Below are 72,089 nucleotides of genomic sequence, written 5' to 3'. Positions count from 1 at the left end.
AGCTACCTCGTAGACTCCGATATCTGCCGGGAGATCTCAACTCGCATTGGCAGGATCCGCAACGCCTGAATCTTCACACGGGGTGCAGGGAGTAAAGTGAGTACTCCAACTCAGTGAGTAACAAATCTAAATAAAAAATGAAAGTAAGAAATTACGTAAAGTACAACGCATTCTATAATGAAACAGTAAAACCATTTAAAAATCCGTGAATCAGTGAAAGATAGGTAAAATCCCTTAACTCAAAATTTACTTCATGAAAAGCCTTTTTCAATAATTAAGCAAGAAATTTACAGTCAATTATGAATAGTAAACACATATTCACAGTCAATTATAAAGGTTCGCCCCTCGGGCACAATATCAACAAATCCGCCCCTCGGGCAATATCTCAGAATAATACCAGCCCCTCGAGCTCAATCTCATATCACAATGAGTACCGCGCTCACTGGGGGTGTATAGACTCTTGGAGGGCCCCCTCAATATCAAGCCACCTCGTGGCATCATCACTAGGCCCTCGGCCTCATATCAATCAAGTCACCTCATGGCATACATATCTCAGGCCCTCGGCTTCATAATCAGTATCAAATATTTCCTCACAACATAGGCCCTCGGCCTTACTCAGTCAAAAATCCTCACAAGCCCTTCGGGCAACAGTAAAAAAATAATGATTCTCAGCCTAATTATCATTTAAAAGGTCATTTAAGTATTTAAAACATAGTAAACAGGGCTGAGTACAAGAACATTGAAATATATCATGAATGAGTTCAAGTATAAAGTCAAAACAGTGAGGAAAATACCAGTAAAAATTCCCGAAGGATTCAAATAGTTGGCACAAAGCCCAAATATGGCATTTAACCCAAATAATGATGATGCCAAATAGATTTCAGTAAAATACAGGGTAAAACCATCAATCGAGACGGAGTCACAATCCCCAATAGTGCATGACCCCACGCTCTTTATCAAGTATGTGCCTCACCTCAATATAGCACTACGATGTGCAAATCTAGGGTTTTAAACCCTCAGAACATCATTTACAATCATTACTCACATCGAACCGGTCAAATCTCTAGATCGCGATGCCTTTGCCCCTCGAATCGGCCTCCACTCGCATCGAATCTATCCAAAATCAGAACGAGGACGTCAAAATATGCTAAGGGAACGAAGCCCACGCGAAAATAATCAAAATACAACACAAATCCCGAAATTACACCCGACCCCCGGGCCTACTTCTCCAAATTCAATAATTTTTTACATCAATAGATTCCTCATCTTCCCACGAGTTCATATATATCAAAAGTTTTGAAATCCGACCTCAAATGGTCTTTCAAATCCTCAAGCAAAGGTCTAAGTTTTCAAGCCCTAGTTTCCCCAATTTCACCCTTAATTTCCATGATTTCTAGCTCTAATTCGTGTAATAATAGCATAAGAACGAGTTTTTGGTCCAAATTCCTTACCTCAATGAAATTCCCTTGAAATCCCTCTTTCAAATTGTCCAAAAAGCTCCAAGGCCAAAGTCAAAAATGGTGAAATAGCTCAAATTTCGCGAAGGCCACAAGTTATACTTTCTGCCCAGTCATTTTCGCATTTGCAGCCCTTTAACCGCTTCTGCGTTTCCGCATTTGCGGTTCATAATCCGTTTTTGCGGAGATCACTTATCCAGCCAAAAATCGCATCTGCGATCACACTTCCGCATCTGCGACATCGCAGATGCGGTCACCCTAATCGCTTCGTCGCAGATGCGGTCACCCTAATCGCTTCTGTGGTTGCTGCTCATCAGGCCCTTTTTCGCATCTACAATCGATCTCCTGCACGTGCGGCGTCGCACCTGCGGTCCCCAATCCCCAGGTGCGAAAATACCAGAAGCAACAAAAGTTCAGCAGCTGCAAACATCCCTCAAACTTCCTGTTGACCATCCAAAATCACCCCGAGGCTCCTGGGACCTCAACCAAAAGCACAAACATATCCTAATACCTTATTCAAACTTGTACCAATCTTCAAAACACCTCAAACAACATCAAATCAACCAAAACACCTCGGATTCAAGCCAAACTTTCTAAAATCTTCCGAATTACGCTTTTGATAAAAAATCCAACCAAACCACGTCCGAATGACCTGAAATTTTTCATACACATCCCAAATGACACAACAAAACTACTACAACTCTCGGAATTCCATTCTGACCCCTATATCAATATCTCGCTTATCAACCGGAAATAGCCAAAATATCAACTTCGCCAATTCAAGCCTAAATCTACTCCGAACCTCCAAACCTCATTCCGATCACACTCCTAAGTCACAAATCACCTCCCGAAGCTAACCGAACCATCAGAACTCACATCCGAGCCTCTAACTCATAAGTCAACATCCGGTTGACTTTTTCAACTTGAGCTTCCTCAAAAGAGACTAAGTGTCTCAAACCTTACCAAAATCATTCCGGATTCAATCCGACCAACCCGATACCACATAACACGGATAAGAAAAGCATAAAGAAACAAAAATGGGGAAAACAAAGCGGTAACTCATGAGACGACTGTCGGGTCGTCACAGGAATATTAGATTGCTGACATGGCATAACACGTAAGAGCAATGATATAGTAACACATGGCAGTCTTATTTGATAGAATAAGAAAAGGCATGAGAGGGAAACACCCACGAGGTAGTACCGAGCGTAACAACTGGCAAAGACTGAATCAAGACAGTAAAAAGGGAAGATTCATGAACCTTCAATTAATGAGGAGGGGAATCAGAATTGTTACAGAATCTCGTGGACATTTATGATTATCAATTATAATGGATCATTAATGACATTAAAGCTCGTAATGATTTAGCCATAATTGGAAAGAAACATTATATGTGTAAACTTATATATAAGGGGAGATGATTTCACTTGTCACACGACCCAAATCCCGGTCGTGATGGCGCCCAACACACTACTAGGCAAGCCCGACCATTATTCAACACTTAACCCAATTTATCAAAAATAGCGGAAAAAAATATCAATTAAGCAAGATTAAAGTACTGAAGATTTTAACAAAATACACAATATAATCTCACTAGGACCCGGTGTCACGAATCTGAGCCTCTAGAATACAGAATATCATCCTAATACATGGTATATCCAAAGTCTGATAATGCGGAAATAAAGAGATAGGATAGGAGGGAGAAGATCAATGGCTGCGAACGCCGTGCAGCTACCTCGATACTCCCAGAGGCTGGATCTGCTGATCAACTGGATCTACTGAGCGTGAGACTGCCCTGGATCTGCACACAAGGTGCAGGGAGTAAAGTGAGTACTCCGACCCAGTGAGTAATAAAAGTAACTACAGTCCGAAGATAAGAAAATCCAGTAAATACACAAAGTAAGCTAAAATCCAAATATACAGCAACATATGGAACTGAGCAGCTAAACACCAGTATAAATACAAATACATGAATGCAATGCAATGCATATGATGGTACATTCCAGTACCCACTGCGGCGTGCAGCCCGAGCCATCCATATTTATTTATCGTCGACGGCGCTCACTGGGGGTGTGTACAGACTCCGGAGGGGCTTGGTCAGTCATTGTTACCTGACCGGTCAGCCATTGTTACCTGACCAATTTATATCATACAGTGTCATTGTTACCACTGTTCAAGTATATCATCCAGTGTCATTGTTACCACTATTTCAAGTATATCACACAGTGTCATTGTTACCACTGTTTCAAGTATATCACACAGTGTCATTGTTACCATTGTTTCAAGTCACTTTATAAGTGTCATTATTACCACTGTTTCAAGTCACTTTATAATCAGTCCAGAAAATAATATAATAAGCCCCTTGGGCATTTACAAAATAGAAGTTCCCAGCCCGGAATACATTTAAAAATATCATTTAAGTTTTCAACACTTAGAATTATGGCTGAGTTTGCAAAACAACATTTAAAACCTTGGACTGAAATTAAATGATATGCAAATCATGCTAAGCAGTAATATCAATCCTCGAAGGATTTTACAAATCGGCACAAGGCCCCAAACATGGCATCAAGCCCAGTAATATCAATGAAGTATGTGTATCAATCACCAGTATAGTATAAACATCACACGGGATGGACCAAGTCACAATCCCCAATAGTATCCGACCCCGCACTCGCCATGGAGTGCGTGTCACGCCTCAATATAGCGTTACGATGTGAAAGTCCGGGGTTTCAAACCCTCAGAACAGCATTTACATCTATTACTCACCTCTAACCGCCGTAGACTAGTCCGCAATGCCCTTTCCTCTTGAATCGACCTCTTCGCGCGTCGAATCTAGTCAAAACCACAACGAATACGTTACAATAGGCTAAGGGAATATAACTCAATTGAAAAGACTCGAAAAATGTCGAAAATCCCGAAATTAGCAAAACCCGAGCCCCAGGCCCACGTCTCGAAATTCAGAAATTTTTACATCAATACGACCCTTATCTCGCCACGAGTCTATACATACCAAATTCATAAAAATCGGAGTTCATTTGACCCCTCAAATCACCATTTAATTCTCTTAAGTTTCAAGCCCTAAACCACCATTTTTGTCCATAAATTACTTGAGTTTTCAGCTCTAATCCATGTATTTAACTTGGAAATAAGTAGAAACAACTCACCTTTGATGCTTGATGAAATCCCCCTTGAAATTCTCTCCAAAATAATCCAAGCCAAATGAAAGAAATGAAAGAAATAAGCCAAATCCGTGTTTAAAAGAATCTGTCCGTGCTTCGTCGAGTTGTACCTTGCACTTGTGTTTTACAAGTTGTACATCCTATTAAAATTGTTCCTTGTCGGAAATATCCAAATGACAAACGGTTTGAAGATTTAGAAACTAGACTCAAAGATCTTTAATTTGATAGGTTGTACACCATATAACTCTTTATATATCCCGAGATATGAGCTTCTAAATCGGCTCCATGAAATCAGAAAATTTCTGGAGAAACTGCTCCACCAGTCATCTTTAATCAATCATAACTTTCTCTACAAATGTCCAAATTACGATTTCTTTAGTATTATGGAAACTAGATACGAAGGGCTACAACTTTCGTTTTTGAATCATCTCAAAATTCCTTGTAGATAAAAAGATATAGGCCTCCGAAGTACCCGAGATATGAGCTTCTAAAGTAGGCTCCCCGAATCAGAAAATTGCAGCAGAAATTTCTGCAGCTTTTTCTTTTCTTTTTGGTCCGAATTTCATTCCGTTAACCTTCCGAAATCCACCCGAGGCCCTCGGGACCTTAACCAATTATATCAACATGTCCCACAATATCATTCAAACTTGTCCCAACCTTCGAAACACCCAAAATAACATCAAAACATCAAATCATCTTCGGATTCAAGCCTATGAATCTCACGAACTTCCAAATTCCATTTTTGATCAAAAACTCAACCAAACCACGTCTGAATGACCTCAAATTTTGCAGACAAGTCCAAAATGACATAACGAAGGTACAACAACTCTCGGAATTTCATTCCGACCCTCGGATCAAAATCTCACGTATCAACCGGAATTCGCCAAAATACTAACTTTGCCAATTCAAGCTTAATTCTACACCGATCATCACAAAAATATTCCGGACACACTCCTAAGTCCCAAATCACCTAACGAAGCTATCTGAACCATAAAATTTGCATTTCGAGCTCTCTAACACATAAGTTAATATTCGGTTGACTTTTCCAACTTAAGTTTCCTTAAAAGAGATTAAGTGTCTCAAACCTTACCAAAATCATTCCGGAATGACTTCAAACTTTGCACACAAGTCACATTCGACATTACGGACTTGCCCCATCTTTCGGAACCGCATTCCGACCCCGATATCAAAATTTCCACTTCCGGTCGAATTTTCTCAAAAACCTTCAAATTTCTATATTTAGCCAAATGACTTCAAAATGACCTCCGGACATCCGAATTCACTTCTGATCGCGCTCCCAACTCCAGAATCACCATACGGAGCTATTCCCAGACTCGGAATCCCAAACGGACTTCTATAACACTGAAATGCCTTCCAACCCAAATTTATGAAATTCTTCTAAAGTACTAACTTTCACAATATACACTGAAATGCTCACGGGTTACCCAAAACCAAATCCGGACATACGCCCAAGTCCGAAATCATCATACGAACATGCTGGAACTTTCAGATCCCAATTCCGAGGTCGTTTACTCAAAATTCTAATCCTAGTTCATTTCTTCAATTTTAAGCTTTCAAAATGAGAATTTCCATTTAGATTTGACTCCAAACTTCCTGAATTTTAATTCTGACCATACACATAAGTCAATATACTTTAGATTAAGCCGCTCATGGCCTCAAACTGCTGAATGACGCGCCGGAGCTCAGAACGACCGGTCGGGTCGTTACAATCTCCCCCACTTAAACATACGTTCGTCCTCGAACGTGCTGAGAACTACACCGAAGTAGTCCAAAATCACTTGTTTAACACATCATGCACTTTCCCATGCTACCACTACTCCGTTGAGCACATTAGCTCGATAATTCTGTAGATATACTTATTTATTCAAGCAAATAAGCCATTAGGCCCAATTCCAACATCCTGAATTTTCCTGCCAAACCTGTTTCCATCATACAACCACCATATCAATCTCCACACGCTGTACCCAAACATGACGGCATAACTTTGCTGAATTCACACTTTGCATCACTTACTCATAGAACCACAATAACATTCTTTAAACATAATGGTCGAAATTCCACGAATCTGATGCTCCCATTGCATCTCATGATCTACATAGGTCTTGCTCTAGTTTTTTTTTTGTTTTTTTGTTTTTTATTTTTTTTATTTTTATTTTATATTTTTTTTTTCAATACCGATACGACTGAAGAGATGTGCCGAAATTCACAACCAACTGCTGAATCAACAATTCATTGGATCTACACTCCTGACAAGTTCCATTACCTTGTCCCAAACCAAAGAATGATCTTTGCTCTATAATATACTTCATATAATCAGTTTGCACTGACCCCAAATCTAGTAACCTCGTCTCACCCAGTACGAACTGCTCAGGCAATAAGCCACCTCAGACATAATCAAAAATCCCACAAGACGCCACAATGTGCCAGTATGCTATCAATTCGAACGCGATACAAAAGGAAGGCGAACTCTAGAAGGAACTACTCAACTCGCACACTAACATAGACTTCCTTAGAAAACAGGAAAACAGAACACACAAAAGCAAATATGGGCACTGAACTGAACATCACACTGTTGCGGCGTGCAACCCGATCCAAACAACATACCCATGGCGGTGTGCCACCCGATCCACATATAGAACTCACATAAGGAGATATACGTCGAGCTGAATAGCTCATCACATCAAAATACCGAACATCGGTCATAAACACACTAAGGTGCATAATATCATTCCCAAGGAAACATATAGCGCTATAGGCTACAAACTCAAGCACAACTGAGGTGCGATACATGATCTAAGTCTCATCCTGCTCATATAACATCACCGTTGAGCGGAACCTCAACACATAAGGAATTTACCAAGCCGTCTCACAACTCATACGGTGCAATATATCTTTACATGAATTAACTGACCACGAAATAAGACTGCGACTATCCTTCCATAAAGAGCGCATTGCTGAAATAAACACAACTGGCCTGACGTAAGGCTCACTTCCACATTTAAATCTATCCACCGACCTCAAGTCGATCCTGATCGTGCCAAGCTAGGCCAATAATCTTTCACAGGTCCATAACCCAATAAACAGAGTGCCCTCCAGGCATAAATTCTCAAATGGATGATATTACCAAAATCCTCATACTTGGTTTAAATTTCTAATTAATCAAGTGACTACATGTCACACTTATACAATATTCCTGTGGGACAAGCTCCCACCATCTTCCGAAATAATTAACGGGTCTGCACATCCAAACCACCAGCTGCACTAACGCTGAAAAGTGATCAAGAATCCCTAACCAGGATGCAAAGCCTTTCTCACAGAACACCGACCTCAGGTGATACTGACGTCAATACCCATCTTACTCAAAACACTGAAACTCATATACTTCTCATCCGAGATCGTGACATCACAGTCATTGACCAAACTGCAACCTTGGTCCTTACTTCAAATTCCATACCACTCACTGCACCTCACGTGCCAATATACGATAGACACGATTTCTATCACAACTCTGGAACCGCCGATAGGCTAATACTTCATCACATAAGACTTTCCATTTAACTCACTTCAGGAGAACTATAGTAGCATACAGGTGAATCCTCATAATCATCGAATATGCAAATCTCTAAGTAGTTGTCCAAGTCACCATAACACTTTCTGGGATCCGCCTACTCATAATAGGCCCTAACAAAAGCATGCTTCAGAATAACATCAATTACTGTGGCCAACAAGCCTCACATGCATAACTCGATCACGCTGGACGAACCGATCACTGACACCAGTATACCAACTCAACTATGGCTAATCAATCTACTTCCTTCCAATTTATCCTTGATTGCCTTAGAAATAATAATATCTCCCTTTAACACCTAACTTATTTCAACCAAACTCACCCCGAGTGACCTTAAATCACGAGACCATGCTGTCTCAAATACCATGACCATTTCATGTCTCTCAAATGCTACACCGCAAGTCAAAACATCATAGAACATTCTGTGCCTTTCTTCATAAGCTGCTTCAAAAGCTTGACTCTTAACCGTACTTATAGACTCAAAATCATTAGGCACCACACTTTACCTCTTGAATTAACTAGGACCGCTATTGAGAGCCACCCAGCTCTGACTTGGCCCCGAATGCAACCAACTCTACTGAATTTTATAACATATGAATACCCTCTCGATAAAGCACCCAGAGGGATCACTTCCCTCGAAGCCTGCACCTATACGAGGCATAAATCATGAATCTTCCCTCAAGTCTGAACATGAGCCAATAAGGCTAACCATAGCATGCATCCAACAATTCATTTACTCAAATTACCACTCATGGTCCTTTTCCGTAGCTGCAATAACCCACCAATACGCCAATAACCAGAATTCACGCAGGTAATAAACCGTGCAATCAGCTAATCAACAGCAAGCTCCCCAACTTGGCTCGAAGCCATAGATCACAACACATATACTCTATTGTTGTCGTAATATCATGGTGAGATTAAACACACTCCATCATAAGCTCGTGGAAACACGAATCATCTGGAATTTTAACTCTTCTGCAATTTTTGCATTTACTCACACAACAGCTAAGCCCACTTACTAAGTCCTAAATTGTTCAAAAATTTCGGCAGAGCCTCCTTTGTAATTGGTCCTATCCACCTGCCAGAGAATCACCAAAACCATCCTAACAACATATCCACAACTTGACAAAGCATCACAATGCATATCAATTACATAAATCTAAATTGATACATGGACATGCGTTGCACCTATTTGAATCATAACACATAGAAAATACCTTTCAACCCTCCATTATTGGGCTATTCAATCAAGTAGGCACATATTCTTCCTTTAATATTTTCGACCTTCGAGATAGTCTCCTTGACTCAACTATTTCGTCATAATACATTTACAGAAGCGATCTCAGCTCCCAGACTTAACTAACTAGGAGACACGAAAAATATTCTTCACGCGCCCATAACTCGAGCTACTCAACAAATCACAATAAGAAACGAATCACTTAACAGTTCATCTACTATCCAGTAGGCTTCTTCGCCACTACTAAGTCGTACAAATACACCTCGCAACACTAACATACTCATCACGTGGATATCCAACCGCCATTCCGGCTAACAAGGACAATAATGAACATATGAGTTCAAAACACTTACTCACAAAATCAGCACCTCGGTGCTCAAGCCATTGGCAAAGATTTGGCCTCAAGTCCTCCTGACTGGTCTAACTTCAAACTCACAGAGATTACACCTCGCCCCTCGATCGGGGAATCAAAAGCCATCGAGACACATCTGATACTGAGCGCCCGTTGGTGCATACAATCACGCGGAAGGAATTTCAAAAGTTTCTTTTCAAGCTGAATCGAGGACGCACGATAAGAATTCAAGAATGTGAAGTTTTCCTAAAGGTTCTGCAGCCTCCCGAGTATAAGTACAGACGTCTCCGTACCGATCCGCAAGACTCTACTAAACCGGCTCATGACTCGTGAGACCAAGTAACCTAGGCTCTGATACCAACTTTGTCACGACCAAAATCCCAGTCGTGATGGCGCCCAACACACTACTAGGCAAGCCCGACCATTATTCAACACTTAACCCAATTTATCAAAAATAGCGGAAAAAAATATCAATTAAGCAAGATTAAAGTACTGAAGATTTTAACAAAATACACAATATAATCTCACTAGGACCCGGTGTCACGAATCTGAGCCTCTAGAATACAGAATATCATCCTAATACATGGTATAACCAAAGTCTGATATGCGGAAATAAAGAGATAGGATAGGAGGGAGAAGATCTATGGCTGCGAACGCCGTGCAGCTACCTCGATACTCTCAGAGGCTGGATTTGCTGATCAACTGGATCTACTGAGCCTGAGACTGCCCTGGATCTGCACACAAGGTGCAGGGAGTAAAGTGAGTACTCCGACCCAGTGAGTAATAAAAGTAACTACAGTCCGAAGATAAGAAAATCCAGTAAATACACAAAGTAAGCTAAAATCCAAATATACAGCAACATATGGAACTGAGCAGCTAAACACCAGTATAAATACAAATACATGAATGCAATGCAATGCATATGATGGTACATTCCAGTACCCACTGCGGCGTGCAGCCCGAGCCATCCATATTTATTTATCGTCGACGGCGCTCACTGGGGGTGTGTACAGACTCCGGAGGGGCTCCTACAGCCCAAGCGCAATATCTTGGTCAGTCATTGTTACCTGACCGGTCAACCATTGTTACCTGACCAATTTATATCATACAGTGCCATTGTTACCACTGTTTAAGTATATCATCCAGTGTCATTGTTACCACTATTTCAAGTATATCACACAGTGTCATTGTTACCACTGTTTCAAGTATATCACACAGTGTCATTGTTACCACTGTTTCAAGTATATCACACAGTGTCATTGTTACCACTGTTTCAAGTCACTTTATAATCAGTCCAGAAAATAATATAATAAGCCCCTTGGGCATTTACAAAACAGAAGTTCCCAGCCCGGAATACATTTAAAAATATCATTTAAGTTTTCAACACTTAGAATTATGGCTGAGTTTGCAAAACAACATTTAAAACCTTGGACTGAAATTAAATGATATGCAAATCATGCTAAGCAGTAATATCAATCCTCGAAGGATTTTACAAATCGGCACAAGGCCCCAAACATGGCATCAAGCCCAGTAATATCAATAAAGTGTGTGTATCAATCACCAGTATAGTATAAATATCACACGGGATGGACCAAGTCACAATCCTTAATAGTATCCGACCCCGCACTCACCATGGAATGCGTGTCACGCCTCAATATAGCGTTACGATGTGAAAGTCCGGGGTTTCAAACCCTCAGAATAGCATTTTCATCTATTACTCACCTCTAACCGGCCGTAGACTAGTCCGCAATGCCCTTTCCTCTTGAATCGACCTCTTCGCGCGTCGAATCTAGTCAAAACCACAACGAATACGTTACAATAGGCTAAGGGAATATAACCCAATCGAAAAGACTCGAAAAATGTCGAAAATCCCGAAATTAGCAAAACCCGAGCCCCGGGCCCACGTCTCGAAATTCAGAAATTTTTACATCAATACGACCCTTATCTCTCCACGAGTCTATACATACCAAATTCATAAAAATCGGAGTTCATTTGGCCCCTCAAATCACCATTTAATTCTCTTAAGTTTCAAGCCCTAAACCACCATTTTTGTCCATAAATTACTTGAGTTTTCAGCTCTAATCCATGTATTTAACTTGGAAATAAGTAGAAACAACTCACCTTTGATGCTTGATGAAATCCCCCTTGAAATTCTCTCCAAAATAATCCAAGCCAAATGAAAGAAATGAAAGAAATAAGCCAAATCCGTGTTTAAAAGAATCTGCCCGTGCTTCGTCGAGTTGTACCTTGCACTTGTGCTATACAAGTTGTACATCCTATTAAAATTGTTCCTTGTCGGACACCTTCTGTTTAAACACTCATAACGTCTTGTATAAATATCCAAATATCTTTAATTTGATAGGTTGTACACCATATAACTGTTTATATATCCTGAGATATGAGCTTCTAAATCGGCTCCATGAAATCAGAAAATTTCTGGAGAAACTACTCCACCAGTCATCTTTAGTCAATCATAACTTTCTCTACAAATATCCAAATTACGATTTCTTTATCTTTATGGAAACTAGATACTAAGAGCTACAACTTTCGTTTTTGAATCATCTCAAAATTCCTTGTAGATCAAAAGATATAGGCCTCCGAAGTACGCTCCACGATTGCGGTCCAAAGACCTGCAGAAAATTGCAGCAGAAATTTCTGCAGCTTTTTCTTTTCTTTTTGGTCCGAATTTCATTCTGTTAACCTTCCGAAATCCACCCGAGGCCCTCGGGACCTTAACCAATTATATCAACATGTCCCACAATATCATTCAAACTTGTCCCAACCTTCGAAACACCCAAAATAACATCAAAACATCAAATCATCATCGGATTCAAGCCTATGAATCTCACGAACTTCCAAATTCCATTTTTGATCAAAAACCCAACCAAACCACGTCCGAATGACCTCAAATTTTGCAGACAAGTCCAAAATGACATAACGAAGCTATAGCAACTCTCGGAATTCCATTCCGACCCTCGGATCAAAATATCACCTATCAACCGGAATTCGCCAAAATACTAACTTTGTCAATTCAAGCTTAATTCTACACCGGTCATCACAAAAATATTCTGGACACACTCCTAAGTCCCAAATCACCTAACGAAGCTATCTGAACCATAAAATTCGCATTTCGAGCTCTCTAACACATAAGTCAATATTCGGTTGACTTTTCCAACTTAAGCTTCCTTAAAAGAGACTAAGTGTCTCAAACCTTACCAAAATCATTCCGGAATGACTTCAAATTTTGCACACAAGTCACATTCGACATACGGACTTGCCCCATCTTTCGGAACTGCATTCCGACCCCGATATCAAAATTTCCACTTCCGGTCGAATTTTCTCAAAAACCTTCAAATTTCTATATTTAGCTAAATGACTTCAAAATGACCTCCGGACATCCGAATTCACTTCCGCGCTCCCAACTCCAGAATCACCATATGGAGCTATTCCCAGACTCGGAATCCCAAACGGACTTCTATAACACTAAAATGCCTTCCAGCCCAAATTTATGAAATTCTTCTAAAGTACTAACTTTCACAATATACGCTGAAATGCTCACGGGTTACCCAAAACCAAATCCGGACATACGCCCAAGTCCGAAATCATCATACGAACATGCTGGAACTTTCAGATCCCAATTCCGAGGTCGTTTACTCAAAATTCTAATCCTAGTTCATTTCTTCAATTTTAAGCTTTCAAAATGAGAATTTCCATTTAGATTTGACTCCAAACTTCCTGAATTTTAATTCTGACCATACACACAAGTCAATATACATGAGATGAAGCCGCTCATGGCCTCAAACTGCTGAATGACGCGCCGAAGCTCAGAACGACCGGTCGGGTCGTTACAACTTGTAAGGACATCTAAGACAATATTGGAATATATTCACTTTACTTTTCTGCTTATCTCAAAATTCTCTATATTGATTTTGCAATCAATTATTTTCTTATTTATTCTTGTTATTTTCCTTTGATACCATTGAGAAAGTGAAGCAAAACTTGGTTATCAGAAGCTCATTTTTTTCTAAAATTAATCTTTGACCGAAAAATATATTTTTGGTTAAACAGAAAACATCATTTTTAGTTCTCTTATGCATAAAAAAAAATAGATCTCTTACGTGTAAAAGTAAATCTCTCGTATCTGTAAATAAAAATAAATAGGGTCGTACAACTAAAATCAAGTTGGTAAAGACTCACAAAATCATTTGACATATTTGATCGACTTTTGAAATGATAGTAATGATGTGATAAGGAGTCTGAAACTTTAGTAACTTCTTTCGCTGACATGCAAGTTGTACTATTTTCCCATTATTTGTGTCAATATTTAATTCTTTTAATCATATTGTGCATCAGTGCATTATTAAGATCCAATTTTTTTATTTCTCAAATAATTAATAGTAATATAATTGTAAAAATATGAACATACTTCATACAAATAAAACAAGCAGATTGACAATAAGCTTCATCGCTTAGAGGCCAGAAAGGACAAAACTTCCTTTCCGGCTTTTGGACAGACTCGGAGCTTCCTGGACACTCATTGCTAATCCTCCGCAGTTAGAGGAACCATAATACGTATATAGGAGTATATATCATAGCATATGATGTGCCGGCGGAAACCCTTTATTCAAACATTACATGAAAACAAATAGTAAATTAAAGCCACACTTATAAAATTATATTATATCTCTCTCACTAAATCATAGTCCTCGCGATCCAAGAGAAGCCAAGTTCCATCTTCTTGTTGAATCATTCCCTTGTGTTTCTCAGTCCACCAATTAGCAGGTATACAGTATTCATCTTTTAATGCCCCTGAAGATTTGTTAGCAAGTGCGAGATCACGATTCACCTCTAGTTTAAAACCTGTTAAAAGTCCTAAACCTTGAGTTCCTGCAACTCCATGCATATAACACTCCAAATTATGCCAAGTGAGCACATCTCCAGGAAGCTTCAAATAGGGGGATTTTGTGGTGTCAATTATTAGTTCCTCTCCTACATCTATATAGCCAAGGGGTGGGTATTTCGGAACAATATCCAATAAGTTATGAATTCTCAATATATGAAGGGTTTTCAGTTTGGAAAAGGCCATCTGAAAATTGAGATCCCCAACTTTAGGACTTGCGAATACAAAAGCTGTCACTGGGAACTCCTTGCCACTGCTTGTTTTGTTAATTCCATTGAAAGCTATGTCAACTGCGTTAAGGGTTGCAAGTGATGCACCTAGGCTATGGCCGGTTACTGTTATGCTCACCTCTTCATTCTTATATTCCTCAACCAGTCTTTTCACTTCTTCAAGAACCTGAAAGAAACAAGATTTAAATTTAACTCTTTAGTTTCACCGACTCAATATTTAAGATAGAAGGAAGCACGGAAAATGTTATTAGGCTTGACATTAATTAATAGGTTTCAATAATCAACTTCTATAGATAATAAAAGAATAACTCTTGATTTCAACATGGAGTATATTTTTACCTATCTATTCTTCTTTTAAAAAAAAATTATTTAGTTGTCAGTTGAGCGTAAGCTGAACAATAACAAAGAGACAGACTTTGTTTTTCTTTTTTATAAATAGCATCATCTAAAGTGTCAATGATAAAGAAATAGTTGAAACTTCTATGGTGATAGAGTAAAAAAAAAATCCTTACACTAACTTACAGAAAAGATAACTATACATAAGTACTCGTGCATAAGAAGTCATATTAGTAATTTGGAAAATAGGCAAGTAACATGTAAACATACCAGTTCCAGGGTTAATGAGAACAATCTACCAGTGGGTTAGACAAATACTTTTAAGTAAACAAAATCAAAATATACCTGATCTCGGACACTATACTGATTAAATTTTGAACGTGGATTTTCTGTTGTATAAATACTGTAGAAGCCATGATGCACCAATGGCTTAAACAATGGAACTAAACCCCCATTACCAAATACTTTTGGTCCTGGGATTAGTAAAAATTCAAGGTCATTAACCCACTCCAGTGTCTGAATTGTTCCTCGCCAAGCAATTACAATATCCCTCCTTCCCAGTGCAACTTTACCCTCATCAGTAGCCACAGCAATATATCCCATAAAATTTGATTCCTTATTCCATGCTTCTCTTGACAATGATTTTACAAGAAAAGCACTAGGAAGTGGAATGGATGAAGTTGCATAAAAAAATTTTGTTACACGATATTTCGATGGGTCAAGTCCAACCTTCGCAAAAAGGTTTTCCATGGAATATCTGCTAGCTCCTGCATATTTGGATGCTGTCTCCGAAATAAAGGTGTCATAAGTTACTTCAGCCTTTTCTCCATATTGAATAATATATTTACGAAGATCAAGATCCAAGGGGTTTAATAGCCCTTCCCAATTATTTTTGCCACTAAGTTGCTCCCATTTCTCAGCCATACTAGCCATTCCTTTTCTTCTTTTATGCTTTTTTACTCTCTGTTTTTTCTTGGTATGTGCTTATCATTTTGCCCATCAAGCCCGAACTTATATAGTGAAGCTAATTCATATCTCTATATGGTTTCACATCACATGCATGAAACGTGTTCTTAATTCTCCTTGTTAATAATTCACAATCTCAATGCCCAATAATTGAAATGACCAAGCAATAGTGAAGCTAATTCATTTCTCTCTAGGGTTTTTCTCTAGGGTACATGAAAAACATGTTTTTTTTGTTTTTTTTTTTTCTTGTTAACAAGGTCATTATCCCAGTGCCAGACAAATGAAATGATCACACAATAGTGCTAATTAAATTATAGTATATAATTAATTATCAACATATTTCTAACAACCACCTACTTCTGTCCCCTTCCATTTCCATCGGGGCTCGGGCTAGTCAGCTAATGGGAAGGGGAAAAAAATGAAAACCCCAAACGGGATAAACATATAGATATCACAAATCTGTTCATGCTTACTCACATTTTGATTACTACTTAATTTCAGCACCTGCAAAACCTAGTAACTAGGTGCTAATTAATATTATTTAAATTTCACGTTCAAAATCTGCGGTATTTGTGTGACAACTCAAAAGAGTTGGTTCATCATTAATAATGATAGTAATATTTTATTGTGATTTGTCATTATATTTCAATGAATAACTTGCTGGTTATAGATTGATAATGCTCAACCTAACCTTTGTCAATAAATTGGTTCTGTCTCACTCTTTCTGACTATTTATTTCTTACCCATCTTAATTTACGTTTAACACATTTGTTTTAATACAGAAACTAAAGTAAAAGATGGAGCTTTACAATGTTTAAATAAGTCAATTTTTGATAAGTTTGAATTTGTAGAAGAAAAAAAATTGAGTTCTAAAATACCTATATTTGATAAATAGAATAAGGAAAATCATGTATAGATCGGTGGAGTACTGCAGATAAAAAATTATTTAGGTAAGCAGACACGATTTCGGGAAACATATATATAGTAAGAAATATGGCAGTTAATTTGGACTCAGTGAGTACATTAGAAAAATATAAGTTTAACTTTATGTATCGATAGTGTAAACAATAGTCATTCAAAAGTTAATTACAACTAATATTCTATACGTAAAATAGATTGGTAATTTGGAAATAATTTAATTTTTTGCACTGATAGTTTATGCTTTTTTATTAGAAGGTTAAGCTCACCAGCAAGAGGTATTGACAATAGCAGTAACCTAGATATAATAACGTGATATAACCAGTAAATTACGATGATAGTGAATGTTTTACACTATCTGTATAACTTAGATCGATCCTGAGAATATGATAAACAACCGACTAAAGACGTAATATCTCAACAATCTAAAAGCTTAAGTCATTAGATATTTGTAATATATTTTTTATTGCTTAATTATATCATCAAACGTCCCAACTATGCGGGCATAATTTTTGTTGTAGGCTAAAATAATGGGTAACGGTGAGGCTCAAAACTAGGACATTCACCTACTATAATACATTAATATTGAAGTGGTACCGTCTCATCTGAAAATTTAAGCTGTCAGAGAAATCAAATTTTTATTTACTACCTAATAATGTCTTCTAACATATATAAATTAATTCGTACAGATGTGTTAGCTAATTCAAAACAAAGATGTTAGCAATAGTAGAAACTCTCATGACGGCTACCTAAACAATGTGCATCACGAGAAACGAAATAAGCATATCTATTGACTATTGTAAACGAAATAAAATACAGGAGTCGAGAAGTGAAATGTCCCCTCTATAGTCTACCAGTCAATTTTGTGCTACATTTTTTTCCTTATTATAAGATCAATGATCATTTAGGTAAACAACACCCCTTCAGTGAGGCTTCTCGAATAGAAGTGGTCTGAAATTTTTAACTTCCACTACGAATAGAAGCACAAAATGAAAGATCTTTTATACGTATCAGTGACCCATATTAATAAAATAAAGTAAGGAGAATGGCTGAAGATTATTCTTTCATATTTTTCCTATTCCAAGGATTTTCTCCTAAAAGGCTATGAAGTTTATCTTAATAATTTGTACAATGTAGGTTAACGAACAAATCGCAAAAAAAAAAAAAAAAAAAAAAAAGAGAGAAGGAATATAATCATTCATACAAGCAATAATTCAGAAGTGCTGTGTTAATGATAGATCTTGAATATTCTTGCCTTATGTTTTGATGATCTAACAAACTTACTGTTAAAAACCAGATAGTGAACCTGACCTACTTGGATTGCTGCAAACTTTAACGGATTCCAGCTAAAGGTGAACTGCTACAGCTTCAGGAGCTAGGAACCAACACAAGGACCTGATGCTCTTGTGGTTTCCTCATAGTAGTATAAAGTCATTTGGACACAGCTGGAAATGAAGTGACTGACGGCACTGTTTCTGCCGCACTGCACTACACTGTCAGCCCACTCATTCTCTAACCAAACAAAGTACTCACATCATTTCAAGTGATGTGATCAAGATGTACCCAATGAGCTTTATACAAAAATATCACTGGAAGGTTTCTGTTTCTTATTCAAGCCTCTTGCAAAGAACAGAGAAATCAATCCTCACAATCTTGAAGAACAAGGTTGAACGCTACTACGGACCAGTTCCTAAAAGATAGATCGTTGTTGTCCTAGTTGAGTTGTAATCTTGTTACTGTACCTACTGTATCTCCTAAACTGCTTATCTAGAAGCATTTTGATTAGGAATCCTCTTGTAAATCCGTAAACTCATTGAGTTTATGTTGTGACTAGATTTAGTCATAAGGAAACAAATCGTAGAATTACAAAGGGGCCTGTGGTGATAGCATCATAAGTTAGAAAAAGCCTTTGTAGCTAGGATAGTCACAAAGTGGCTTGTGGTAAAGGTACCACAAGTTAGTTGAGTAAATCTTTTGCAATAGGAATTATTGTAAAGTGGCTTGTAATAGGGAAGATTACAAGTTAGTGAAGTTAAAAGCCTACAGGTGTAGGTCGTGATTTTTTGATCCCCTTGTGTGAGATTTTTTCAGGTAAAAATCCTCTGCCTCATTTACTTACTACTTTATTAAGTACTCTCAGCGGAATCTTGTAGAGGACCAGGTACTCTACGATTTGGTAGACCCAAACAAACTAACAATTGGTATCAGAGCGGGTTCCTCCTATCTGGCTAACATCTAGGAAGGATCCTCATGGAAGCTCCACTAAATTTTGAAGAAGGTCAATCTATATACCGACCCCCAAGTTTGATGGAAATGCTATTAGTGATGGAAAGCTAGAATGCACGATTTCATTATGGCTGAGGATTGTGAGCTATGGGATATCATTTGCGATAGTCCTTTTGTTCCAGTCAAGGTACTAGATGAATTTCCATTTTCAATTGAAAAAACCAGCAAAGAATACACTGAAGCAGATAAGAAAGCGGTGGAGAAGAATTTTCGTGCCAAGAAAATTCCAGTATATGAATTGGGACCTAAAGAGTACGACAGAATCTCTACCTACGACACTGCAAAGGAAGTATGGGATGCTTTGCAAACAGCTCATGAGGGAACTACACAAGTAAAACAAGATAAACCTAATACTAGTGATAGTTCCATGATGGCAGTTGAAGGCGAGGAGATTGAATATGACTCAACGTTTGCTTTGATGGCTCAATCAGATGATGATAAAGACAATGGCAACGAAGAGGTAAACTTCAGGGATGTTCAAAGAAATCTGAAATCCTATTCTCCAAAAAAACTCATGTGTTTAGTTGATGTTTTAATTACTGCCTTTTTTAGTCTTGCGGAGAATAAGGATTCCTTGATCTTAGAACTAGAAGAATTTGAACATACTAGAGAAGACTTAGTGGTTGTAGTTACTGATCAAAAGAAAACCATTGAAATTCTTAGAAAAGAAAAGAGTGATCTGTTGGCAGAAATTGCAGACCAAAGGGAAACAATAGTAAAGCCATGGACTAAGTCAAAACCTGAAAGCTCTGGAAGAGGAAAGAAGATAGTTAGTGAGGAATACCTTAGGCTTGAAGATGAGGTGAAAGCTATGAGATGTAGGATGTCTGTTGAAATTGAGAAAAACGAGCTTCTCCAAGCCAATCTAGAAAAAGTAATGAATAATCTTGAAAGTTCCCTAAAGTGGACCTGGTCCTCAGAAGCTACCACTGCCTTGCTTACTAATGATAGTGAAGAAAGGCAGGGAGTAGGGTTCCAAAGGGAGAAAGCTCCTCACAAGCCTCACAGTAAGAGCGTCACTATATCTAATAACTAGCCTCGTACCCAATGTGGGAATACTGGGCGCTTCAAAGAAGGTGTCCAGGCCAAGAATCAATCAGTTCAGAAAGACAAAGTGGCTGCTAAAACTGTGACCACAAAAGAGGGACCAGGTTTCACTCATAAAAAACGCACATTACCTGCATGGACTAAGAGAGCTCTTATTCATCCTCTTGCTTACTACAAGCATCACAAGTTGGAAAAATCCTTTGTAACTAGGATAATCACAAAGTGGCTTGTGGTAAAGGTACCACAAGTTAGTTGAGTAAATCCTTTGCAATAGGAATTATTGTAAAGTGGCTTGTAATATGTAAGATTTCAAGTTAGTGAAGTTAAAAGAATACAGGTGTAGGTCGTGGATTTTTGATCCCCTTGTGTGGGATTTTTCCACGTAAAAATCCTCTGGCTCATTTACTTACTTCTTTATTAAGTACTCTCAGTAAAATCTTGTAGAGGACCAGGTACTCTACGATTTGGTGGACCCATACAAACTAACAGTTAATATTTATTATGTAGGGCAAGTCGTAGGCCATTGTAGTTTATTTCTTCCTTTGACTTACACACTCTATCTTAAGTCCGTTTCATTTGAATACTTCAACCATATTTCATATGTGCCATTTAAACACAAAAAACTGACATGGCAAGTCAAGTGTTTCTCACATTTTCCAGGCGCATGAAATTGTCCAAAAAAACAAACTCCTCATCTTTCTTTACGGAAAATGAATAGTTTTTGCCAGAAATACTTTTCGGCAAATTTTTCTTTTAATTTGTCATCATTCTATTTTGTCACGCCCCAAGCCTGGGAGGCGTGGCTGGCACCCGGTGTCGTGCTGGCCCAAGCTAACTACTCTGTAACTCATGATCGTTCGATCAAAACTAGAACATACATAGTTCGAGTTAGCTTGACTTATTCCTTTTGTAACTATCATGGGCCCACATGGACACAACTCATAATGTACAATTGTAAGTGAGAAAATATTGTATCATTGAACCATTTTTCTTAAAACATGAATACATATGGGTCGTTAAAGCCTCTGACATACTGTACAAAATGAAACTCTGCCTACAAAGCCTCTAAGATTATTTGACATCAAATGGGACAGGGTATCGGCCAACAAAAGGATGTCAGTATGAATAATGTACTGAGTATGTAAGGTAGAACTGAAACATAACAATAAGTCAACATTAATTAAAGACATATAAGAATCAACCTGAATCTCTGAAGTTCCACCGTAATGCATACTTATTATACTCATATATATGCAATGCTTCTCTTTGAAACAATTATCCATATCGTATGATGCATGACTACCCAACTGATAAGTGGTAACTGCCCAACTGGCCGTAGCTCGGTGGTAAATGCATGACTGCCCAATGGTAAATAGTGATACATAACTGCCTAATCGGTGGTAACTGCCCGGCCGACTGTAGTCCGGTGGTAAATGCATGACTGCCCGACCGGCCGTAACACGTTGGTAAATGAAGATGCATGTCTGCCCAACCGACCGTAGCATGGTAGTAAATGAATATGCATGACTTCCCAACCGGTCGTAGTACAGTGGTAAATGAATATGCATGACTGCCCAACCGCCCGTAGCACGGTGGTAAATAAATATGCATGACTGTCCAACCGGCCGTAGCACGGTGGTATATGCATGAACATGCATGTATCACTATATTGTGAACATTAACATCTTTATCATATGCCTCAATAGGGCTAGAAATATACTTAGGCATGATTTGAATTACACTTTATAGGAATGAATAACTTAGACATCCTTAACTATTAAGAGTAGAACCACTTATAGAATAATATTGCGTTTACGTATCGTTACTTGGATCATGCCAAAAGAAGGAAGGATTAGCCTTAACATACCTGAGCTAATTCTCTTGAAAATCCATATAACACCCATCAATTACGAAAAATACACGTGACAATAAGATTAGAGTAGGGAAAATCTGTATGATATTCTTGAGAAAGATTGTATTGTATTCCCTTAAAATCGAAATCTCACGTTGCGATAACATTAGGTAGACTTCGTATGAAATCTTTGAATCAATTTTGTTGCTATTGCAACATTAGCTTTGCTGAAGCTTTAAGAATGAGAATTCCATCCTAATATGCATTTCTCCTTAATGAATTGGGGGGGGGGGGGGGATTGTATCATAGTTAAGAGATACCAACTTTAGCAAGGTTTGATTACTTAGTTTGTTCTTTAAATGCCACTTTATCAAAGTGATTTAATAGTCACTTTAATGGATCACATGTTACTGCCACGTGATGTTCTTATCCAAAATATTTTACACAATTACTAATTTATTCACATAAGTAAGAATTATTTCAAATTACTTAAAATGCTACTCACTTTTAACACACTTTATACATCTTACTATTATATACTTTACTATCATGGTCATGTAGTACCATATAAAATCAATACATACACTATTATTTTATTAAACATTCATGTAAAAATACAAATATTTTCTCAACTTTTAATTTTCCTAATCTCATATAAAGAGTAAATATTCCCGTACGCTTAACTCTTAAAATGATAAAGAGATAACCTTCTTTTCTTGTGAGAAAATAATTTCTATCTTTACAATAAAGGAAATTTCATAAACTTTCTCGTATTATGTGTATAATTTAAAGCATGTTCGAAAATAGTAATACTAATATCTATATAAAATAATATTTTTCAAACTTTTTACAAAAATGTTCCACTCAAAATACCATATCCAATGTATATAACGGTATCAAGGTTGTTAAACTTACGGGATCTTATTAACAAAGTCACAAATCCTCTATAATCTCATGAATGGTCTTAATTCCTTCATGCTCATGTGGATTACTACGACTCATCCTAATATTAAAGTACGAGATGTAACATATCTCCATCGATATAATCACCTTCTCTTATTCACCCCCTTCTCCTATTCCTCCTGACCTATTATAGTCCGACGAATATGGCGGAGAATTTTCCGGCGAGCTAAGAGGAGAAAAAATGAAAATGGCAAAAGAAATATGCAACTTATAAAGGTTACTCATGGTTACAAATGTTTTTCGCCTTTAGAAGAAATTTTCAAGATTTGCAACTCACTAAGGTTATAACAATCTAAAAGTTTGTTTTGGCCGAAAAAGTTCCTTTCGGATCTGAAAAATTTGCAATGTCATTCTAGATTTGAAAGTTTTTTCTCAGATCTAAAAATATTTTTTGCTTTCTCACATCAAATCTGGAGAAGAAAGCGAAAGAGCTGGAGAGTTTTACGAAAACAAAGTGGTGGGGGGGGGGGGGGGAAGATAACGAAATGAGGGGGATCATCGCAGAAGATGACGAGGGGGGCAGTTCTATTTTTATTTTATTTTAAGTTAGATCCATGTGTTCTTGTCTTATTCGTCACTTTGACGTGTGAATTACACGCATCTTTTGTGTTTGATTGCCTATTTATTTTGTGTCTAAATGGCACATATAAGATATGGTTGAAGTGTTCAAATGGAGCAGACTTAAGATAGAGTGTATAAGTGAGGATAATTTTAAAGGGTTGCCGATGTATTTGGCCTTAGTTTTACTATCAGTTTGGTCAAGCTTCTAAAATCAACATATTTTTGAGAAATATTTTTTTACAAGTGTTTTTTTCGAATTACTTTTGGTGAGAAGTAGTTTGTGTTTGATTAATTAATTTGAAAAGCATTATAAGCAGCAATAAGTGTTTGACTAAGCTTTTAAAAGTGCTTCTAAGTGTATTTTTCTCAAAAGTGTTTTTCAAAAAAGTATTTTTGATGAGAAGTTACTTTTTTGTATTTCTTCAAAATTATTTCTGCTTCTACTCAAAAGCAATTTTTGTCTCCTAAAAGCTTGGCCAAACACTTAAATTCTTCGAAAAAAGTATTTTTTTGATTTGGAGAAGCTTGGCCAAACAAGATATAGGTTAATAAAGAATAAATTGTAATATATTCCTTTGATGGAAAAAATAAGAATACGAAATATATCAACTTTTCGCTTCTTCGTATTAGAAGATACGACACAAAATAGTAAAAATAGCATGGTATAGCCAGTTTTCGGACTGGTCATTCAAAAATAGCCAACGTTTATGAAGTCAATGAAAAATAGCCACTATTTTACTGCAACAGAGACCGGTCCAGCATAATATACTGGAGTTCGGTGCACCTGTGTATGAACTCTAGCATAATATACTGGAGTTCCAGCAAGTATAATTGTCCATTATAATACACTGAAGACTGGAGCACCGGTGCTCCAAACTCCAGCATATTATACTAGACAATTATACTTGCTGGAACTCGAGTATATTATGTTGGAGTTCTAGTGTACTTATGCTGGAACTCCATCATATTATGCTGAAGTTCCAGCATACTTATCCTGGCATATACTGGCATATTTTTCGGGTTTTGAACAGTGTTTTTGCTCAGATTTATCTTTACATGAAAAGTGACTAAATTTCGATTACTTTTGAAACTGGACTATTTTTGAACGACCAGTTGTAAATCTGGCTATTTTTGAATTTCTCCCCACAAAATATGGTTTTGTTTTTTTTTTGAGAAAAGAAATATGTGTTTTGGTAAAAGTTATGGATGCTGTCATGCTGATATGCATTATAAAAGAAGTATAACAAAATAAATTTTTGATTACAGCCTTTCGTCTTAATGAGTACAACATTTTAAAAGAATTACATAAAGTATGAATTAAATTTTAGAAATAATGATTACTGATTTTATTAATTTAATTACTCAATAAAGTAAGATACTCTGCCCTAAAGAAGTCTGATATTTTCTTATACATATGCGATATTTTCCTATTTTCAATTTATACATGAGTGTAATTTTTATTTTAGAACTCCTATACGACATATATAGCTAGAATATTTGTATATGTTTTCTAATTTATAATCATATAAGTAGACCTACGATAGTATTCCTTTATCTTTTAATGATTATATACATCGTCAATTGATTTATATGTACAAGGTAACTTGCATAAAAGTTGAGATATTTATCTTAGTGATTAATTTTATGTGTTTATTCTACGTTTATGTTAAAAAAATAGTATAAAATCTGAATAGATTTTAAAGTTTTAATATTAGAATTTGTACATTTTTCAAATAAGGAATGGTTTGGTAACAAAACTCGGTAGATTTTAAATACATAAATTAGGACAATAATTAAATGACTATTTTGTATAGTGTGAATTCTGTTTTTAAAGGGTAAAAAAGGCAAACGATATTTCGCTAAGGGCCTTCGTGCTTTTAATATACTAGTGAAGAGCCTCCAGTGCCTGCTACAGACATGCCGGACAATGAAAAGTTCATGGTTGTTGAGGCGTGGAAGCAGACAGATTTTCTTTGCAAAGGCTATATCTTAAGTGCTTTAGAGGATGACTTGTACAATGTGTACAGAGCAATGAATACTTCGAACGAATTATGGGACGCACTTGAGAAGAAGTACAAGACAGAAGATGCATGCTTGAAGAAGTTCGTGGTTGCCAAGTTTCTAGACTATAAAATGATAGACAGCAAAACTGTGGGAACCCAAGTTCAGGAGCTTCAACTTCTTTTTCACGACCTTATTGCTGAAAGTATGTTCGTGAATGACGCATTTCAAGTGGCTGCTATGATTGAAAAATTGCCTCCTTCGTGGAGAGATTTCAAGAACTATCTTAAGGGTATGATTTAAAATTACCGCATAATATATATATATATATATATGTGTGTGTGTGTGTGTGTGTGTGTGTATGTGTGTGTGTAAGTGTGTGTGCGCGCGCGTGTGTGTTGAAATTACCGCATAACACACACACACACATATGTATATATGTGTGTGTGTATACATATGTATATACACACACATATGTATATATGTATGTGTATATACATATATACACATATGTACATATATATATATGTGTGTGTGTGCGCGTGCGCGTGTGTTGAAAGTAGTAATCCAAAGAGAAAGATAGACAAAAAGGTAAAGTTACCGAGTAGGAACCGATTGGAATGAAGCCCAACGTTCATAGTCGAAGCCAAATTGTAGATGATATACTGGAAAAACTAATAAATAAGTAAATGGATGAGTGGAAAAGCTGATATTCATAAATTTGTAATTATTGTTAGAAGATGAAAGAGTTAACTATTCAATGCACATTTTAAGGATTGATATTAATCGTATAGATAATGGAAGATGAGAGTTATTCTAAATTTAATAGATTACAATAAATGACATTAACTTTAGAAATATATTCGTCAATTTTTCAAATAAAAACCGTCTGTTCACATTTTACATTTAATATATGTACTATACAATTTATTATATATTGAAATGTAAATTTACATTTTAGTAAATTCGATTGACATTTTCATATTTCACTTTAATTAGACTTAGTAGTCCTAATTAACTAATTAGATATTTAATTAAATTTTAATTTAATATAGGGTAAAATGGTAATCCAACTTTGAAGGTAGAAGCTTCCCACTTTTAATATACTATGATATGATATGATATGATTTCCAATATGCGACTATTGTTAGAACAATAGTGCCTCTAATAATGAGAGTAATCTTTGTATGTAACATGTATTAGGCAACTTAATTCCTAGAAGTTTTAGGAAAGGGCATAATCATGCAATTTGCTCAGCTTATATTTTGTATAGGACTCTTCGTCCATAAGAATTTTATTTACTAAATTAAATAACATAGGTAGAAGAATGAGTAGGTTTCATGAAGTTATTTGTAAAATAAAAGAGTCCTTATATTGTAGTAAATAACTATGATACCCAAGCGGACGAAGAGCAACAGAAACAATATAACTCACAAGTAGTTCACCTACTACTTGATAGCTCGATATAGTCTTTAATTGCTTCGTTCAAAACCAATAAAATCAAATTGAACTAATTTATAGAGAAAGCAGACAATTTGAACCATATTTGTGGAGAAAGCAGACAATTTGAACCATATTTGTGGAGAAAGCAGACAATTGCTTCCTTCAAACTATCGAGTTTTTTTTAGCTATTCTATATTTAAAATCTTTCCTTATTTTTAAACTCAAATCTTTTTTTTTTTTACGTATTTAATTAACTCATCTTTTTTGTAGTGTTTCCATTCTAAAACTCTTACCCTTATTTCTAGGGTTTTCATATCTTTTCAAAATTGAATTGATTTGATTTCGAATTTCCTAAATACTAGGGAGATAATAAAACAGCTAATTCTAAATACTGGAAAAATAATTTAAATGACTACTTTGTTTAGTGCGAAACCTATTTTTAAAGAGTAAAAAAGACAAACGACATTTCGCTAAGGGTCTTCGTGCTTTTAATATAATATATAGATATTTGTTCTACCATAAGAAAAAACAAAATAAACTTAACAGTGGCAATGTTTGATAAAATTTCTTTCCTCTTTTTCTTTCCCTGTAAACTTCCCAATCAATCCAAAGGATACCGATTCTCTCTTTCTTTCCTCTTACATCCTTCTTTAACTCCCATTCTTTATACAATTTCCAAAAATAAAAAATTTGTTAAATGAGGACCATGGGCTAAATACCACGTCCTTTATATTATGATCAAAACAATGAGGTATTATACAAAAGTTAATAAAATATATCTTCACTGATGACAATTATACGGTAGAATTCGGGGTTACCCGATTTCACTATGTGGTCGGGGTAGGAACATCATTTCGAAGAGCTGGGACGTCGAGTCCGGTTCGGGGTAGACAACGATTGCAACTAGAAAGAGGCAGACCTCGAGTGGCATCGGCATAGTCTAATAACGGAAAAAGCGAGATATCCGCAATTGGTCGAAGATCGTGGCGTGAATCTCGAAACGGATCAATCTATTGCGGTTAATTAGATGTTAATATGATTTCCTATTATAATTAGAAGTGTACCTTATTTATGATTCCCCTATTATATAAAGGGGGATCTCATTCATTTGTAATCATCATTATTCACTTTGAAGAATATATACACTCATTACTTTCTTACTATTTCGCTTTGTTGTTCATCGAAGTTGCTTTATTATTTGCTATTCCTATCATCATACCTCAAGACTATCATAGGTCGAGATCGAGATTTGGCTTGCATGCTGGTTTGATTTATTTTATTCTCTAATTTATCTATTTAATCCCTTGTTTATCAATTGGTATTGGATTGAATCACATACCCTTAAAACCACAATATAAGTTTAATAGTTACTCAAATTTTAGGGTAAACAGTTTGGCGCCCACCATGGGGCTAAGGATAATAGTGATTGTTCAGTGTTGATTCTGATAAAACACATTATTTTACACTTGTTCTTGTCAAGTATTTTTGCTTTCAGGATAAAACATGTCAAACTCACAAAACACACATGCACATGGTGGCAATGGTCTCGGGTTTCACGCGAAAAACGATAATGTAATTGCTCCAGGAGCCGGGGTACGACCAGTTAACCTCGGGGGAGTACCAGTTGTCGATCCAGTCTATGTTAGTTCACACATTGCTTTAAATGCAAACTTAGGCGCGGACCCCGAAAGGAATGTGTGCAGAGAAGGCCGATCTGGTAGCCAAGGCACACAAGGTGTAAGAGACGGGAGAGTTAGTCTCCAGGTGATATTTGAGATGCTACAGGCTCAGCAATCCACTATTACTCAACTCCAAAATCAACATAGGACTCCGAGTGGGGTCGAGCCGGAAATTACTCGCCGTACTGAGCCAATGCCGGAGAGGTCAAATGGTAACGAATCAGGGACCGATCCTGCAGTAATGAAAATGTTCGAGGAGCTCACCAAGAGAATTGGATCAGGAAAGAAGAAAATCGAAGCTAATGACAAAAAATTGGAGACATACAACTCTCGAGTTGATCAGATACCGAGGGCACCACCAATCTTGAAAGGGGTGGATTCGAAGAAATTTGTACGAAAGTTGTTTCCTCAAAGTGCGGCTCCGAAGCCTATTCTAAAGAAGTTTCATATGCCATACATACCCAAATATAATGGCACCACCGATCCCAACGAACATGTTATATCATATACATGCACCATCAAGGGTAACAATTCAGAAGATGATGAGATCGAATCTGTGCTGTTGAAAAAGTTCGGAGAGATCCTTTCAAAGGGAGTAATGATTTGGTATCACAACCTGCCGCCAAATTCCATCGACTCATTTTCCATGTAAGCAGATTCTATTGTAAAAGCACACTCCGGGGCCATAAAAGTCGCGTCAAGAAAATCGGACCTTTTCAAAGTAAGACAAAGGGATAACGAAATGCTGAGGGAGTTTGTATCCCGATTTAAATGGAACGCATGGAGTTGCCACTGGTCACAGATGATTGGGCTGTTCAAGCTTTCACCTAAGGGTTGAACGAGTGGAGTTCGATAGCATCACGTCAGTTGAAACAAAATTTGATAGAGTATCCAGCTGTAACTTGGGCGGATGTACACAATCGATATCAATCAAAGATCAGGGTCGAGGACGACCAATTAGGAGCTCCTTCCGGGTTAGAACATCCAAACAGGTCAACAGTTAAAACCTAGAGGGACGTCGATAGGGAGCCAAGGTCGAACAGGGAACGATATCAACCATATACCGCAGATCGAAGGAACAATGGTTCAGGACGCAATTCCGCCCAGAATGATCGAAGAAGTGATCGAGGATAGAATTCTCGGGGACTTATGAGAAAAAGTGGTTTTGATAAGTATGGTGATCCCATAGAGTCATCTCGGTTATCAGAATACAACTTTAGCGTCGACGCACCGGGCATTGTATCGGCAATCGAAAGGATCAAAGATACTAGGTGGCTCAAACCCATTCAGACCGATCCTTCCCAAAGAAATCCAAATTTGATGTGCAAGTATCATGGCATGCATGGTCACAAGATCGAGGATTGCAGGCAATTAAGGGAGGAGGTAGCTCGTCTATTCAACGAAGGCCACATTCGAGAGTTCCTTAGCGATCGAGCCAAGAATTATTTCAAAGAAAGAGACGCCAATAAGAAAAATGAATAGGAGGAACCTCAACATGTCATTCATATGATCGTCGGCGGGGTCAATATTCCACAAGTGCCCGTATTCAAATGCACTAAGGTATAAATTACTAGGGAGAAACGGACCCGGGATAATGTGCCCAAGGGCTTCTTATCATTCGACGAAGAAGCAGAAGGCATTTCTCAGCCCTACAATGACGCCCTGGTAATTTCTATCTTATTAAATAAAGTTCAAGTTAAGCATGTTTTAGTGGATCCAGGTAGCTCGGCAAATATCATTCGATCAAGGGTCGTGGAGCAGCTCGGCCTGCAAAATCAAATCGTGCCCGCAGCTCATTTCTTAAAGAGCTTCAATATCGCCAGTGAAACAACTAAAGGGGAGATTACTTTACCGGTGAACGTGGCTGGAACCATTCAAGATATCAAGTTCCACGTGATCGAGGGTGACATGAATTACAATGCCCTACTCTGAAGGCCTTGGATCCACAATATGAGGGCAGTCCCTTTGACTCTCTACCAAATGATGAAATTTCCGACGTCGGATGGTGTAAAAATAGTATACGGGGAGAAGTATGCTGCAAAGGAAATATTTGCGATCGACTATGTAACACCGGTATTGACATTATCAACCTCGGAAAGGTCGAACATCAAAGGTAAACAGGAAGTCAAATAGCAATCACAGCCACAAGCCTCCGAATCGGGAAGCAGGAGATGGAAGAAGAAGAGGAGGATTTCTTAACCCCTCGAACCTTTATTGTTCTCGAAGATTCCAATGCCAACAAATCAACGATCAAAGATCTGGAACAGGTTATATTGATAGAGCACCTGCCCGAGCGAAAGGTATACCTGGGAACAGGATTAACTCCCAAACTCAGGAAAAAGTTTAATCAATTTCTTATTGATAACATGAATTGATTTGCTTGATCCTATTTAGACATGACAGGGATCCCACCAGAGGTAACAACACATCGGCTAAGCCTGGACCCTAGGTTAAAACCATTAAAGCAAAAGAGAAGACCCTAGTCCGAGATAAAGCACGCATTCATAAAGGATGAGGTAACTAAACTTCTCAAAATAGGGTCCATTCGGGAGGTGAAGTATCCGGAATGGTTAGCCAATGTAGTCGTAGTCCCTAAAAAGGGAACAAACTTAGAATGTGTGTATAATATAAAGATTTAAACAAGGCATGCTCCAAAGATTTTTTTCCATTACTAACATCGATCGCATGATTGGCGCCACGACTGTCCATGAGATCCTTACCTTTCTCGATGCATGTTTCGGGTACAATTAAATTCAAATGAACCCGGACGGCCAGGAAAAGACTTCATTTATTACCAAGTATGGAACATATTGTTATAATGTAATGCCCTTCGGGCTAAAAAATGTGGGAGCTACTTACCAACGCCTAAGTAAGATGTTCGAAGAACAAATAAGTCAATGGAAATTTATATTGATGACATACTAGTTAAGTCTCTGTGCGTAGAGGACCATTTGGCTCATTTGCAGGAAACGTTTGAGATTTTGAGGAAATATAACATGAAACTCAACCCCAAGAAATGTGCTTTCGGGGTCGGTTCGGGAAAATTCCTGGGCTTCATGGTGTCAAATTGGGGGATCGAGATCAACCCTGATAAAATCAAGGCCATTGAAGACATCACCATTGTGGACAGTGTAAAAGTCGTGCAGAGGCTGATTGGACAAATAGCTGCTTTAGGCCGATTCATCTCAATGTTGTCGGATTGAAGCCATAAATTTTTCTCTCTACTAAAAAAGAAGAACGATTTCTCCTGGACCCCGGAGTGCCATCAGGCATTAGAGGAATTAAAGCGATACCTGTCGAGCCCTCCACTACTTCACACTCCAAAGGCATATGAGAAACTTTAATTGTACTTGGCTATGTCGAAAATCGCGGTAAGTGGTGTCCTAGTTCGAGAAGAACAATGTACACAATTTCTCGTTTATTATGTGAGTCGGACCTTACGAGAAGGAGAAACTAGATATCCACACTTATAGAAATTGGCACTTGCACTGATAAACGCTACTAGAAAGTTAAAGTCATATTTTCAATGTCACCTCATATGTGTGTTAACCACTTACCTACTTCGTAATATTTTGCATAAGCCCGAACTGTCGGGCCGATTGGCAAAATGGGACGTCAAACTCAGTGGGTATGATATCGAGTATCAACCCCGAACATCCATCAACTCTCAATTTTTAGCGGACTTCGTGGACGATTTCACGCCAACCCTCATACCCGAAGTTGAAAAGGAACTCTTGTTAAAATCGGGCACATCATCGGAGGTATGGACCCTTTTCACAGACGGCACTTCTAATGTGAAGTGTCCGGGATATGCATCGTTTTGAAGCTGCCCATAGGTAGAACTATTAGGCAGTCTATCAAAACTTATAGATTGACTCACAATGAGGCCGAGTACGTGGACATGATTGCAGGTCTCGAGATAGCTAAAAGCTTGGGAGTAGAAGTCATTGAAGCCAAGTATGATTCTTTATTAATGGTGAACCAAGTAAACAAAAGCTTCAAAGTTCAAGAGGATAGAATGCAAAGGTATTTGGACAAGATGCATGTAACTTTGCACCGTTTCAAGGAGTGGACTTTAGACCATGTACCTCGAGAACAAAACAGTGAGGCCGATGTACTTGCAAATTTAGGATCGTCGGTCGAGGAAGACGAGATCAGCCCGGGGACTATCGTCCAACTCTCGAGATCCGTGGTCGAAGAAGGTAACGCTAAGATAAAATCCACAAGCTTAACTTGGGATTGGAGGAATAAATACATTGAGTACTTAAAAAATGGAAAGCTCAAATCGGATCCTAAAGAATCGAGGGCCCTACGAACCAAAGATGCCCGATTCACATTGACTAAAAATGGAACATTATACAGGAGAACATTTGATAGACCATTGGCAGTATGTTTAGGACTAGGGGACACCGATTATATTTTACGAGAGGTCCTTGAAGGCACTTGTCGGAGCCACTCCGTCGCCGAATCGTTGATTTACAAAATCATTAGAGTAGGATACTACTGGGATAGCATAGAAAAAGACACTAAGGAGTTTGTTCGAAAATATGATAAATGTCAAAAGTTTGCATTGATGATCCATCAGTCCAGAGAACAACTTCATTCAGTCCTATCTCCATGGCCATTCATGAAATGGGGTATGGATATCATCGGCCCCTGCCAATGTCTCCAGGTAAAGCTAAATTCATTTTGTTTATGACTGACTGCTTCTCTAAATGGGTGGATGCACCGGCCTTCGAAAAAGTCAGAGAAAAAGAAGTTATAGACTTCATCTGGGATCACATTGTGTGCCGATTCGGGATACCTGCCGAAATCGTATGCGACAACGGAAAGCAATTTATCGGCAGCAAGGTAACGAGGTTTCTCGAAGAACATAAAATAAAAAGGATCTTATCGATGCCTTATCATCCAAGTGGAAACGGACAGGCCGAGTCAACGAACAAAACTATTATTTAGAATCTAAAGGAAAGATTGAACAACGCCAAGGGGAAATGGAGAGAGTTCTACCCGAGGTTCTTTATGCATATCGAACAACATCGAAATCCAATACAGGGGCAACCCCGTCCTCCTTAGTATATGGCTTCGAGGCCTTGATTCCGGTTGAAGTCGGAGAACCTAGCGCCACATTTCGACATACGACGGAAGAATCAAATCATGAGGCTATGAATACTAGCCTCGAACTATTAGATGAAAAACGAGAAGCTGCTCTCGTTCGGATGGCTGCGCAAAAGCAAAGAATTGAGAGATATTATAATAGAAGAACCAACCTTCGCCATTTCAGAATCGAGAACTTAGTTTTGAGGAAAATCACTCTCAATACTCGAGAAGCAAACGAAGGGAAACTAGGCCCAAATTTGGAAGGACCATATCGGGTCCTTAGTATCATCGGAAAGGGATCTTACAAACTTGGCATAATGGAGGGTGAACAGTTGCAAAATAATTGAAATGTACCACTCCTCAAACAATATTATTTCTGAGGTATGACTTTCCCCTTATTCTATTTGTATTTTATACTAACTTATTTCATGTGTTCGGTCGAAGACGTTGAGAAACTCTTCAACATGAAGACTTTAGGTTTTAAAGCATGCGTTGCACTCTTTTTCTCTTAGATCGGTTTTTATCCCAAATGGGTTCCGGCAAGGTTTTTAATGAGGCAACAATTATGTGTTACGTGAGGAATATTCAGCAGAATCCAAGCTCCTTTACAATCAACCTCGAATACTGGGGGAATCACTCTCGGATGTTATATTTTCGAGGAAAGTACTTCATGTCGAAGGGTTTCGATAGGGAAACTTTGTAATGGGCCAAACGGTCGAATGAACCGTGTCCATATAAATTAGTCGAACCCCGATGGAAAAACATGTACGCATGTATAAATTATTCAAAGAAGCATTCTTTCTATATCAAATATCTTGTGTCTCGAAAAATATTTCAACTATACGAGCTCTATACTTATGACTTTGTGAAAAATAGCTCAAGGGCCAAGCGCAAATATGGCTCGAACACTCGGGGACTGTTGTTGATGATCGACATATTCGAGTTATCTAAGCTCGAATTCATAAGACCTCCAAGAGGCACCCCTCGATCTATAGGCCAAGGCCATCATTCTCGGGGACTAACACTTCGAACAAGTACGAAGTGTTATTGGGAAATAAGCCTAAGAGGCATACCTAAAGGCTACAGCCAAATTAATGTGGCTCGAAGATGTCTGAATCCCGCAATCACAATAGGACTTCAAATTATTTAAAAAAATCGGTTAAAAAATGCTACCCTCGGCAAATAATCAAAAGGGCTTCGATAAACTCAGCCCTCAAAAAACCTTAAGAGATGTCAAATTATCTTCACACAAACGTGCTAAGGCACAAAAGGCAGAGGGGTTTCAATCGACATCGAACCCTCAAAAAACCCAACAGGGAAAAAATACATGCTAAAACATAAAGAAATTTTTACTAAGTATTTTAAGCCGAAAGAGGGAAGTAATAGTCCTCTTTTAGAGGCCAGATCTAAAGAGCCTAAGGGCCAATACACTTAGAGTTTGAGATCTTATTCTCACTCCATCTGAACCAAGAGGTTCGACTATCCCGAGCCCAAATAAAGGATAACTTGACTATGGCTCGGGGACTCACCATTAACCGACACAAACCCTAAAGGGCCTATGCCTCAAGTTCGAACCTTATTTGAACTCGACTATGGTGGCTTCGAGGAAGCCACCCAAAACCAAAGTCTCGAACGCACCATTCAAAGCATAAGATTGTGCTAAAAAATTTACAAGGCAAAAAACATGTTTATAAAGATCGAGAAGGCATTCAAGAGAAACATTCTTTTGTATATTGATGAAGAAGGATATGTACAAGAGACCGACATATGTCTTACAAAAAGGAAAATAAAATCCTAACTATGCCCGAGGCTAGTTTCTCCCTCGGGGGCAGCTTCTCCTTCGGGCCCCTCATCATTACCGGACATGCCTTGGCAGCCTTCATCATCGTCATCATTGTTGGAGGAGACAAACAACCTGGCATCGGCTTCAAGCGCCTTAGCTTGAGCTATTTTTTTAGAGAGGTCAAAACCTTGAGCGTGGATTTCCTTGAGAGTCTCCCTCCGGGATTGGCACTTCTCCAAGTCATTGCTCTGTCGCTCTCGATCGGAAGCCTCTCTTAGCTACATCTGAGCAGCCTCGGCATCGGCCAAATACATGGCTATGGACTTATCAGCCACGATCTTCGTCTTGCTGACCTCCGTCTTGGCCTCATCAAGCTCAGCTTCGAGTTCCTCGATCCCTTTGGCCTGGGTTGAACTTTTATCTTTGACGCCTCAAAGTTAGACCTTGGTCATGACAATTTGGCCAAGGAATCCTCTTTCTTCGCAGCAAGGCGGCCCATGTTCTTTTTACACCGATTGTAGTCGGCTTTGATTTGATCGACTTCCCCTCAGAGCAGCTCGATCATTTCCAGCTTTTGCTGCAACTGAGATATTGAAGTATTAGTCTCCACAGTTGAGTCGAGATCGTACATTTTAAAAGGATAGTTACATGCGCATCTAGATCGGCCTGTTCCTTACGTGCCTAGGCCAAGTTTGCTTTGAGGTCCCTAATCTTCTTTTTTTTCGTAATATAGAGGCATTTGAGGGCGTCTACCTTCTTAGTAAGCTTCTTGAGATTAGTCTCACACCGGTTCAGCTCGGCCTGGACTTGGTGAACGCTTCCCGATGAAGCACCACAGCCTATGGATAAAGGAAAGAAATTAGCAAGAAGGAAATAAAAGCAAACGTAATAACGGGGAATGAAGTTTACCTGGTTCAGGATACGATGATCCTCATAAAAAACCATTATCGCATCTAGGTCAGAAACATCATCGACCCCCACAAGGTAGCCACGGAATATGTCTTCCCCATCGTGGGTCGTTCCTACATCGGGGTTCTCCATAGATCGAGCCTCCCAAAATTGCCCTTTAGAATATTCTGGGTCGGACGGCGAATTATCAATAGTGATTGCCCCAAGCAAGTCACTTGGGGCACTCTCCCCCTTTAAAGAGCCCTACTACCGAACCCTTCGGGCACACTTGCCATTTGTTCATCACGGAAGGAAATATCTTTGGCCCCCGATGGCTCGAGGCCTTTGCTCAGAGTACCTTCCGAGATCTTCTCAGTCCGAGGATGAGTCCCCTCGACCATCACCGTCCCAACTATTTTTGGAGCTTCGATGCTCCCCCTATTTCGAGGCACCATCTCACAACTGGCGTCCTCCCCCTCCTCCTTTTCATGTTGTAGCTTTTGGGCTACGCCGACAGACAGAGAAGCAGAGTCGTCCTTCAGCTTATGAGCCTTACTCTTCTTAGGCTCTGGGGTATCAGAATAAGAGGCCCTTCTCATCTTCTTGTCCTTTGCTGGTTTGGGAACTACCTCTTCCCTAGGCGGGCCGACCTTAATTTAGCAACATCCCTGAGGCCTGCATAAATGGGAGTCAAGTATATGTAAAAGGAAATGTTTCATAAAAAGACCTCGAAAAGCATACAGGATAAACATACCATAATTTTTAGCCTCCCATCTGCCCCTTGCCAAGTCACGCCAGCAACGCTCGGCATGGGAGGAAGTTACAGCCAGCTTCCGAACCCAATCTTCAAGGTTGGGGTCCACGTGAGGCATCCAGGCAACCGTTGCATAATAGATGAAAGTGTTACACAAAGCAAAAAATAGAGTACGAAGGTTAATGGCTAATACTTACGATCAAAGTTCCACTTTTTGGGGAACGGTAGTTTCTCCTCGGGGATGAGGTCGCAGGTCCTTACCAGCATGAATCGGCTCATCCAACCTCGTTCTTTGTCCTCATCGATGCTTGCAAAAAAGGACTTCGTTGATCGGTGTTGGAGCTTGATTAATCCTCGAAAAAGTCAAGGTCAATACAGTCAGATTAGGTGGCTGAGAGTGAATTCCAACCCCTTGGCCTTGCCAGATAAGAAACGGAGCATGATCACTATGCGCCAGAATGAGGGATGCACCTGGCTGAGGGTAACCTGATATGTCTTGCAAAATTCAACGATGACTGGGTCAAGAGGACCCAATGTGAAGGGGTAAGTCTATACAGTTAGAAACCCCTCAACGTGAGTGGTGATACTCTCTGCAAGAGCAGGGATTTGAACCACGACCTCAGCCCCCCAGTTGCAGTCCTTCTTTATAGTCTCGAGCTATTTTGCCATTATCGAGCAGATATATCTCGATACATGTTCACATCGGTCGGGGACCAGCAGAGGATTCTCAACTTTAAAGTCAGTTTTTAGGACACAAAGGTCGAGAACGTACTCGTGAGGAGCGGTTCCACCGGCGTTTTGTCACCGGCCGGCCGGGAAGAAGAGGAAGAAGCTTTCTCCTTTTGCGGGACGGTCTTGGAAGTTTTCGCCATTGTTTCAGGTAAAGGTAAGCGAAAAGAGATAAAAATTGGTGTTTTTTTGCTAACTAAGTTGATTCAATGGGTGGTGAAAGAGAAGAGATGGAGAGAGTAGGGAACTTAGAAAATTTGGTGGAGGTAAAAGTAAAAATTAATTTTAATCAAAGAGCCTAAATTTATAGACTCACAGCGACGGTTCGGTGGTGCTAGTGGCCGACCGTTACTGGCAAGCTTTAATGGTTTGGGGAACTGACGGGACATTTTTGTCACCTCGACCGCTTATGTTACGGGGATGACATCATTCTCGAGGTATCTAGAAAATCGAGGCTCAAGTCGTTTCTAATCGTTTTACTCTGAGAAACGAGGGGACTATCTGTATACGGTAGAAATCAGGGCTACCCAATTTCACTCTATGGTCGGGGTAGGAACATCATGTCGAAGAGCTGGGACGTCGAGTACGGATCGGGGTAGACATCGATTGCAATCAGAAAGAGGCAGACCTCGTGTGGCATCGGCATAGCCTAATAACGGAATAGGCGAGATATCTGCGATCTGTCGAGGATCGTGGCGTGAATCTCGAAACGGATCAATCTATAGCGGTTAATTAGATGTTAATATGATTTTCTACTATAATTAAAAGAATACTTTATTTAGGATTCCCCTATTATATAAAGGGGGATCCCATTCATTTGTAATCATCATTATTCACTGAGAAGAATATATACACTCATTACTTTCTTGCTATTTCACTTTACTGTTCATCAGAGTTGCATAATCATTTGCTATTCCTATTATCATACCTTGAGACTATCATAGGTCGAGGTCGATATTTGGCTTGCACGCTGGTTTGATTTATTTTATTCTCTAATTTATCTATTTAATTCCTTATTTATCAATTGGTATTGGATTGAATCACATATCCATAAAACCACAATATAAGTTTAATTGTTACTCGAATTTTAGGGTAAACAGACAAATTAGACAACAACTAGAAATTTACCAATATAACACAAATATTTAACGTGGTTCAGTTAATTGAGCAACATCTATAGACGAAGATGATCAATCTACTATATAAAAAAGAGTACAATATATCGAGAGAACAACCTCACAAAAGAGGCACACACAAGTGGTAGGATAACACTTGTTTAAAAAAGATTTTTCCATAAATAAGACTTTCAAACCCCTTATGGCTACATTATGGATGCTACTAAATGAAAAGGAATGATCCTCAATTTGTAGAAGTCCGAAATCTTTTCCTCCAAGAAAAAGAACTAGTTACAATTCCTTTTAGGAAAAAAATATCCAGTATGATAAATATGTTGCCCTTTCTTAAAGCGAAAAGAAAATCAAATATGATAAGAAAATCAAGGCAAACGCCTGACACTTTCTTGTCTGCAATTTTATTTATTGAAATTTACCTCAAGGAAAATGACTTGGTTTGGAGAATTCCAGAGCTTTTGAATGTCCTGGAAAGTCTTGTGATTTATATTCCATGAACCACGACATGAAGATGCAAAGAAGTTTTATTTTGTGTCTCATACAACTGATACTAGTTATATGAGATTTCTTTTTGTCTCACAAATTTGTGGACTACAATCTTACACTTCTAAGTCCACAAAACTATGAGATAAATGACTCATACAATTAGTGTAGTTGTATGAGACACAAAATAAAATTTTCCTCGAGATGCAATAGAAACATCACCACATTGATTGGATCTTAAAAAATTATGACAACTAATAAAAATGAAGATCGAATAGTTGTGTACAACGTACCATATGGATCACCTCTGTCGTCATTAATTATATTTCAGCATGTTGTACTTTTCTGTTATCATCAAAAACTGTATAGGTTTAATGGCATTTAAGCTAAAGAAACTCTCATGTCCATCTATAAGCTATACTTTGTAGTTTGTACTTCCTTTTATCCTAAATTATGGAACTACTTTATACAATTTTTAGAGTCAAAATTAAATCTATTAAACTTTACCATGATAATTTACAGCATTAATAATTAGCTTAATATTTTAAGAGAGATCCATAAATATTTTAACTTTATTGAACTACATGTGGTAATATTAATTTGATAAGCACGTACGTAATTCATATTTCATTAGTCTCCCAATAATATACAAAAATACATGTACGTCATGAATTCACAGCATCTAGGATACTCGTAAACATTTGCATTTGTTCAGAGAGTTGTTAAAACTCTCATTACCTTGACTACAACAACAAAATAACAATAACATAACCAGTATAAAATCCACGGGTGAGGTTTGGGGAGGGTAGTGAGTACGCAGATCTTACACTTACCTGGAAAGGTAGAGAGGTTATTTATGATAAACCCTCGACTGAAGAAAAAAGGAAAGGAAGAATAGGGGAGAAGAAGAGGAGGAGAAAGGTGATAAGGAGGAGAAAAAGTAGCATCAAATAGTAACAATCAAAGAGCAATAATCCCGGTAGCAATTTACAAAAACAAAGGATGTGGTTGCAAAGTACCAGATACAATAACAAACTAGAAGGAAGTAACTTTCAACCCACAGCAAGAATATTACTAATACTACTGGTGTACCTATAAAAAACTCGCAACTACCTGTCAACCCACCACCTTAATCCTCGACCTCCACACATTTCTATTGTTAGTCATGTCCTCGGTTAGGTGAAGCACCGACATGTCCTGCCTAATCACCTCTCCCCAATACTTCTTAGGCTTACCCCTGCTCTTCTTCAAGTCTGCCATGGTCAAACTCTCACACCTCCTGACCGGGGCATCTACATATCTCCTCTTCACATGCCTAAATTATCGCAGCCTCGATTCCCGTAACTTGGCTTCCACGAATGTCACTCTCACCTTGTCCTTAATAACTTTATTTTTTATCTTTGTCTTTCCTGATATGACCACACATCCATCTCAATAATAATTAAGGTCAAACTTTCATATTAGTGAGACAGTGGAGCAATATTTATCATCAAATACAGCAAATTAATCATTGGTATCTGAAAATGCAGTTAATTAATCAGTAACATATGATTCTTTTTTCGTCGACTAATACACGATGCTTAAGAACAAGTTTCGCTTTTAACGTGTGTGTTTATTTTTAATCAAATCATATATATCAAGAAGGTCTGATAGGCCGGTTTACATGACAAGGACAATGTAAATTTAAAAAGATATGAATGGTAAATGATTTTATTTTATCCCTTTTTGGATGACTTTGGGTGGAAATAAACTTTACGATTTAGTCAAACAGCAAGAAAAATTACGGTTGATAGTGGACTGTGTGTTTCACCAAAAATCTGAGTCCTTGGTCAAAGCTAAAAGAGAAATTCGGGTTACTGATAATCAGGAGACAAAAAATAAAATACTTTTGAGAACAATGGTAGAAGGTAAATAGATAAGTATTTCAGTGTATTCTCAATAGTATTTCGTGTCCTTACAAATGATGATACTTCTTCCTTTTATAGATCATTCTAGGTAAAGGAATAAAGCATCAGCTTTAATGATATAATCATGAGCAATAAATGACATTAAATAAGCCGTTATACAATCATTCCTATTAAATACCAACTTTATAACGTATCAGACATTTAATAATGAATTTGGACTCCTTTCTGTCATCTGATCCTTGCTTTCAATGCCTTCTAATCCGTTGGCTGTAAATAATTTAAATTGGTACGAGACTCGTATCTATACATCGTCTCGTGCCTATTTAAATTCTTCTTCCCGTGGCTGTTTTCACCGTGCCTCTTAGTCAATTGCTGTTCTTTGACCATTCAACTAATCCACGTGTCATGCCACATCATTTTTAATATAAATTCAGTTTTTTCCCAATACAGATAGTCCCCCCACTTTCCATTTTTTTTATCAATTAAATAATTGGGAAGTGGATCTTCATGTAAAAAGAACTTTTGCCACAATTAATGCTCATGACAGTACTAACGTCTCAGCAGTCTTTTCCATTTAATGTTCTGTCCATGTGTCATTTTATAATTGATTCCGCTATTCATACCCTTCTTCGAGACTTCTTCATTCTCACTATTTACGAAGTGATAGCTGCCTTTATTATAGGCTTTTCATCATTATACTTAAAAAGTTGACGGTTCCCATTTTACACATAACTTTGTCTTCCTTTGTCTTCTTCACTAATCTTCGACACATACCTTCTTCTTGACAATGTCTTCTTCAAACCCTAACCGTAAAAAAGTTCCAATTCTAGATTAGTTCCCCAACGCCCCTGTTAGACACAGAAGAGGCGGAGGAAGTAGGCTTCGAACAGGGTTAGAATCTACGCGAGGCGGCTCCTCTGGTTCTTCTTCAAGGAGTTTTATCTCAAAAGCCCCTTCTTCTAAAAGTAGGGAAATTCTTGATACTTCTCAAGAACCCTCAGTTGATGATATAGTTCCCGGCGATTTGTCTTTTGAAAGTGACAAAACGTCTCTTCAAAAACAAATTAAAAATTTAGAAAGAGCCGATACTTACCCAACATTAGTAACCGAGCTTACAATCCCCACCATAAGAAGAGATTGTAACTGGAAGGATAGTCTCCGAATGTCAATTCCTTCCCCAAATCAAAGAATTTCCTCTTTTAGAAATGGGTATTCTTCTGTTTACACTTACCCCTTCACTTTAGGTTTTAATCCTCCGATTGACCCAGTTATTCTCGATTTTTGTCGTTTCTTTACAATTTGTTTGGCCCAAATTGGTCCATTGGTGTAGAGAACAGTGACTTGTTTGAGATATTTATCATCCAAGGCCAATGTCAATTTCACCTTTTCTCATCTCATTCATCTATACCATCCCAACTTAATACGCCATGGGGTTTTCACCTTAACTCCGCCACCGAGCCTGTTTTGATTCAATCTGATGAGGATGCCGAACCAAGAGATAATAATGAGTCAATTCAGCACCTTTTTGACAGTGGTTTCGGGAGTGGCGAGCTCGGACCTGTTTTTGATGAAGCTCCTCTTTCCTCATTTGTTCCTATTTCCTCCATTCCTCTGCCAGCCGTAAGTGTTTCTTTACCAGCTTTAACAACTTCCGTTTGTTTGCCAATTTCTACTGCTCCTATATCTGTTCCCTTGGCTGCTTCAACCGCACCTGCTTCTGCTCCGGTGTTGGTTTCTACATCTTTTCCCTCCATTCCTTCCGCTGCTCCTCTTCCCTCTGTTCATCATACAGAGACAGGTTCTAGCAGCGGAAATATAACAATGAGAAGTGTTACTTTGGAGGTTCCTGCCAATCATAGCCTCTTGAGGAAAACCGGCAGAGCCGATGTTTGGCTCGAACCTCTTATTGGAGATATCGAGAAGAAGAAGATGGAGAGCCATAGCTGCTTAACTTTGATGAACGACGTAGTTCATTCTACTTTGAAGGTATTTCAACCAACAAGTTTTTTTCTCTTTTTTTTTAAAATTATCTTCAATTTCTCATTTCCATGACTTACCTCTGTAGGCTAACCTTATTAGCACGGAATTAATGAGAAGAATTTTCTTACTGGAAAGAAAAGCTCGTGAGTCTGAAAAGTCTGTCCACGAGGCTGAGAAAATAGCTAGGGGAGCCCAACTTGAAGCAACCAACTGGAAGGAGCAGTTCGAAAATGCTCAAGGGACTATAGAAGAGTTGCAAGAAGATAAAAACCTCCTAGAGCAGCAAAACCGTGGTTTAACTTCTGAACTGGCAACAGTCAAAGCCTCTTCAAGCCAATTGAAAAGAGACAAAGAGCTTTTGGAATGCTCTTTGTCAGAACAATTATCCAGAGCTAGTGAAGAAGTTAGAGAGCTGAAGGCACTTTTGGCTAAAAAGGAAGAATATGCAGGAGAGTTAGTGCAAAGCTTGACTCAAGCTCAGGCTGACTTACAGACTTCTTCTGACGAGATTCAAGCCTTGAAGAGTTCTCATGCTTCTCTTGAAGCTTCCCTTGATTCCCATTTAGCTGAAAATCAAATTTTAAAAAACGATCTTGCTATGTGGGAAAAGGAATATGGACTTCTAGAGGAAAATTTTAACATAGAAGTGAGTTGGGCTTTTCTGAATTCTCGTCGTGATGCTTTGACGGAAGCTGCTCAAGAGGGTTTTGACTTGCAGTCTGAACTGGCCAAAGTCATAGATACCATCGAGAAAAGCCAACAGTCTACTGATACTCCTTCTCCTGCCCTTGAAGTTCCTGAAAATGTTGCTATTCCAGCTTCAGAGGGTGAAACTTCTACAACCCAGTCTGTGGAAGTTGAAGCTTCCGTGACAATCCCCTCAATTGAATGATGGTTTTATCCCTTAGTTTTTTTAAAAGGATTTTTTGGTGAAAGTCCCCAGTTATCATAATGGGGCAATTGTATAAACTTTTATTGACTAAGTTTCTACTTAGTCATATCAAGAAGTTTTATTAGTACTTCAATATGTTCTACTCTTGCCTTTTCTTTACTTATTTAGGACTTATAGAATAGTTTAGCATTTTTATCCTTTGAAAATGCTTTATGATTCTTCCCATGACTTATTGACATGAGGCTTATAAAAGAGGGCCCTTTTATTTTATCGACACTTAATGAAGAAGACGTCTCAACTTCATAATGGTGTTAAAATACGATGAAAGTAATAGGAAAACACACGTTTTGTATGAAACAACTTTGGCAAGTTTTCATTCATAAACTTTTAACAAGTGTTTGACTGTTACATGTATTACAATACATCTACAACTTTTCTCGTAACTGTTTTTCTTGTAACAGATTTGTAAATAACATAAACTAAACAAGGTTTTTTTTATAACCTGTTTCAGTACATAGTCATGACCCTATCTTTACATGTTAAGAAGGGTTTGAGAGGTGACTTTGTTTATGAGTTTGAGAGATGACTCTGTTGTTCTCATGAATGCTGAAGACTTCGTAACTTCTTCTCAACACTTGCTTCTTTGTGGCCGATTTTTATTCGATACTCATATCTGTTTCTTTGCACCTATCTGTGTATAATATGTAGTCCCCCAAGTGTTTGAGCGGTGAAGTATGAAGCCTCGAACACTTGTTTATTTCTTTTACTTTGGCCCTTTTCCTGAAACAGAAAGATATACGGGACTCGACGGTGTGATTATAGATGAAGACTGCCTAACTCGTGTGTATTTCCATCAGATTAATTGTAACCCTGGGCTAGGAATTTAAGCATACTCCATTTTGCCTTGCAGGTTGTGACTCATCATTTGGCACGAGTTAGGATATTTAGCCTAGCATCTAAAATCGTTAGTAAAATATTAATAAACCAAGAGAAGAATTTTTACATGATGATACCTGACCGTAGGTACTTTCTTAAAAGTAATATCTTTTTAAGTGGACAGCATTCCAATGTGAGGGTAAAACTTTACCATCCATTGTTTCCAACTGGTATGCTCCTTTTCCCGCAATGCCACGGACTTTGTATGGTCCTTCCCATGTTGGACTTAGCTTTCCTGAGTTAACAGCTTTTGTAGATTGGAACACCTTTTTAAGCACGAAGTCCCCAATTTTGAAAAATCTGAGGCGTGCTTTCCTGTTGTAATATCGTTCTATTACTTGCTTTTGTGCTGCCATCCTTATCAAAGCAGCTTCTCTTCTTCCTTCAAGTAAATCTAGGCTAACCCGCATCTCTTCATTATTGGATTCCTCTGTTGCCTGATCGTACCGTGTGCTTGGCTCACCTATTTCAACTGGTATTAAGGCTTCCGTACCATAAACCATCGAAAATGGTGTTTCTCCAGTGCCTGTTTTGGTCGTTGTACGATAAGCCCATAGTACTCCGGGTAACACCTCAGGCCAATTACCTTTTGAATCTTGTAACCTCTTTTTCAAGTTATTGATAATAACTTTGTTAGTTGATTCCGCTTGTCCATTCCCCACTGGATGATATGGCGTAGATGTTATTCTTTTGATCTGCCAACTTCGAAGAAATTCTGTAACTTGTGCTCCAATGAACTGTGGTCCATTGTCACACACGATCTCCTTTGGTACTCCAAAGCGGCATATTATATTTCGCCATATGAAGTCTTTAACTTCTTTTTCTCGTACCTGTTTAAATGCCCCTGCTTCTACCCATTTAGTGAAATAATCTGTAAGTACAAGTAGAAATTTTACCTGACCTTTTGCTTGTGGAAGTGGACCTACGATATCCATTCCCCATTTCATAAAGGGCCAAGGGGCTAAAACAGGATGTAGTAACTCAGCTGGTCTGTGCATATTATTGCCGTACCTTTGACATTTATCACATTTGGACACGAAACTGGTTGCCTCTTCTTCCATCTTAGGCCAATAATATCCTGTGCGAATTAACGTTCTTACCAGTGACCGTCCTCCTGCGTGATTCCCACAATGTCCTTCATGTACTTCTCTCATGACATATTCGGTTTGAGAAGGGCCGAGACACCTTGCTAGTGGTCTGCCGAACATCTTTCGATAAAGATTACCTTGATATAAACAATATCGTGCAGCTTTTTTGCGAAGCGCGTAAGCCTTTCCTTTGTCATTAGGCACGGTTACGTGCTGTAAAAAGGCAACAATTTCATTTCTCCAATCCCATGTTAGATGATTAAAATTTACCTCATTTTTGTCAGGTTCAAGAACGGAATGAAATAGATGTATGAGTGAAGCATCTGTATTGTTTGCCACGTCTGCTACGGATGCAAGGTTTGCTAAAACATCTGCCTCTACATTCTCATCTCTTGGGACTTGCACTACTTTCCAAGTTTGGAATTGGTTTATTAACTCCCGTACCTTTGTGAGGTATTCTTGCATTCGTGACTCTCTGGCTGTGTAAGTCCCCAGCATCTGATTAACCACGAGTTGAGAATCACTCTTGATTATAATCTGTGTTATGCCGAGTTCTCGTGCCAATTCTAAACCTGCAATTACAGCTTCATATTCTGCTTCATTGTTAGTTATAGAATGACATTTTATAGCCTGTCTAATGGTCTCACCCGCAGGTGGTACGAGGACTATTCCTAAGCCTGCCCCTTTTACATTAGATGAACCGTCAGTGTATAAAACCCAAGTCCCCGGGTTCGCACCATTAAAAACTAATAATTCTTTTTCTGCTTCTAAATGCATCCCCTGGTCGTCTCGTGGCTTCAGAACTTTTGTCATTTAAATTATTTGCAAAAGCTATAGCAGCCCAATTGTCTGGCACACGAGGTAGAGTCATTCTTTCACGTTGGAATCTATCAATGAAGTTTCTAAGCAACTCCGAATCCCCTTGTTTGATTTTGAAAATATCTTCCATCCTTTTCTCAACTTTTTGTGCTCCCGAATGTGCTTTAATAAAAGAATCTGCAAGCTCAGCAAAAGAATTAATAGAATTTTCAGATAAAAGAGAATACCAGGTTAATGCACCCTTGGTGAGTGTTTCTCCAAATTTCTTGACCAATACTGATTCAATTTCTTGTTTGGTCAAGTCGTTGCCTTTCACGCCGGTTGTAAATGCAGTCACGTGGTCACGTGGGTCTGTAGTACCATCATTTCGGGATGTCAGACATTTTGAATTTTTTCGGAATTGGAAGGGGAGCAGCACTAGGCTTCCATGGTTGTTGTGAGTATTTGTCCATGTCTACTCCTTTTATTACAGGTGGAACTCCAGGGATTTGTTCTATTCGCTCATTTTGTTCCTTCAGCTGTTTCTGCAAGGTTAGTACTAAATTTTGCAAATATGAATTATTTAAATTACCTGGTCCCCCTTCTTGTGGTTCACTGGGGGTTGCTCCGTTTCCAGAATTATCAAGACCAGAACGGGGGTTCTCCAATGTATTATTATTAGGAGTCGGTGTAGGTGGCGCAGCAGGCAATCGACTAACAAGTGCCTGAAGAGCTTTGCCGACTTGTGCATCGATTAGCTTTTGCAAAGCTTCAGTTGTAACTCCTTCAAAATGTTCAGATTGCTCTTGTTGATCAGCACGGGATTCAGTAACAGGAGTGCCTTCACGAGATTGACGTGGTGAATTTAAAGGAGAGGGAACCACGATATCTTGATTTTGATGTATTTGATTCTCATGGTTTCCCAATGTGTTGTTACTGTTGTTGTCGGCGTTATTGTTTGACATGGTGACGATAATAGATAAGATATAGCTTAAAAGGAAAGATTATCAGATTCCCGGTAACGGAACCAATTTGTTTCACCAAAAATCTGAGTCCTTGGTCAAAGCTAAAAGAGAAATTCGGGTTACTGATAATCAGGAGACAAAAAATAAAATACTTTTGAGAACAATGGTAGAAGGTAAATAGATAAGTATTTCAGTGTATTCTCAATAGTATTTCGTGTCCTTACAAATGATGATACTTCTTCCTTTTATAGATCATTCTAGGTAAAGGAATAAAGCATCAGCTTTAATGATATAATCATGAGCAATAAATGACATTAAATAAGCCGTTATACAATCATTCCTATTAAATACCAACTTTATAACGTATCAGACATTTAATAATGAATTTGGACTCCTTTCTGTCATCTGATCCTTGCTTTCAATGCCTTCTAATCCGTTGGCTGTAAATAATTTAAATTGGTACGAGACTCGTATCTATACATCGTCTCGTGCCTATTTAAATTCTTCTTCCCGTGGCTGTTTTCACCATGCCTCTTAGTCAATTGTTGTTCTTTGACCATCAACTAATCCACGTGTCATGCCACATCATTTTTAATATAAATTCAATTTTTTCCCAATACACTATGATTATCTAAGCGCTTAAATTTTTAAAAGGTCCTACCATGTGGAAAACATTTTCAGTATTTGGTTGAGTAAATATTTTTCAAATAAAAATATATAGTAAATATTAATAATATTGTTAGCAAATTATAAAGTGTTGGAAATTTGTTTTAGTAGAGCCAAACGTCTGTATGACAATCTTGTTTGTGGAGTTTTTATTGCATGCTACAGTGATTCGTTGTTACGCACTTATAAAATCTTTTGATATTTAAATTTAAGATCTCAAAAGTAATAGCTTGAAGTTTAGACCCGTATGGCATGAATGATAATATTGAAGGACGGTAAGGGGAATGATGTTTGGCTATAACTATGTATTTTTAGTGCATTATTTATCTTACATTTTAGGTGCTTTAATGCTAAACTATATGATATTTGTGTTTAATTAATTTATTTTATATATAAGTACGTTGAAAATGAAATTGAGATTAAAATAAAAAATTTATGTGTATTTTATACACTACCAGAATGGATGATTTTAATTAATGGATATGCAATGATTGAAGACAAATTGAAGCAGTAAACAAAAAAACAATTGGAAAAGAGGAAAAAACGTGAAAAAGAAAAGTTAGGCAGCAATTAAATGAAGGAGCAGGCGACGCAAGCCAGTGTCTCTCGCGTAAAGGCTTGCGACGCGCGAGTAGACGCGAGGTGCGTCGCGCTATTCATGTGACGACGCGTGGTCCGAGTTTCAAGCTTATTTTGTCTTCTTTTTGGTTTTGGACTTGATTATTTCGCCTAGATTTTTATCCTACATTTATAAATAGTCCTTAAACACAATTTTTATATAACTTTTGATGAAGGGATAGCACATAGCCGCCGTGGAGGTCGAGTTTCATCTTTTCTTCCACCAACTTAATCTTTTTATGTTTCTTTGTATGATTTGTTGTTTTGCTACCATGTCTATGTGGAGCTAAACTTCACGTTCTAGTGTTGTGGTTCTTTCATGACTATTGTTATTCGAATATTGATTTTGATTTCTTAGTTTATCGTATTAGTTTATTTATTCAATCCTGCGCTTAATTATTTGATTGCTTGATCACCAATAAAATACTATCTACGAATATAGAGTTGAACTCGAAAGTGGGAATTCTAGATTATATATAGGATTGAGTAGAGCAATTTCTTGAAACTGGGCATCGGGGAACGGATTCGCGATTAGGTTAGACATATAAGCGTTGATTTACAGGAATTATAAATGTGTTCTTGTTGATTCTAACTCCATAGACATATAAGCGTTGGTTTAACTTGAATAGGCGAGAAAGAACTTGACAGATTCTTATGAGCAATATTAACCCTGTCAACTAATAAACTAGATAAATTAGTCAGTCAATTCAATTGAAGAATACAATATGATTGTTAGATAACTCATAATCCTAGATCATTTTCATTGCATTGATAACATAAAAATCTGCTATCCTTTTGTTCAGAGTTCATTATTTGTAGTCTTTTTATTTTAATTAGTTTAGAGTCATATACTTCTAGGTTTAATTCTTGTTTAGATAATTAGGATAGTCTAATTTAGTTAATAGTTAATCACAAGTCCTCGTGGGTTCGACATCCGACTTTTAGTCACTTTATTACTTGAAGACCACATACACTTGTGTGTGCGTTTGGCTGCAACAAGTTTTTGGCGCCGTTGCCGGGGACTTCGAAATTAGCCATTTTTCTAGATTAGACTTTTAATTTTATCCTTTTTTGTATATATTTTTATTTTTACAAGTATTTGATATTTTTCTCTTAGTGTGTTCCTAGTTCTCTCAGCATGACATCTGGAGATGAAATATACGGAGGTAAGGCTATTGATGAAGACGCTTGGTTGACAAAAGACTTTTATGACTCGTATTTTTGGTCTTGTCATGGCCTGACTTGTTGGAGATCTGAATTTGAATATGGGAGTAAGGGTTAGTATTTGGATGGATATTCTCGATTATGCGAATATGTGGAATGACGTTGTCTTCTAATAACATTGGTGAATGATTGGTCTAAGGAGAGAGACGAACTTGCACATAAAATTAATAATTTTGGCTTGGTTGTACATAACTTAGATGAAGATTTGAGTGCAAAGGTTGCTGCGTGTAACACCCAACAATTTAATATTCAGCTGTGTGAAGCTGAAAAAAATCTTCTAGACCAAATTGAGGAGCTAAAACGAGAATACCAATCACTAGACCATGTTTTTCTCGAAGATGTCAATATTGAGAAGAGTGCTCTAGAGTCATGTGAGGGAGTAGATAACATTACTTTGGGAAACTTGAGTGTGTGTAAATATGGGGATGCAAATAGTAGTAAAATTCATGAGTTATGGCGCATTAGACCTCATTCCAATTATTTTTTCACATTGTGTTTAGATAGTAAGATAGTAATCGAGCCATCTGAGCCTATGAGGGAGTCAAAGGGTGAGTATGAGAGTGTCTATATTCTTGAATTTGTTGTGCCAAAAAAGCAAAAATTACATTCCTCATCTAAAGGCCGAGAATTACATAGTGAAAAATTTATTACTTGGCATGTTTATCTTTGTAGCCCCACCAAAGGAGCATAGCCGCAGACTGTATGTCATGTTAAGGGTAAAATTCATAAGTTCAAGGTGGAAGCAAAAGTGGTTCACGTCGTGCCGCGATGTTAAATTAGGCTCTTGTTGGGAGGCAACCCAACTTTACTGCTTTCTTTTATTTATGTCTATTTTATTATTTTTATTATTTTTGTAGTGTTATTTTATTTTATAGGATTATGAGCATAGGAAGAAAGCTATTGAAAGTGTGCAAAAGTGAGCTAGTCGGTTGGAACTAGTGTGAGGTACCCACACAAAGAACCATCCTTAGGAGAAGTCTGAGTATCCCGTGAGTTGCTATTGCTTCGGCGTTTGGCCTTTCAGGAAGTTTCTTGTTCACCCTTGTTATTTTTATTTTATTTGTGCATTGGGGACATTCCACTCTTTTAAGTGTGGGGTGTGATAATTCCTTTAGATAATTAGTAATAGTTTGTTAGTAAAAATGTTAACTCCTTATTTTTTATTTTAGCTTCTTATTTTTATTTTTGTAGTTGTGTAGTAATTTAGTAGTAGTTATAGTAGCTTAATTTTTTATTCTTTTTTTAAATGTGAAAAATCAGAAAAATCGAAAAAAAAAAATTGGACTTTTCCCGACGATAGATCTCCTAGATAGTTTTTATGAGGGATTAAAGATACTATTTGATTATTTGAAATAGTTTTCAATCATGCGCTTAATTATTTGATTTCTCGATCACCAATAAAATACTATCTACGAATCTAGAGTTGAACTCGAAAGTGGAAATTCTAGATTACATATAGGATTGAGTAGAGTAAATTCTTGAACATGGGCATCGGGGAATGGATTCTCGGTTAGGATAGACATATACATAATTGTCTTGCTTGGTTAATTTACAGGAATTATAAAGACGTTCTTGTTGATTGTAACTCTATAGACATATAGGCGTTGGTTTAGCTTGAATAGGCGAGTAAGAATTCGACAGATTCTTATGAGCAATATTAACCCTGTCAACTAATAAACTAGATAAATTAGTTAGTCAATTCAATTGAAGAATACAATATGATTGTTAGATAGCCCATAAACCTAGATCGTTTTCATTGCATTGATAACATAAAAATCTGCTATCCTTTTGTTCAGAGTTCATTATTTGTAGTCTTTTTATTTTAATTAGTTTAGAGTCATATACTTTTAGGTTTAATTTTTATTTAGATAATTAGGATAGTCTAATTTAGTTAATGGTTAATCACAAGTCCCCGTGGGTTCGACATCCGACTTTTAGTCACTTTATTACTTGACAACGCGTATATTTGCATGTGCGTTTGACCGCAACAAGGAATGTCTAAAAAATGGAAGAATACAAAAACTTTCGAACTTCATCTTTAATTTCACTTGTTCTATGTTCACATGAGGTTTGACGTTCCAAATTCCTTATTGGAACTTACAAAACAGTTTAAACTTTTATTTCAATATAAAATATAATTAATAAATTATTTTTTGTTGTATATAAAATAATAATTTATAATATTCGAGTATATAATATTGTCATAAAAATGTAATTTTGTAAATATGCTCAATTTTATAGGTGAAAGTTTGTTATAAAGAGGTAAAATATAACTAAAGAATTTGTTAAAAGAGAATTTGCTTGATATAGAAAGGTCTGACTATACTAAAAAATAGAGATTCATAAGTATTAATAGGAGCAAAATATTAAATTAAAAGTTTAGGTAATTGTAAGGAAAACAATTTCTGCCAATAAGTGAGATGTTGGTGTTAGAAATAAAAATGAAACTTCTCTCGAATTCTCCGATAAAAGTATGAAGAAAGACAATGGAGATAAAATCGGCTAGGTTACTTATGTTTTGATTTGTGTCTGAGAAGGGCGTATATCTTAAGGAAAGGATGGGTCAACCCTTTTTGGACTTGGACTCAACTCTAAACGGGCCTCTTTTGTTTTGGACTTAGTTGTACATCAAATGGGCCTTAAAACTTCAGTTATTCCATTTGCCCATTCTAAAACAAACTCAGAAGATAGAAAGAGATATTTTACATAGTAGATAGAATCATTCTTTTATAAATATTCTTTTAGTCTGTTACAAAAGTTTGTTACAATAACTGTTAGGAATAGGCTAGTAAAATACTGCCACTTGGCAAAGTTTGTTTAGACTAGATTCTATTCTTGTGTATAAATAGATTACACTGTGCAGAGAAATACAAACATAAAATTTCCAAAATCATTCTCTTCATGGTATCAGAGAAGGCTTGAACTGCTTCATTTTTTTCACGACCCTTCCACAATTTTGCTGTTTCTTTTTGTTTTCTTCTCTTCAGCTATGAGTACCACTGGACAGACTCCAGATCCTCTCGCATCAGCCACTTCCACAATCGACCCTGTTGTACCAACAACTTCAGTTATAAGTGGAGTGGTTGATTCATCACATCCCTACTATCTTCATCCCTTGGATTATCCAGGAATGAGTCTTGTGTCCACAGTTTTTGATGGAAGAAGCTATGGTAGATGGAGAAGATCTGTAGTAATTACTTTATCTGCAAAAAATAAGTTGGGTATTATATATTGATAGAACTCTTATTATTCCACAAGTTGATTCTGAACTTCAAAATACTTGGGCAAGGTGTAATGACATGGTATTGTCATGGCTACTCAACTCTCTATCTAAGGAAATAGGAGAGGGTGTTCTTTACTTTTAAAGTGCCAAGGACTTGTGGAGTGATTTGGAAGACAGATTTGGACAAACTAATAAAGCTAAGTTATTTCAGTTAAAAAAGTAACTTAATAATGTGGTACAAGGTAATTCTAGTGTATCAACCTATTTTACTAAGATGAAAAGCTTATGGGAAGAGCTTGATGCCTTGAACATTTTCTTAGCATGTGTTTGTGAATGTGAATATGGAGCTAAGGTGAAGAATTCTAAGGTACATCAAGATGAAAGGTTGCTGTAGTTTTTGATGGGTTTGAATAACATATTCATAGGTGTTAGGAGCAATATATTGCTGTCTTCACCCTTACCTTCCATTGGACAGACTTATTCACCGGTGATACAGGATGAAAAGCAGAGAGAGATTCATGCTGCTCCTGCATATCCAAGAGAATCAGGATCTTTCCTTGCTACAAACCAGCAGGGAAATGGGAGAAGGTTCAATAAAAATAAGGGACATGAGAGAGGTTTTTATCTTAGAAAAAATGCTAGAATATTTACTTACTGCAAAAAATCTGGGCATACTATTGATAAATGATATAGGATTCATGGATTTCCTGCAGATTTTAAGTTCACTAAGCAGAGGAAGTTTCAAGGGAATGTACAAGCAAATGCCGTGTTTAACATAAATGAAGAGGGAATCCAAGGAACACTAACGTACCAGGAACACAGTCACTTACCCAGGACAATATGACACAATTATTGCAGCTTCTACAACAGGTCAACATAGGATAGCAAGGTGCAGGATCCTCTGAAGTCTCTACAAATCTGAGTTGTGCTGGTATAACTAAAATTTTAAATTCCTTTGTCTGTTTCATTCAAATTGATAGTGAATCATGGATATTAGATAGTGGAGCAACTGAGCATATGACTTTTAACATAAATTTCTTTATTAACTATAAAGCCTTGCCTAAACCTGTCATAGTCAATCTGCCTAATTCACATAGAGTAAAAGTTACACATTCAGGTTCTGTTGAATTATTACCAAACCTAGTTTTGCACAATATATTGTATGTGCCTTCCTTTAGATTCAATCTGTTGTTTGTGCACAAGTTGTGCAAACAACTCCAACAGTATGTTCTTTTCACTCCTGATTCTTATTTTCTGCTACAGGGCCCTTCACTGAAGAGTCCTCTGGAGATTGGTAAGGAGACATGAGGACTCTTCATTCTCAAATACTCAAGACTTACAACCCCAGTTTTTAAAAGTTTCCCTATGTTTAGTACTTATGTACCTAGATAGAGTTTACATTCTGTTCCAGTTTTTAATTCTTGTTTTGCTTTTTCTGATTCCAATGTAAAAAGGAAAGCTATGGTATTATAGGTTAGGCCATATGTCTTTGAATAATATGAAGAAAATTTCTGATATTTCTGTTCCTTCATGCTTTACTCATTTTACTCCTTGTCTTATTTGTCCTATGCCTAGACAATCCAAGCTTCTTTTTTCTTCAAGTTCTATATCAACCAAAAGGATCTTTGAACTAATCCATGTGGATACTTGGGGACCCTACATGGATTCTACCTATGATGGTTATAAATATTTCCTCATTATAGTTGATGACTACAGTAGAGGGACTTGGACCTACTTACTAAGTAACAAGTCAAATGCTTTCACTGTGTTAAAATCTTATTTAGCAATGGTAGAGAGGCAATTTCATACAAAAGTTAAGATAATCAGATCAGATAATGCTTTTGAATTGGGTTCTGAAATTGTTCAAACAGATATTTTTCTTTCCCAAAGGATTATACATCAAACCAATTGTGTGTCCGCTCCACAACAGATTAGAGTTGTGGAGAGAAAACATAGGCACTTACTAGAGACATCTAGAGCTCTATTGTTTCAATCTCATTTACCTATATCATTTTTTTTTTTGGGGGGGGGGCTGCCTGCACACAACCACTTATTTGATCAACATATACCCTTCTAGAGTATTAAAGTTCAAGACTCCTTATGAAGTCCTTTTTCAAACCAAACCTAGCTATTCTAATTTAAGATGTTTTGGTTGTCTATGCTTTGCCTCCACCCTTTCAAGACATAGATCCAAATTTGACTCAAGGGATGTTCCTTGTGTATTTTTAGGCTATCCACAAGGCAAAAAGGGTTATAAGGTGGTTAATCTGAAGACATTAAAAGTTTTTGTGTCTAGAGATGTAATATTTCATGAGGAACTTTTTATATTTGCTTCTATCAAATCTGATTCTATAGGGGCTTCTTATCTGCCAACAGCCGCATTGAACAATTCATTTCCCTTAAACTCAGAATCCTCCTCACTTTTGGTTTCATGTGACAACCAATACTCTACTTCTACCCCTTCTCCTACCTCTACTGTTTCTTCTTTTCCTACTCCTACTGTTTCTTATCCAACTTCTTACCCTGGTACAACTCTATTCCCTAACAGCCCATTACCAGTTGGATCATCACCAGGCTGATCCTCTTCTAGTATCCATTTTCCTTCACTGTCTTCACATGTTTCTCAACCTATGGTAGATACTCTAATTAGAAAATATAACAGACCTCACAATCCTCTTACATACCTCAAGGATTACATTTGTAATGCTCTTCACCTCTCATATGTGAGTACTACATGTTTTCTTGCCCCAGTCTCTCCTCCATCCTTGTCCTTTAGTAATCTTTCCAGCACTAACCAACATATGCTCAATTCTCTATCTAATATGCATGAACCTTTTAGTTATTCACAGGCTGCACATCACCCAGAGTGGTAGGAAGCCATGGAACAGGAAATTGCTTCTCTTGAGCTCAATAAAACTTGGAAAGTTATAGAATTACCCCCAGGTAGAAAGGCTTTACCTTGCAGGTTGGTAGTGTGGAAAGGCTAAAGGCTAGGTTGGTGGTAAGAGGTGATATACATAGAGAGGGGATAGACTTCAATGAGGCCTTTTCCCCAGTGATCAAGATGGCCACCATCAGATGCATTTTAGTTGTTGCAGTTAAGAAAAGTTGGGGTCTTTATCAATTGGATGGGAACAATGCGTTCTTACATGGTGATTTAAACGAAGAAGTCTATATGAAATTCCTAGTTGGATTTACACCACCTTCTCCTAAGCATGTTTGTAAGTTGAAGAAGTCCATTTATGGACTTCGTCAAGATTCTAGGCAATGGTATTCTAAACTTACTACTGCTCTTAATTTCAAGGGCTACACATATTTATTGAACGATTACTCTTTGTTTTTTTAAACGGACATATTTATCTATCTCTATTGTGGCAGTATATGTCGGCGATATATTACTAATAGGTAATGATACAAAGGAATTGACTGAATTGAAAGAATTTTTACATCAGGAGTTCAGAATCAAGGATCTTGGACACTTACATTATTTTTTAGGAATGGAAGTTCTACGAGAGTCTCATGGTTTGATTCTGTCTCAGCGGAAATTCACCCTTGATTTACTGCATGAATTTGATTCTCTCCACAAGTCGCCTGTTTCTTGCCCTCTTGACCCATCTGCTTGCCTACTTGCTCAGACTGGTGACTCTATCCCTTACCCGACTTTGTATCACTATTTGTTGGGCAAGCTAAATTACTTGATACATACAAGAACGGATTTATCCTACACTATACAACACCTTAGCCAGTACATATAGGATCCTAGACAACCTCATATCAATGCTGCACTTCGTGTCCTCCGCTATTTATTGAAGGATCCTGGACTTGGGCTCTTTATGTCTTCCTCACCTTCATACCAGCTCCTTGCATTTTGTGATTCCGACCAGGCCACTTGCCCTAATTCGTGCAAATCCGTCAGTGGGTTCTACATCTCTCTTTGCTCATCCCCAATTTCATAGAAATCAAAAAAACAAACATCCATTTCTCTCAGTTCTGCAGAAGCTGAATACCGTTCAATGCGACGAGTTGTGGCTGAGCTCACTTGGTTGGTACGCTTATTTGATTATCTTTCTACCCCAATTTCACTTCTTGTTCCTCTTCATTCGGACAGTCAGACAGCAATTCATATTGCACGAAATAACTAAACATGTCGAACTAGACTGTCATTTCGTCAGACAACAGTTCCTTGCCGGCCTAATTTCACTCTCATATGTTCGCTCCTCTTCTCAGCTCGCAGATCTGTTCACCAAGTCTCTCACAGGGCCGATTCATCACCATCTTTTGAAGAAGTTGGGTGTCCTTTCACCCCCTCCAACTTGGGGGGGGGGAGGGGGGGGGTGTTGGTGTTAGAAATGATAATGAAGCTTCTATCGAATTCTCCTATAAAAGTATGAAGAAAGACAACGGAACAAAATCGGCTAGGATACTTATGTTTTGATTTGTGTCTGAGAAGGGTGTATGTCTTAAGGAAAAGATGGGTTAGACCTTTTTGGACTTGGACTCGACTCTAAATGGGCCTCTTTTGTTTAGGACTTAGTTGTACATCAAATGGGCCTGAAAGCTTCAGTTATTCCGTTGGCCCATTCTAAGACAAACCCATAAGATAGAAAGAGATATTTTACATAGTAGATAGAATCATTCTTTTGTAAATATTTTTTTAGTCTGTTACAAAAGTTTATTACAATAGCTGTTAGGAATAGGCTAGTAAAATACTGCCACTTGGCAAAGTTTGTTTAGACTAGATTCTATTCTTTTGTATAAATAAATTACACTGTGCAGAGAAATACACAAAGAAAATTTCCAAAATTCATTCTCTTTTCATTCTCTTCATGAGAAAAGTAATCTTTCCCGCTTGGGTGTGTGTTTGTTATGAAAGATAAGTATTTCCTGAAAAACGTTTTTCAGAATATTTGAGGTTTTAGCCCAAGATATTAAAAAACAAATCAGCCCTTAAGAATAATGACCGCACGGTTTAACTGAGAACCCTAGACTTTTTGGGCATCCCTTTTCCCGTTTCCTTTTGTTTTTGCTTCTTTAAACGAGTATATTTTTTAAGAGAGTATACTTGAAGAAGTAGGATATACTCGGGCCTTCTTCAGAAGATGTGAGAGAAATAAGACAAGTTAGTGACTAATCAACTCACTCTTCTTCAAAACACCAAGAGAAGGTAGCAATATAATAGAGCAATAATTCAAGGTAGCTCATAAACAAGCCTATATTCCTTTTTCCTATTCCTATGTAAGTTGAAGTTCCTCTTTTCCATAGAGACCTAACTTAATATGGTAAAATAACTACTGCAAGAAGGCTGAAATCCGATATTTTTTTTTCAATTATGGACAACATGTCAATTTTTCCAACAGAGCAATTACTTCAAGGTACGAACGTAAGCAAAATAAATGTGATAAGCATGTCTCAACAACCAAATTTGCGCGACCGGACTTAAGGTACAGTATCAAGTCCAATCACAAGTGAGCCAATTAGTCCATCTTGTAATATGTACTTTGATTTTGTATATCCATAGCAGGTCGAACCAATACCTATTAGAAATTTTTTTTTATAATTATTTAAGGTAAAGTTTTTTTTTTTTTTTTTGCAATGTATTAACATCTAGGAAATATCTCTTGGCTCCGTCAAACCAAACGACATGTTATGAAAAAATTCATTTATGGTTGCATAGTTCTTAATTTCTTGTATCATAAATAACTTTATTTAGTTAAATCCTCTAAGTGGTGGCACGAGGTCTTAATGTTGATCGTACCTTGTAATATAGGATATTTAGTTAAATACTTTTTGTGGTGGCACAAGGTTGCTGTAATGCTTATCCCTACCTTGTATATTATATAAGAATAACTAAATTATGAAAGGAAGAGGACATAACATACTACCTTCTCCTTAAATCCAATATATCTGAATTTTTCACAGAAGTTGATTTGTGACCTGATGTGTTGAAGTGCATAAATATAAGTTAAAGAAAAGAGGAATCCTCCTTTCTAAATCAATTAGCTTTACAAAATATTACAAATATGTGTACATTCTCCTTCTAATTAACTAAGTTACAGTCAGATATTTGCAGGTTTGAAGGCCTTCCCTCGCCCGATTTTGAAAGAAGGAAACTGGAGTGTATCCATTATTCTCATATATCCAGTGTAGAATCACTTAGGGTAATACGACTTTCCCCTCTGATAGGTCACTTCATTATCGACTACTCCTATGATAAATAGACACTCAGGAAAAAGAACTTTATATTCTTTGTATCCGTATCTATAAATACAAACATACATGTAAATATGCGTATGATTCAATTTATTTCTTAGGGTAGATTAGTACTAGAAGTGGAACTTAAATTCTTGATTCCAATTTCTTAGATTTAAAATCCTTGACTAAGAGTAGATATGCCCTCTCTTCACGGAAATATTCAAGAGGCAAAGTATTACGCCTCTCAATCTCCTATATATCATTTTATTTCATGGATATTAATTTATGGACTGGGGCTTCTTAACCCACCATAGGACGCTACATTTTATAAACATGTACTCCAACTTCGACCGTTGATTAATATTACGGTGGCACTTACATTTGAAATAATCACGCATGTGGAATGGAATGTATCTGAAATCAGAGGCGGATCGAGGTTTTTAAGTCCATGGATGCACTATAGGCTTTAACCAAATTTGATACTTGTAAATAGTGTCAATTCTTTTTTTTTTTGGTCAACAATGTCAATAGATATGGAAACATTTAGTGTTTTATGACTTATTGTCAATTTTAAATATTATTTAAAGAGATAACTTATACACTTCTTAAACCATTCAGTTCTTACCATCAAAATTCAAAATAAAGAGGAAAAATAAAATGCTAATAACAATTTAATACCGTAAAATTTAAAACTTGTGCAAATTTTAGTGCAAAAAGAAACACAAAAAAATCTTAACATATGACTAATTCTATATATGTGAATTACTTACAAAATAAACTATATGTTGCAATAAAACATTATAGACAAAAGTCCAAAATTTTTTATTGAAACAAAAATATTCAAGCAAGTTATTGTGTAATTTAATATTCAGTAAAAAGCAAAAAGGGTAAAGAGAAAATTTATTGAGAGACTGCAATTAAGATCGAGGTTAGCATAAATTCGGAGCAGAAAGACTAATAGATTTTAGGGGGGAAAACAAATGAAAGAAAGAAAAAAACAAATAGAGAACAACAGGATGAGAAAATCCGAAGAGGGATTCGATCCCTTGCTGTTGGGAAAGGAAAACAACCGGAACTAGTGAACCACTTAGCTTTATAGACCATGGGTTCCCAAAGTTAATATTAGACCCTTTTTTTAAATTATGTACATGGAAAAACTGATTTGCTGGGAAGACCATGAGTTCACGTGAACCCCAATTTACACTGTAGATCCGCCCTTGTCTGAAATGTGAATAGATCTGAATGACTTTTTTAATGATAGTCATGATATGCTAATTAAGGAGTCTGAAACTTCAGTAACTTCTCCCTTGACATGTTAGCTGTATTTGCAAAAATATTTAATCCTATGGTTTTTGTTTTATCGTATTGTGCATCAGTACATTATGAGCCATTATTTATTTCTCATAATAATTAAAATATAACAACAATTGACACGTAATTTAAGACAAGTACACAAATTTTACAAACAGATCGACAATGAGATTCCGCAACACTCATTTCCAATATATGGTAGATGATGTGCTCTTTTTCAAGCTCGCGAAAAACCCCTTTATTCAACATCTTCTAAACCCCCTTTATTCAAACATTACATGAAAAGAAATAAACTAAAGCCACACATATAAAATCATATGTCTCTGACTAAGTCATAGTCCTCGCGATCCAAGAGAAGCCAAGTTCCATCTTCTTGTTGAACCATTCCTTTGTGCTTCTCAGTCCACCAAGCTGCAGGTATACAATATTCATCTTTTAGCATGTCCCATATCCTGTTGACAAGTGCGAGATCACGATTCACCTCTAGTTTAAAACCTGCTAAAACTCCTATTCCTTGAGTCCCATCAATTCCATGCAAATAACCCTCCAAATTATGCCTTGTGTGTGGGTCTCCAGGATTAAGCTTCAAATACGGGGATTTTGTGGTGTCAATTATTATTTCCTCACCAACGTCTATAAAGCCAATGGGTGGGTATTTCGGAACAATGTCTAATAGGTTATGAATTCTTAGGATATGAAGATTTTTCAGTTTGGAAAAGGCCTTCTGAAAATTGAGATCCCCAACTTTAGGACTTGCGAATACAAAAGCTGTCACTGGAAACTCCTTGCCACTGCTCGTTTTGTTGAATCCATTGAAAGCTATGTCAACTGCATTTAGGGTCGCAAGTGATGCACCTAGGCTATGGCCAGCCACTGTTATGCTAACCTCTTCATTTTTATATTCCTCAACCAATCGTTTCACTTCTTCAAGAACCTGCAAACAAGAATATTAGAATGTAGAGCTAGACTCTTAATTTGTTAATATTAGTCACTATGACAATTAAAATTTTATCATTTAATTTGTCACTATTAGAGTTGAAACGCAATATAATTAAGTAATTAATCGTGTGCTCTACAGCTTAACTTTTAGAAGAAATAGTCACACTAGAACGATCAGAAGTAAAAAAACAACAAATCCAGGAAAAAATGGAAGTATCAACAAGTAAGCGATTAATATGCACCTGGTCTCTGGCACTAGCCTGATTAAACATTGATCGTGGATCTTCTGATGTATAAATATTATAGAAGCCATGATGCACCAATGGTTGGAACAAAGGAAGTAAACCCCCATCACCAAATACTTTTGGTCCAGGGATAAGTAAAAATTCAAGGTCATTAACCCACTCCAGTGTCTGAATTGTTCCTCGCCAAGCAATTACGATATCCCTCCTTCCCAGTGCAACTTTACCCTCATCAGTAGCCACAGCAATATACCCCATAAAATTTGATTCCTTATTCCATGCTTCCCTTGACAATGATTTTACAAGGAAAGCACTAGGGAGTGGAATGGATGAAGTTGCATAAAAGTATTTGGTTACTTTATACTTGAGTGGGTCAAGTCCTGCTCTAGTAAAAAGATTTTCCATCGAGTATCTGCTAGCTCCTGCATATTTGGATGCTTTCTCATCGATGAAGGTGTCATAAGTTACATGAGCCAATTCTCCATATTGAATAATATATTTACGAAGATCAACATCCAATGGATCTAAAAGCCCTTCCCAATTGTTTTTGCCACTAAGTTGCTCCCATTTCTCAGCCATACTTGCCATTCTATTTCTTCTTTTATGTTTTTTACTCTCTTTGTTTCTTCTTGGTATGTGCTTATCATTTTGCCCATCAAGCCCAAACTTATATAGGTGAAACTAATTCATTTCCCTATAGGGTTTCACATGCATGAAACGTGTTCTTATTTCTCCTTATTAAAAATTCACAATCTCAATGTCCAATAATTGAAATGACCAAGCAATAGTGCTAATTAATTGTAATCATCTCCATACCTTCTAACTACTACCGTACTCTTTGTTCTGCCCCAGCACTCGGACATTTGAATGAATTTTATAATTTTATAAATGTATTTTAACAAAAATTGATACTCCATATATTAAAGGGTGCAACCGAAAAGCGTTGGTTAAGCATGAGGATTCTTACTGTTTCTCACATGCAGAGCCAAAATTTCTTTTCTCGTGTTCTTGTTTCATTAACATGGATCTGACTTTAAATTAGACTTTATAATCATGAGTTATTTTTACTTGTAAACTACTAGCATCAACTAGTATGCTAAAATTACAATCATCATTAAATGTGTATTCTCCAAATAATGAAGATAGAAATAAATTGCAAGAGTAGCAAAGCTTCAAGGTGAATTTTCTCTTGGATTTATTATTTGTTGTCAATATTTTGCAACAATAGATTAGGAACCGGAGGCAACGTGGACAAGGGCTGATTATTTTTCGCAAATTGTTAAGTACTTCTCCATTATTTATCTATCAGAAATCTTATACTCATAATTGAAATTAATTCGTATGAGATATGAGTCGTATTAGGAATATTCTTTTTAATTGTGGTGGTGATAGGAGGGGTGTATACTTCATTGCAGTTTCTTTGACTTTTTTTTTTTTTTTTAATTGTGATTAATAATAATTGATAATTTGCTTGTGACTATGATTCAATAAGATGTTTGAGCATGAAGGGGCGTAATTTCCTATTAAAAATGTTCTTTTACTTTTTTATGTTCCTTTTAAATTTTATTTGATAGGGTTTGAGCCAAAAGAACGTATAAATGGGCTAACATATATATTTCAATTTAGTGATCATGTATTATTTATGAATTAAAAATCTTGCAAATCTAATCGAATTAACGCAAAATAAACTGAACCGAACTGGTGATTAGTTTGAATTAAAGACACACCCATGACCTTTAAATCGTAGGTCGATCACCTCTGTTTGCCCACTTGAGTCGTCTCCATGTTTAGAACGTGTCGTTGGAACATGTTAAATGATTTCAATGTAGAAAATAATACTGTCATGTATGTTAAAATGTTATTAATTATTTATTGGAAATAACCAAGTCAGTGCTATGGATCAGCACGTAACATGTTTCATAATTCATTGGTGGATTGGAATTAGGTTACTAGTATTTAGGTAACATTGTTGAAATGTCACGTTCAAATGCTGGGTTATTTGAGTGACAACTTAAAGAGTTGGTTCATCGTTAATAATGATAATTTTTCTATTGTGATTTGCCAATATATTTCAATAATTAACTTGCTGACCAGTGGCGGAGAGACACACGCAAAGAAAGAGTTTCAAACTTGTTTACCCTTAAAATAGATAACAATTGAATTTATACGCGATTTTAAGGATATGTGAATTGATTCAACACAAATAATCAAGAATGTTAGATAAATAAGTTAAAGGTACTATGAACAATCAAATCAGTCATAACGTTATTGCCTAGCTTAAACCTCGATTTGACAATAGTTTCTGCACTCGGTTGAGTCTTGGGTTCAAGGCCAATCAAGAACAAAAAAACAAAAATAAAGTTGAGACTTTTCAATAGCTAGAAAGCATAGAAGTAAGTTTGTATTGTCTTGGTATGTGATGTTACCATGTCCCTATTGAATAAAAAAAAATTCCCTTATATAGTAGGGGAGTTCTACCCCTAGTACAATTCTAAAAAAGGTAAAAATCCTCTTTGTACGCCAATCACTGATACGCTAACGACATCGGGCGAGATCCACGCTGTAATATTCGATTGGGAGCGAATATCACGACCCTCTGTTAGTCGTGTACAACTGTTTGTAATGCTTTTGCGACGTCTCGGTGTTCTCGGAGCTTTGATTTGGTCTCTATCTCATATATTTATACTTCTTACTTCGTTTGTCTTAGCCTGTTTTTCACTCTTTTGTTTTTTAAGACTAAGCTGCCCATCCTTTCTTTTCTCTTTTCTCTCTCTTCGATAACGGTAACATCTTCATCCTCTCCGAAAAATCCACCGGCAAACTCAGAGCACCGCCGACACTCGTCCAGGTAAGTACTCGTCTCCTTTCTCTCTCTCCCTGCGTCCCTCTCTTTCTCTCTCCTTTCTTTCTCCTTTCTCTCTCCCCGCGTCCCTCTCTTTCTTCCTCTTTCTTTTAACCCTAGCAGCAGCTAGGCCGGCGACCGTCGACCCACCGGCGCCGTCTCATCTTCCTTCTGCTTTTCCGACCCAACCAGACCACCCCCTATAGGTTTCCCTTTCGTCAAACCTTTCCTCGTCGTACCATTGTTTCTCGGACCGGCACTGCTTTCTGGCGACCGTTTCGGTGACAGTCCCCTCCTTTTCTTGGTCCCGTGGTGTGTTGTGTATGTTTCAGGTAGCACTTTTGGTGGCTGTTTGGTGACGGGTGGGAGGTGCACGGGCAAAGCAGAGCAGGCCATTTGGCATTCACAAAGGGCTGGACATCGGGTTCCAAAGCACCCAGGTTATATTCGCGGGAATTGCTGCGGCTGCCCAGGCAAGTGCAAGGCATACGGGCGAGTAGAACGGAGCATCACCAGTCAAGTCATATTTCCAGGTTCTTTCCATCAGGAGTTGGTACCTCCCGTTTTCTTGTATATTTCTCTATGTTAGTTAATTTTTGGTTATTTAGTTAGCATCACTTTAAGCATATTATTAGAATACTTGTAGTTGCAACCGGTTATTTTCTAGTTTGGGTCCGTGTTAGTGTTTTTCGGAGTTTGTCGTAGGTATAGTGGCTGTGGTGTGGGATGGTAGAGTAAGGTCATGTCCTCGAGGGGTACCGGGGTTGAGTAGGGGGTGGGGAGGGGGTCAGGGGTTGGGACGAGAGGAAAGGAGGGTAAGGGGAAAAAGGGAGCTTGTAGATTGAGGATTGGGTCGTGGAACATAAGGACGCTGACGGGTAAGTCTATTGAGTTGGCAAAGATTCTCCAGAAGAGAAAGATTAATATAGCTTGTGTCCAGGAGACTAGGTGGGCAGGGACGAAGGCGAGAAATGCAGATGGGTATAAGTTGTGGTACTCTGGAGTCGTGAGGGGTAAGAATAGAGTGGGTATCTTGGTGGATAGGGATCTTAGAGAGTCTGTGGTTGAGGTTAGGCGAGTGAATGATAGGCTGATGTTTATTAAGTTGGTGATCGGTGAGTGCACCCTCAATGTCGTTAGCGTTTACGCACCGCAAGCGGGCTTGAATGAGGAGGTTAAGAGGCGCTTTTGGGAGGGCTTGGACGAGATTGTGCATAGTATTCCACCTACTGAAAGGTTATTTATTGGAGGGGATTTTAATGGCCATATTGGGGAGGCTGCTGGTAGTTATGGCGAGGTGCATGGTGGCTTTGGCTTTGGGGATAAGAAAGGATGAGGTACTTCGCTGTTAGACTTCGCTAAGGCTTTCGAGTTGGTGATTGCGAACTCGACTTTTCTGAAGAGGGAGGAGCATCTGGTCACTTTTCGGAGTTCGGCGGTGAAGACTCAGATCGATTACCTTCTCCTCAAAAGGTGTGATAGAGGGTTGTGCAAGGATTGCAAGGTTATCCCGGGAGAGACCCTCGCGACTCAGCATAGGCTCTTAGTGATGGAAATCGGCATTATGATGAAGAGGAAGAAGAGGTATGCTCGTGGCCGACCGAGGATTAGATGGGGAGCTTTAACCAAGGATAAAGCCCAGGAGTTGGAGGCAAGGTTATCCGCTATGGGAGCTTAGAGGAGTAGTGGACGCAAGCACTATGTGGTCGACGACGGCGAACTATGTGATGGAGGCGTCGAGAGAGGTGCTAGGTGTATCGAAGGGTTTTTCTGGCAGGCACCAAGGAGATTGGTGGTGGAATGACACAGTCCAAGGTAAAGTAGAGGTGAAGAAGGTAGCGTACGCGAAGTTAGCAGGGAGCACAAGCGAGGAGGAGAGGAGTGCGAATAGAGAGAGGCACAAAGTGGCTAGGAAGGAGGCAAAGCTGGCGGTTACGGAGGCTAAGAATGCAGCGTTTAGAAATCTATACGAGGAATTAGGGGAGAAAGGCGGGGAAAGGAAGTTGTTTCGGCTGGCTAAAGTGAGGGATAGGAAGGCCCAGGATCTGGACCAAGTAAGGTGCATCAAAGACGAGGATGGTAGAGTATTGATGGGAGAGTCCCATATTAAGCAGAGATGGCGGACGTACTTTTACGATCTTTTGAATGAGGAGGGGGACCGGGATATAGTGCTAGGGGACTTGGGGAATTCGAAGAGTCCCCGAGATTTTAGCTATTGCAGGCGCATTAAGGTGGAAGAGGTCGTGGGGCGTTGCGTAAGATGAGTAGAGGTAGAGCGACCAGGCCATATGAAATTCCGGTTGAGTTTTGGAAGTGTGTGGGTAGAGCAGGATTGGAATGGCTGACTGGGTTATTCAATGTAATTTTTAGGACGAAGAGGATGCCGAAGTAATGGAGGTCGAGTACAGTGGTACCGTTGTACAAGAACAAAGGTGATATCCAGTATTGTAACAATTATAGGGGTATCAAGTTACTTAGCCATACCATGAAAGTCTGGGAGAGGGTGGTGGAGGTGAGGGTGAGGAAGACGACGTCTATATCCGACAATCAGTTTGGGTTCATACCGGGCCGCTCCACTACGGAAGCTATCCACCTTATTAGGAGGTTGGTGGAACAGTAGAGGGATAAGAAGAAGGATCTGCACATGGTGTTTATTGACTTGGAGAAAGCGTATGATAAGGTTCCTAGGGAGGTGCTCTGGAGATGTCTTGAGGTGAAGGGCGTGCCGGTAGCCTACATACGAGCAATCAATGACATATATGATGGAGCTAAGACTAAGGTTAGGACGGTGGGAGGCGACTCAGAGCATTTTCCGGTTGTTATGGGATTACACCAAGGCTCAGCGCTTAGCCCGTTCTTATTTGCCTTGGTGATGGATGCTTTGACATACCATATTCAAGGGGAGGTGCCATGGTGTATGTTATTTACTGACGACATAGTTCTAATTGATGAGACGAGGGCCGGTGTTAACGAGAGATTGGAGGTTTGGAGACAGACTCTCGAGTCTAAGAGTTTCAAATTGAGCAGGTCTAAGACAGAGTACCTGGAATGCAAGTTTAGCGCTGAGTCAAGGGATGTAGGCTGGGACGTGAGGCTTGGGCCACAGGTCATCCCCAAGAGAGATAACTTCAAGTACCTTGGGTCGATGATTCAGGGGGACGGAGAGATCAACGAGGACGTCACTCACCGCATAAGGGCGGGTTGGATGAAATGAAGGCTTGCATCTGGAGTCTTGTGAGACAAGAAAGTGCCACCGATACTCAAAGGTAAGTATTATAGAGTTGTAGTTAGACCGACCATGTTGTATGGAATAGAGTGTTGGCCGGTTAAGAACTCCCATATCCAGAGGATAAAAGTAGCATAGATGCGGATACTGAGGTGGATGTGCGGGCACACTAGGATAGACAAGATTAGGAATGAAGATACTCGGAAGAAGGTGGGCGTCGCCCCTGTGGATGACAAGATGCGAGAAGTGAGGCTTACATGGTTCGGGCACGTGCAGAGGAGAAGCCTCGAAGCACCGGTGAGGAGGTGTGAGCGGTTGGCCATGGTGGGTACGAGAAGAGGTAAAGGGAGACCTAAGAAGTATTGGGGAGAGGTAATCAGGAAGGACATGGCACGACACATTTTCGAGGACATGGCCCTTGATAGGAAGGCCTGGAGCTCAAGCATTAGGGTTGTAGGATAGGGGTAGTAAAGCTTTCCTTACTTCATTCGGGGGTGAGGCGGGGTTGGATTAGGGTTGGTCTTAGATGGCTTGCAGTTTATGTTGGACCCACACTATTCTTGTTGTTTGTCTTAGCCCCGGGCCTTAGATTATGGTTACTGTTATTGCATGTCGTTCAGTTTTCGATTTTATGTATGTTACTATTACGATTTCTATTGGAGTTACTAATGAATTCTCTCCTCTTGTTTTTTTTTACTTTATTTTTGTCTTTCTGAGCCGATGGTCTATCGGAAACAGCCTCTCGGCCCCTATCGGGGCAAGGGTAAGATCTGCGTACACATTACCTTCCCCAGACTCCACTATGTAGGATTTTACTGGATAGTTGTTGTTGTTGTTTTTGTCTTAGCGAGAACTCGGAGTGTGTGCTAACCCCGAGTTTACCCGTATACAAAACTGAATCCCCTAAGTGTTCGTATCAATTGACATGTTTATTGTTATCTTCGTTGCAGCTCTGTAAAGGAGGTTAACTCTTTACAAGAAGTAAACCCCGACTGTTGGTAATGGGTGTCCATTCACCGATGTTGTGAAGGTCAAGATGTGGGGTCTCCTCCTGTTTTTGTATTCTTTTGGGATTAGATATACACAAGGCCATGCCACCCCAACCGTAAGGCAAAATCATACTCTATTTAACACAGTACACTTTATGTTTAGTCAAAATATCAAGTAATTCATTGACAGTGACGAAAACAATGTGCATCACGAGAAACGAAATAGGCACATATATATTTTCTTTTTCGAAATTAATACAGTATAGGAACCAATAGTGAAATGTCTGATCCTATATATCATTGTCGTTCAAATATAAAGAATTTGTCTATTTTATGCTACATTATTTCTCGTGTTTTAAGACCAAGGGACAATATGGAGCACTTATATGCGGCGACGGAAGTAGAATTTTTATAAAGGAGATTTAAAAAGTAAAAAAAAAGTATTATATATTTATATATATATACTAAGGGGGTACGGGATCGCTTCCGAATGAGGCTCAGGAAATGAATTACAAGAACTTCAGCCCTAGCTAGCTACTAACTTCTAGGTAAACCTTAAACCACGGTGTTCCTCACAACCCTTCAACGGCCACTTGCCTAAACGGGTCCAACTAACACCACCGGTTAGGTTGGCCTAATCAAGATTTACTGTTGAAATTGGTAACTGCCTGGTCTATACAGTTCTTAACCCATAACCTCATCGGGGTGACACTGTAAACTCCTAGCTACAAAAACATGCTTAGTAAAAATATTCGAATACTAAGTTTAACACTAACCTGTTTAGCATATCATTTAGGCTAACAATACTGCAAATATTGAAGAGGGAGGGAGTAGAATAGTACCAGAGACCGCCTGTTTGTGGCCAAGTGACCTTTTGATTTTATATCAGAATTCGAAATATTACAAGGGAGAGAGTTTTTTACAAGAGAGAGAAACTAGAGAGAAGTCAGAGCATTTTCTAAAACTTTTGCTAATGCTCCCCTCTCTAAAGAAAATGAAGATCCTTATATAATGGATCCTTATAAAAACAAACAAAACTAAAACAGTAAGTTGGTTGACAAAATAATTACAATGATGACCGACAAGATAAATAGAAAATTCTATATAATTACAACCGGACAACTACTTTATAAAAGTAGGATTACCTTCAATAATGGATGGGCCCGTGACTTTATTAAAGTTGTCTTTATTACCCCAATAATTTATGTTATGGGGCCTTCATGCCTTGGCTTTTCCTTTGTCGTCTTTTTTCGCAGAAGATTCTTCTGCAGTCTCCTTCAACTTTGCAAGGAAATCTTCAATTTCGTCAATGTTAATTTCTGTGCTTGGGCTGCTTTGAGCTTCTCCTGCTGCACAACCTTCTTCATCTGAAGTTTCACCGATAGAGGTCATCAATATATCGTCGCTGATTTGTGTTCCAAAATTCCTTGCTAAATCTTTCTTGACTTCTTCAAAATATGATGCAAGAATTTCTCCTTTTGAAACTACCTCTTTCTTCATTTGAAGTCGTCTAGTAACCATTTCAAAGGGACTTAATTTATCCCCTGCAACTTTTGTTCTTCCTTGTTGAACATAGGCTTCTAATTTAGCCTGAATTTGTTGGATTAAATCTTCACCAAATAATTTCCCTTGCTGATTTGATTGGAGTAACTTACTCCAGAATTTATTATAAAATTTTTTGTGAAGACAAGGAATTCCTTCGGTGGTATAATCAATTTGCACATCCCATTTCATTATCCAAGGGATAGAGAATTTTATGAAAAAATACATGGCAACAATGCCATCATAAAATATATTATCTTTTTGTAGAGAAATAATTTTGGGAGATATGTCTACCCATTGAGTATATAAACTCTTAAATAAGGGAGGAAGTATTTCTAATGACGGACCGTATAATTTCCACCATTTGAAGAACCAATTAGGGATCTGTTGTCTATTCATATTAGAACAAAGTTTAATGAACCAAGAATGTTTCCTATTAGGATTCTCATAAAGAAAAGTTTTATTAAAACTTTCTACATAATCCCAATAATTAAATTTGACTGATACTTTTTGGTCAGGATGAGTGTATTCTCGATCCTTGAGGGTACTGATACCCCATTCATCTGAAGGTATTACCTTCTTAATAATAATCTTTGAAAAACTATAATTTTTCTGGTATTCGCAGGATAAAAGTGCTGAATTTCAGCAG

At 37.9% G+C, this 72,089-nt stretch overlaps 4 protein-coding genes across 4 annotated transcripts; 2 read left to right on the top strand and 2 right to left on the bottom strand.

The window, feature by feature from the left end:
• Window positions 1–14,220: 14,220 nt before the first annotated feature.
• LOC104225656 (phospholipase A1-IIgamma-like) lies at window positions 14,221–16,330 on the bottom strand. The gene is made up of 2 exons (XM_009777503.2): window positions 15,626–16,330; window positions 14,221–15,110 (listed from the first exon to the last, which is right to left on the bottom strand). Exons 1-2 carry the CDS (start codon window positions 16,211–16,213, stop codon window positions 14,493–14,495), a joined length of 1,206 nt encoding a protein of 401 aa, XP_009775805.1. The 5' UTR covers window positions 16,214–16,330; the 3' UTR covers window positions 14,221–14,492.
• Window positions 16,331–32,897: 16,567 nt separating this feature from the next.
• On the top strand, window positions 32,898–33,695 carry LOC138884290 (uncharacterized). The gene has a single exon (XM_070165389.1). It carries the CDS (start codon window positions 32,898–32,900, stop codon window positions 33,693–33,695), a length of 798 nt encoding a protein of 265 aa, XP_070021490.1.
• Window positions 33,696–61,756: 28,061 nt separating this feature from the next.
• Window positions 61,757–63,488, bottom strand: LOC104235758 (phospholipase A1-IIgamma-like). Its single transcript, XM_009789569.2, has 2 exons — window positions 62,842–63,488; window positions 61,757–62,594 (listed from the first exon to the last, which is right to left on the bottom strand). The coding sequence occupies exons 1-2, from the start codon at window positions 63,427–63,429 to the stop codon at window positions 61,974–61,976; spliced, it is 1,209 nt and encodes a 402-aa protein (XP_009787871.1). The 5' UTR covers window positions 63,430–63,488; the 3' UTR covers window positions 61,757–61,973.
• Window positions 63,489–67,383: 3,895 nt separating this feature from the next.
• Window positions 67,384–68,119, top strand: LOC104235760 (uncharacterized). The gene is made up of 2 exons (XM_070165381.1): window positions 67,384–67,938; window positions 68,054–68,119. The coding sequence occupies exons 1-2, from the start codon at window positions 67,384–67,386 to the stop codon at window positions 68,117–68,119; spliced, it is 621 nt and encodes a 206-aa protein (XP_070021482.1).
• Window positions 68,120–72,089: the final 3,970 nt, after the last annotated feature.

This window comes from Nicotiana sylvestris, chromosome 2 (genome assembly GCF_000393655.2).
Source record: "Nicotiana sylvestris chromosome 2, ASM39365v2, whole genome shotgun sequence".
Taxonomy (NCBI): domain Eukaryota; kingdom Viridiplantae; phylum Streptophyta; class Magnoliopsida; order Solanales; family Solanaceae; genus Nicotiana; species Nicotiana sylvestris.
The sequence above is the reverse complement of the archived record's forward strand: the minus strand, read 5'-3'. Positions and strand labels throughout refer to the sequence as shown.

What these genes read in the sequence shown, in the direction of transcription:
- LOC104235760 (XM_070165381.1), top strand. Translation starts at nt 67,384, where the DNA reads ATGTGGTCGACGACGGCGAACTATGTGATGGAGGCGTCGAGAGAGGTG. An exon ending in AAGAGGTCGTGGGGCGTTGC is followed by an intron (nt 67,939 to 68,053) that starts GTAAGATGAGTA and finishes TGTAATTTTTAG; the next exon opens with GACGAAGAGGATGCCGAAGT.
- LOC104225656 (XM_009777503.2), bottom strand. Translation starts at nt 16,213, where the DNA reads ATGGCTAGTATGGCTGAGAAATGGGAGCAACTTAGTGGCAAAAATAAT. An exon ending in AGTATAGTGTCCGAGATCAG is followed by an intron (nt 15,111 to 15,625) that starts GTATATTTTGAT and finishes TGTTTCTTTCAG; the next exon opens with GTTCTTGAAGAAGTGAAAAG.
- LOC104235758 (XM_009789569.2), bottom strand. Translation starts at nt 63,429, where the DNA reads ATGGCAAGTATGGCTGAGAAATGGGAGCAACTTAGTGGCAAAAACAAT. An exon ending in AGGCTAGTGCCAGAGACCAG is followed by an intron (nt 62,595 to 62,841) that starts GTGCATATTAAT and finishes TCTTGTTTGCAG; the next exon opens with GTTCTTGAAGAAGTGAAACG.
- LOC138884290 (XM_070165389.1), top strand. Translation starts at nt 32,898, where the DNA reads ATGATTGCAGGTCTCGAGATAGCTAAAAGCTTGGGAGTAGAAGTCATT.